The 72,089-nt window shown below is 39.9% G+C and overlaps 1 protein-coding gene across 2 annotated transcripts; it reads left to right on the forward strand.

Annotated features, from left to right (window-relative positions):
- The first annotated feature begins 961 nt into the window (after positions 1–961).
- On the forward strand, positions 962–36,743 carry LOC147341989 (solute carrier family 22 member 10-like). Of its 2 annotated transcripts, XM_086384498.1 has the most exons (10): positions 962–1,633; positions 20,636–20,739; positions 26,629–26,783; positions 26,885–27,053; positions 28,746–28,869; positions 29,438–29,553; positions 31,612–31,826; positions 34,041–34,149; positions 34,609–34,812; positions 36,244–36,743. In XM_086384498.1, the coding sequence occupies exons 1-10, from the start codon at positions 1,232–1,234 to the stop codon at positions 36,302–36,304; spliced, it is 1,659 nt and encodes a 552-aa protein (XP_086240624.1). In that variant the 5' UTR covers positions 962–1,231; the 3' UTR covers positions 36,305–36,743. The 2 variants fall into 2 exon arrangements, with proteins under 2 accessions (XP_086240624.1, XP_086240625.1); XM_086384499.1 differs by lacking the exon at positions 29,438–29,553 and having other exon boundaries at positions 31,688–31,826.
- Positions 36,744–72,089: the final 35,346 nt, after the last annotated feature.

Consider the following 72,089-nt stretch of genomic DNA (forward strand, 5'->3'; position numbering starts at 1 on the left):
ACATTACTTTGCCAACAAAAGTGCATCTAGTCAAGGCTATGGTTTTTCCAGTAGTCATGTATGGATGTAAGAGTTGGACTTTAAAGTAAGCTGAGTGCCAAAGAATTGATGCTTTTGAACTGTGGTGTTGAAAACTCTTGAGAGTCCCTTGGACTGCAAAGAGATTCAACCAGTCCATCCTGAAGGAAATCAGCCCTGAATATTCATTGGAAGGACTGATGCTGAAGCTGAAACTCCAATACTTTGGTCACCTGATGCAAAGAACTGACTCATTGGAAAAGACCCTGATGCTGGGAAAGATTGAAGGTGGGAGGAGAAGGGGACAACAGAGGATAAGATCGTTGGATGGCATCACCGACTCAATGGGCATGAGTTTGAGTAAACTCTGGGAGTTGGTGATGGACAGGGAGGCCTGGCATGCTGCAGTCCATGGGGTCGCAAAGAGTCGGACACCACTGAGGGACTGAACTGAACTGAACTTTTACCCTCATCAAGAGGCTCTTTAGTTCTTCTCCACTATCTGCCATTAGAGTGGCATCTGCGAATCTGAGGTTATTGATATTTCTCCCAGAAGTCACGATTCCAGTTCATGATTAATCCAGATTGGCATTTCACATTATGTACTTTGCATATCAGTTAAATAAGCAGAGTGACAACATACACCCTAGTTGTTCCCCTTTCCCAACTTTGAACCAGTTAGAAATTGCATCATACGCCACTTTAATTAAAAGCAAAGGATTGTATTTTCTTGAGTAGTGTGTTGTTACAGAACAAACAAGAAAAAAACCATTTGTTTTCTTCTCTTTCCTAGAATAGTCTTTGTGTCTCTCCAGTTCCGTTTTTTAGAAACGACTGAAGACTGTGTAGCTTACTTTAAGGTTATTCAAAGGTCACGTACATGACAAAGTCCTATGCCAGTTTCACAAAATCACAAAGGACAAACACATTCAGAGAGTAAATATTTAAACAGATTTAATATTCATGAGATACAGATATCTTTGGTAAATAATTTTCTCTATAACTTTGCTAAAAAGCAACCACCCCATGCTTTCAAAAGGACTAGGGAAACTGATTCCATTGCTCTGTTACAGTAGTGAGGTGGGTTAGACCCAGGCATGAGAAACTGGCATGAGGTCGCATAGACTTAGTGTGAATTAAAGAAAACATTTTCTCCCCTTGAACTTCTCTCTGTAAAGTCATTTTGACTCCTCTTGAATATCACCTGTTTGCAATGGCCTTTGAGGAGCTCCTGGATAAAGTTGGTGGCCTGGGGAAATTCCAGATACTTCAGATGGCTTTAATTTTCCCTTCTTTCATGATAGTAGTCTGTCACTCACTGTTGGAGAACTTCACTGCAGCCGTTCCTGGTCATCGCTGCTGGGTCCACATCCTCGATAATGCCACTGTCTCTGATAATGACACTGGGATCCTCAGCCCTGATGTCCTCCTGAGAATCTCCATCCCACTGGATTCAAACTTGAAACCAGAGAAGTGTCGTCGTTTCCTCCACCCCCAGTGGCAGCTCCTTCACCTGAATGGGACTTTCCCCAACATGACTGACCTGGACACAGAGCCCTGTGTGGACGGCTGGGTGTATGACCACAGCTTGGTCTCCTCCACCATCGTGACTGAGGTAAAGGCCCAATTTACTTCTTATAAGTGTAGGTGTATACTCAGTCATGTCCTGAACATACAGTCGTGTCCTGAGTCATATCCTGTTTGAAAGTAAAAGTTAGTCACTCAGTCGTGTCCAACTCGTGACCCCATAGACTGTAGCCCACCAGGCTCCTCTGTCCATGGAATTCTCCAGGCAAGAATACTGGAGTGGGTTGCCATTACCTTCTCCAAGCGATCTTCCTGACCCAGGGATCGAACTCAGTTCTTCCTCATTGCAGGCAGACCCTTTACCAACTGAGCCACCAGGGAGTGCTCCTATCCTGTTTAGAATAACATAAATGAATTCTGAAGAAGATCAGCCCTGGGACTTCTTTGGAAGGAATGATGCTAAAGCTGAAACTCCAGTACTTTGGCCACCTCATGCGAAGAGTTGACTCATTGGAAAAGACTCTGATGCTGGGAGGGATTGGGGGCAAAAGGAGAAGGGGACGACAGAGGAAGAGATGGCTGGATGGCATCACTGACTTGATGGACGTGAGTCTGAGTGAACTCCGGGAGTTGGTGATGGACAGGGAGGCCTGGCGTGCTGCGATTCATGGGGTCACAAAGAGTCGGACACGACTGAGTGACTGATCTGATCTGAAACAGGGTTCAAGTCTTCAGCCACTGAGTAGATAATGTAGCCAGCTTCCTTTCATACTTTTAGTAAGGAGTGATTGATTATCCTTTTAATTGCCAAGCACTTTATTCTTTTTAATTTATTTATTTACTTTAATTGGAGGATAATTACTTTACAATATTGTGATGGTTTTTGCCATATATCAGTATGAATTGGCCATAGGTATACATGTGTCCCCTCCATTCTGAAGCCCCCTCCCATCTCCCTCCCCACCCTATCCCACCAGGTTGTCACAGTGCACTGGCTTTTCATGCCCTGTGTCATACATCAAACTCACACTGGTTATCTATTTTACATATGGTAATTTTAAAAACCCAGAAATAATCAAATGGGACTTAAATAAACTTAAAAGCTTTTGCACAAAGAAGGAAACTATAAGCAAGGTGAAAAGACAGCCCTCAGAATGGGAGAAAATAGTAGCAAATGAAACAACTGACAAAGAATTAATCTCCAAAATACACAAGCAGTTCATGCCACTCAATACCAGAAAAACAAACAACCCAATCAAAAAGTGGGCAGAGGCTGAGGACAAGATGGGAGAGGAGTAGGTGGAATACATCTCTCTCCACGGATATATCAGGAATACACCTTCAAACACAGAAGTGCATGCAGAACACCAGCTGAGAGCAGACAGGAGTACCTGACCAGCAGAAAAGAATATGTAGAACCATGCAAAACTCGGTAGGATGAAGGAACTAGGGGGGAAAATAGGAGTGTTAGTAGGACTGGACCTGCCCTTGGTGGGAGGGGGAACTGAAGCAGGGGTCCAGTCCCCACAGTGGGACAGTTGTCCGAGTCAGAGGAGAAACATTTAAGGCTGAGAGTGAAACAGCTGATCTGTGGCAGCCTAAATGGAATGAGAATCAGACAGTCCTTGCTGCAGCCATACATACCTCAGACAGTAACACTGGTCTTCTGGAAGGCGCAGCAGCTGGGAGCTGGAGTTTAGGGATTGTGGTGCACTCCCAGGGCGAGGGCTGCTGTTGACTGTGGAGAGACTGAGGGGATGTGAGGGAGGAGATTGTGGTGGGAAATGCCGGTGGAGGAAAGCTCGGCAGCCATGGAAGCAAGGTGATACTGCTGAGTCACATGTAGGGGGTGAAGCCATTACCATAGCCTCTCTCTCCCCACACACCAGCATTGGCAGCTGAACAATAGACAGCCTGGTCTATCAAATGCCTGACGCACTGAACTAGAGTAGGACCCCATCCAGGGTGCTCCTTTCGGTGACTGATATGCCAAACTACAGAGTAGGACCCCAGCCAGGGGGACCCCTCTATGTGCCTGATTCACTGAACAACAGAGAGGGACCCCAGGCAAGGGAGCCCTCTAAGTGCCTGCATAAGCAGAGCAATGGAGAAAGACTGGCCAAAGAGACCTGATCGCCAGCTACAAGAAGCTTGAAGAAAGACTCTGATAGGGCCATAACTCCTGTGACAGAGGCAGTCAGTGTCCCTGCACACGTGGCACCAGCAGGGTCCCCACAAGCCAAGAAGCTGTGCTGCCTTCACGCTCAGCTCTCACTGGGGCAGAGCTGCCACAGGCAAAAAAAGTCTGGTGTCTATGCACGCAAGATCACTTCTGTCGTGTCCAACTCTGCGACCTTGTAGACTGTGGCTTGCCAGGGTTCTCTATCAGAGAGGGTGTTCTTCAGGCAAGAATATTGGAGTGTATTGGCCAAAACTGGTTGCCATACCCTTCTAGAGCACTATATTTCCTGCTGCCCTAGCCGCCAACCCACCTGAGTACTTGGTGCTGCCAGAATCCCTGCAACTGCAGTACCTCCACACCTGGCCCTCACAGGAGCAAACCCAAACCCTCCAGGACAGCCTCAGAGCTAAACCCCAGTGGACAATCCACATGTAGAGGTGGATTGTGGATTTCAAAACCACAATTGAAACCCAGGGACAGTGTAGCTAGGGAAAAAGACCCAAAACTTTCTCACCAGCTGTACAAGCTCCAAAGTAAATCCACATGATCAACTAAGCAGACTCTGTGTCTATGGAATATATCAAAGGTCATTGAGAGTTCCCACAAAAGAAAACACACTAGTTCTGATAGCTGTGGACATTGAAGGCAAGAACATACAGGAGTAGGACCAGATTAGAATTTGAGCTGCCCCCACAGCAGGTCCAGAGATTAGCACATGTTGGAGGGCATCCTAGGCAGATAAGGTGAACTGTGATTCCCAGGGAGAGAAACTGACAGCAGTGACTCAAGAAAAACATTTACCATTCTTATTTTTTTACTTGTTCTGTAGATTCTTTTGGATTTTTTTTTCTTTTCTTCCCCTTTGTTGTAGTTGTTGATTTTTTCGGCACTAAGAAATCCAATTAAGTTTTTGAGCTTTTTTTTTTTCCAGTAACATTTTTTATTGTTGTCATAAACCTCTGCCTCTACATTGGGCTTTTGAAGTTCTGTGGAGTTTTCCTCTTTTCTTTTCTCTTTTTTAATTTTTTAAACCTATTATTATGTTTCTGCATTGATTCCTCTATTTGCTATTCCTACTGTTCTTTTACCCTTGTATCAATCTTTAATGTATACAAATTTTCTTTGTCTACCTCTATTTAACTTTGCACAGCTATTTTTTCTTTTCTTTCTCTCCTTTCCTCTCAACATATTTGTTAGATTTATTTTCATTGCTTTATTTCCCAATTGGCAACTTGCTTTAGTTTTGTTTTCCAGTTTGTGCTTTAATTACTTTTGTTCTAGTAGATATAATTTTCTGTTTCCTTAGTTTACCAGGTCAATCTACTGTACTTTATTTTTATTGGACTGTTTTGATTTTGCTTGTGGGAGTATATGTATATGTGTATTCAGTCACATTTTCTATCATTGTTATAAACCTCTGCCTCTATGTTGGGCTTTTGCAGCTCTGTGAAGTTATCCTTTCTTTTCCTTTTTTCTTTCTTCTTCCATTTTTTCGTTTTCTCTTTTTTATAATTTTAATTTTTTAAGCCTATTATATTTTTTGTACATTTATTCCTTTGTTTGCCTTTCCTACTGTTCTTTTCCCCTTGCAGTTAATCTTTAATGTATGTAAAACTTCCTCATCTACCTCTATTTAACTTTGCATATCTATTCTTTCTTTTCTTTCTTTCCTTTCCCCTCAATATATTTGTTAGTTTTGTTATCATTGCTTTATTCCCCACTTGGCTGGCACCTTGCTTTAATTTTGTTTTCCAGTTTGTGCTTAAGTTAGTTTTGTTCTTAACTGGTAAATGTAATTTTTTATTTCTTTTGTTCACTGGGTCAATCTACTATACTTTATTTTTGTTAGACTGTTTTCACTTTGCTCGTGGGTATATATGTATATGTGTATATTCCATTATTTTAATTATTATTTTCCTGATTTTGTAATTTCCATTTGTCTGTGGTTCATCTTTGGTTTCTTGGTTTTTGATATTTGTTTTAATCTAACTTTATGCCATAACAAGCCACTTGTGGAATCTTTGTTCCTGACCAGAGATCAAGCCCTGAGCTTTTGGAATGGGAGCACTGACTCCAAGGCCTTAGACTACCAGAGAACTAATCCTAGGGAGTATCAAATAGTGAGAACTCACTCAAAGTAAACCACTTGAATACAAGAACCAGCATCACCCAATCACCAATAGAACCCTGTGAAAGATGCCTCATCTAAACAACAAACAAGACAAAAATACAAACCTAATCATCATCAGACAGGATTATCACCTCACTCAGCCTTGCCATTAGAGGGAAGACAAACAAACAAAAACTCAGCACAAATCTCACCCTATACGAAGCTCACACAAACCACTGGACCAATCTTAGGAGGGCAGAAACAAAAAGGAAAACAGAATTCAACCTTCTTCAAGGAAAGAATTCAACTTTCCTTGAGGCCTTGGAAAAGGATACCTCAAACACAATAACTTAAAAAAAATAATAATGAAAAGGAAGAGAAATACTGCACAAATGAAGGAACAAACTAGAAAAACAGAAGTCCAAATAAATGAAGAGGAAATGGGAAAAATACCTGAAAAATAATTCAGAATAATGATAGTAAAGATGATCAAATACCTTGAAAATAAAATGGAGAAAATGCAGGAATCAATTAACAAAGACCTAGAAGAATTAAGAATAAACATACAGAGACAAGCAACACAATTACTGAAGTCAAAAATACTCTAAAGCAATCAATAGCAGAATATGTGAAGCAAAAGAATGAATTAGTGAGCTGGAAGATAAAATAGTGGAAATAAGTTCTGAAGAGCAGAATAAAGTTAAAAGAATGAAAAGAGCTGAGAACAATCTCAGAGACCTCTAGGACCACATCAAATGCACCAGCATTCCAATTATAGGGGTCCTAGAAGAAGAGGAAAAGAAAGGATATGAGAAATTTTTTGAAGAGATTATAGTTGAAAATTCCCCAACATGGAAAAGGAAATAGTCAATCAAGTCCAAGAGGCACAAAGAGTCCCATACAGGATAAACCCAAGGAGAAACATGCCAAGACACATACTAATCAAGCTAACAAAGACTAAACACAAAGAATATTAAAAGAAGTAAGGGAGAAGCAACAAGTAACATACAAGGGAAACCCCATATGCTTAACAGTTGATCTTTCAGCAAAAACTCCACAGGCCAGAAGGGAAGAGCAGGATATATTTACAGTACTGAATGGGAAAAATCTACAGCCAGGATTACATACCCAGTAAGGATCTCATTCAAAATTGATGGAGAAATAAAAAGCTTTTCAGATAAGTAAAAGTTAAGAGAATTCAGTACCACCAAAGCAGCTTTACAACAAATGTTAAAGGGACTTATATAATCAGGCAATACAGGAGAAGAAAAAAGATCTACAAAATCAACCTCAGACAATTAAGAAAAGGGCAATCAGTTCACTTCCGTCCCTCAGTCGTGTCCGACATTTTGTGACCCCATGAATCGCAGCATGCCAGGCCTCCCTGTCCATCACCATCTCCCAGAATTAACTCAAACTCACGTCCATCGAGTCGGTGATGCCATCCAGCCCTCTCATCCTCTGTTATCCCCTTCTCCTCCTGCCCCCAATCTCTCCCAGCATCAGAGTCTTTTCCAATGAGTCAACTCTTCGAATCAGGTGGCCAAAGTACTGGAGTTTCAGCTTTAGCATCATTCCTTCCAAAGAAATCCCAGGGCTGATCTCCTTCAGAATGGACTGGTTGGATCTCCTTGAAGTCCAAGGGACTCTCAAGAGTCTTCTCCAACACCACAGTTCAAAAGCATCAATTCTTCGGCGCTCAGATTTCTTCACAGTCCAGTTCTCACATCCCTACATGACCACTGGAAAAACCATAGCCTTGACTAGATGGACCTTTGTTGGCAAAGTAATGTCTCTGCTTTTGAATATGCTATCCAGGTTGGTCATAACTTTCCTTCCAAGGAGTAAGCGTCTTTTAATTTCATGGCTGCAGTCACCATCTGCAGTGATTTGGGAGCCCAAAAAAATAAAGTCTAACACTATTTCCACTGTTCCCCCATCTATTTCCCATGAAGTGATGGGACCAGATGCCATGATCTTCATTTTCTGAAAGTTGAGTTTCAAGCCAACTTTTTCACTCTCCTCTTTCACTTTCATCAAGAGGCTTTTTAGTTCCTCTTCACTCTCTGCCATGAGGGTAGTGTCATCTGCATTTCTGAGGTTATTGATATTTCTCCTGGCAATCTTGATTCCAGCGTGTGCTTCTTCCAGCCCAGTGTTTCTCATGATGTACTCTGCATATAAATTAAATAAGCAGGGTGACAATATACAGCCTTGACATACTCCTTTTTCTATTTGGAACCAGTCTGTTGTTCCATGTCCAGTTCTAACTGTTGCTTCCCGACCTGCATATAGGTTTCTCAAGAGGCAGGTCAGGTGGCCTGGTATTCCCATCTCTTGAAGAATTTTCCAGTTTATTGTGATCCACACAGTCAAAGGCTTTGGCATAGTCAATAAAGCAGAAATAGATGTTTTTCTGGAACTCTCTTGCTTTTTCCATGATCCAGCAGATGTTGGCAATTTGATCTCTGGTTCCTCTGCCTTTTCTAAAACCAGCTTGAACATCTGTAAGTTCACGGTTCACGTATTGCTGAAGCCTGGCTTGGAGAATTTTGAGCATTACTTTACTACCATGTGAGATGAGTGCAATTGTGTGGTAGTTTGAGCATTCTTTGGCATTGCCTTTCTTTGGGATTGGAATGAAAACTGACCTTCTCCAGTCCTGTGGCCACTGTTGAGTTTTCCAAATTTGCTGCCATATTGAGTGCAGCACTTTCACAGTATCATCTTTCAGGATTTGAAATAGCTCAACTGGAATTCCATCACCTCCACTAGCTTTGTTCAAAAAGGCAATAGGAACATGTATATCAATAATTACTTTAAATGTAAATGGATTAAATGCTCCAACCAAAAAACAGACTGGCTGAATGGATACAAAACAAGACCCATATATATGCTGTCTACAAGAAACCCACTTCAGACCTCAAGACACATATAGACTGAAATTCAGAGGATGGAAAACATATTCCATGCAAATGGGAAGCGAAAGAAAGCTGGAGTAGCAATCCTCATATCAGACAAAATAGACCTTAAAATAAAGAGGCTTCCAAGAGATAAGGAAGGACACTTCATAATGATCAAGGGATCAATCCAAAAGGAAGAGATAACAATTGTACATATCTATGCACCCAACATAGGAGCACCTCAATACATAAGACAAACACTAACAGGCATAAAGGGAGAAATTGACAGTAACACAATAATGGTAGGAGACTTTAACACCCCACTCACATCAATGGACAGATCATCAAAACAGAAAATTAATAAGTAAACACAAATCTTAAACAATGCATTAGATGAGATGGATCTCATTGATATCTTCAGGACATTCCATCTGAATGCAGAAAAATACATCTTCTTCTCAAGTGCACATGGAACATTCTCCAGGATAGACAACATCTTGGGTCACAAATCAAATCTCAGTAAATTTAAGAAAATTGAAATCATATCAAGCGTCTTCTCCATTGACAACGCTATGAGACTAGATATCAATTACAAGAAAAAAAAAACAGTAAGAAACACAAAAACATGGAGATTAAACAACACGTTTCTAAATAACCAGCAGGTGACTGAAGAATCAAAAGGGAAATCAAAAAATTTCTGGAAACAAATGACAATGAAAACACGACAACTCAAAACCTATGGGATGCAGCAAAAGCACTTCTAAGAGAGAAATGTATAGCAGTACAATCTTACCTCAAAAAACAAGAAAAACATCGAATAGACAACCTAACTTTACACCTAAAACAACTGGGAAAAGAACAAAAAGCCCCAAAATTAGTAGAAGGAAAGAAATCATAAAGATATGAGCATAAATAAATGAAAAATAAATGATGGAAACAATAATAAAGAATTCTAAAACTAAAAGCTGGTTCTTTGAGAAGATAAACAAAATTGCAAGCCTTTAGCCAACTCATCAAGAAAAAAACAGAAGAATCAAATCAACAAAATTAGAAATGAAAAAGGAGAGGTTGCAACAGACAGTGCAGAAATACAAAGGATTATAAGAGACTATTATGAACAACTATATGGCAATAAAATGGATAACCTGGAAGAAATGGACAGATTCTTAGAAAAGTTCAATCTTCCAAGACTGAACCAGGAAGAAACAAATTATGAACAATTACAAGCACTGAAATTGAAGCTGTGATCAAAAATCTCCCAAAAAACAAAAGCCCAAGACCAGATGGTTTCACAGAAGAATTCTATCAAGCATTTAGAGAAGAGCTAATACCCATCCTTCTAAAACTCTTTCCAAAAACTGCATATGAAGGAACACTGTCAAAGTCATTCTACAAGCCCACCATCACCCTGATACCAAAACCAGACAAAGACAACACAAAAAAAGAAAACTACAGGCCAATATCACTGATGAACATAGATGCAAAAGTCCTCAACAAAATTTTAGCAAACAGAATTCAGCAACACATCAAAAAGCTCATACACCATGATCAAGTTGGGTATATTCCAGAAATGCAAGGATTCTTCAATATACACAAATCAATCAATGTGATACACCATATTAACAAACTGAAAGACAAAAGCCATACGACAATCTCAACAGATGCAGAAAAGGCCTTTGACAGAATTCAGCACCAATTTGTGATTAAAACTCTTCAAAAAGTGGGCATAGAAGAAAGCTACCTCAACATAGTAAAGGCCATAGATGATAAACCTACAGCAAACATTATTCTCAATGGTGAAAAACTGAAACCATTCCACCTAAGATCAGGAAAAAGAGAAGGGTGTCCACTTTTGCCACTGTTATTCAACATAGTTCTGGACCACCTACCTACAGCAATCAGAGAAGAAAAAGAAATAAAATGAATCCAGGTCAGAAAAGAAGTAAAGCTCTCACTGTACATAGAAAACCCTATGACATGATACTGTACATAGACAGATGGCATGATACTGTACATAGAAAACCCTAAAGATGGTATCAGAAAATTACTAGTTAATCAGTGAATTTAGCAAAGTTGCAGGATACAAAATCAATGCACAGAAATCACTTGCATTTCTATATACTAACAATGAAAAATCAGAAAGAGAAATTAAGGAATCCATTCCAGTCACCATTATAACAAAAAGAATTAAATATCTAAGAATAAACTTACCTAAGGAGACAAAAGAACTGCACACAGAAATTATAAGACACTAATGAAAGAATCAAAGATGACATAAACAGATGGAGAGATATTCCATGTTCTGGGTAGGAAGAATCAATATTGTGAAAATGACTTACTACCAAATGCAGTTTACAGATTCAATGCAATCCCTGTCAAATTACCAATGGCATTTTTCACAGAACCAGAACAAAAAATTTCACAATTCATATGGAAACATAAAGACCCTGAATAGCCAAAGCAGTCTTGAGAAAGAAGAATGAAGCGGGAGGAACCAATCTTCCTGACTTCAGATTATACTACAAAGCTACAGTCATCAAGACAGTATGGTACCGGCACAGAAACAGAAATATAGACCAATGGAACAGGACAGAAAGCCCAGAAATAAACCCATGCACCTTTGGGTAACTTATTTTTTAAAAAGAAGGCAAGAAGATAAAATGGGACAAAGACAGCCTCTTGAAAAATGGTGCTGGGAAAACTGAACAGCTACATGTAAAAGAATGAAATTATAACACTTCCTAACACCATACACAAAGATAAACGCAAAATGGATTAAAGACCTAAATGTAAGACCAGAAATTATAAAACTCATGGAGGAAAACATAGGCAGAACACTCGATGACATAAATCAAAACAAGATCCCCTATGAACCACCTCCTAGAGTAATGGAAATAAAAACAAACAACACATGTACCCCAATGTTCATCGCAGCACTGTTTGTAATAGCCAGGACATGGAAGCAACCTAGATGTCCATCAGCAGATGAATGGATAAGAAAGCTATGGTACATATACACAATGGAGTATTACTCAGCCATTAAAAAGAATACATTTGAATCAGTTCTAATGAGGTGGATGAAACTGGAGCCTATTATACAGAGTGAAGTAGGCCAGAAAGAAAAACACCAATACAGTGTACTAACACATATATATGGAATTTAGAAAGATGGTAACAATAACCCTGTGTACGAGACAGCAAAAGAGACACTGATGTATAGAACAGTCTTATGGACTCTGTGGGAGAGGGAGAGGGTGGGAAGATTTGGGAGAATGGCATTGAAACATGTAAAATATCATGTATGAAATGAGTTGCTAGTCCAGGTTCGATGCATGATACTGGATGCTTGGGGCTAGTGCACTGGGACGACCCAAGGGATGGTATGGGGAGGGAGGAGGGAGGAGGGTTCAGGATGGGGAACAGATGTATACCTGTGGTGGATTCATTTTGATATTTGGCAAAACTAATACAATTATGTAAAGTTTAAAAATAAAATAAAATTTAAAAATAAAAAACAAACAAAAGTAAACAAGTGGGACCTGATTAAACTTAAAAGCTTTTGCACAGCAAAGGAAACTATAAGCAAGGTGGAAAACAACCCTTAGAATGGGGGGAAATAATAGCAAATGAAATAAGTGGCAAAGGATTAATTTCCAAAATATAAAAGCAGGGAGCATGTATACCTGTGATGGATTCATTTTGATGTTTGGCAAAACTAATACAATTATGTAAAGTTTAAAAATAAAACTAAAAAAAATTAAAAAATAAAAACATTTTCCTCATAAAAAAAAAAAAAAAAGCAGCTCATACAACTCAATACAAGAAAAACAGACAACCCAATCAAAGAGTGGGAGAAAGACCTAAGCAGACATTTCTCCAAAGAACACATACAGATGGCAAACAAACACATGACAAGATGCTCAGCATCACTCATTATTAGAGAAATGTAAATCAAAACGACAATGAGATATCACCTCACACCAGTCAGAATGGCCAAAATCAAAAAGATTACAAGTAATAAATGCTGGAGATGGTGTGGAGAAAAGGAAATGCCCTTGCACTGTTGGTGGAAATGTAAATTGATACAGCCACTATGGAAGATGGTATGCTTCTGCTGCTGCTGCTGCTGCTGCTAAGTTGTTTCAGTCGTGTCCAACTCTGTGCAATCCCAGAGATGGCAGCCCACCAGGCTTCCCCATCCCTGGGATTCTCCAGGCAAGAACTGGAGTGGGTTGCCATTTCCTTCTCCAATGCATGAAAGTGAAAAGAGAAAGTGAAGTTGCTCAGTCGTGTCCGACTCTTAGCGACCCCATGGACTGCAGCCTACCAGGCACCTCCATCCATGGGATTTTCCGGGCAAGAGTACTGGAGTGGGTTGCCATTGCCTTCTCCAGGAAGATGGTATGGAGATCCCTTAAAAAACTAGGAATGAAACCACCATATGACCCAGAAATCCCACTCCTACACATATACCCTGAGGAAACCAAAATTGAAAGAGACACATGTATCCCATTGTTCACTGCAGCACTATTTACAGTACCTAGGTGAAATCCCTTATGATTATACAGTGAAAGTGAGAAATAGATTTAAGGGCCTAGATCTGATAGATAGAGTGCCTGATGAACTATGGAATGAAGTTCGTGACATTGTACAAGAGACAGGGATCAAGACCATCCCCATGGAAAAGAAATGCAAAAAGGCAAAATGGCTGTCTGGGGAGGCCTTACAAATAGCTGTGAAAAGAGAAGCAAAAAGCAAAGGAGAAAAGGAAAAATACAAGCATCTGAATGCAGAGTTCCAAAGAAGAGCAAAAAGAGATAAGAAAGCCTTCCTCAGTGATCAATGCAAAGAAATAGAGGAAAACAACAGAATGGGAAAGACTAGAGATATCTTCAAGAAAATCAGAGACACCAAGGGAACATTTCATGCAAAGATGGGCTTGATAAAGGACAGAAATGTATGGACCTAACAGAAGCAGAATATATTAAGAAGAGATGGCAAGAATACACAGAAGAACTGTACAAAAAAGATCTTCACAACCCAGATAATCACGATGGTGTGATTACTCATCCGGAGCCAGACATACTGGAATGTGAAGTCAAGTGGGCCTTAGAAAGCATCACTACGAACAAAGCTAGTGGAGGTGATGGAATTCCAGTTGAGCTATTTCAAATCCTGAAAGATGATGCTGTGAAAGTGCTGCACTCAATATGGCAGCAAATTTGGAAAACTCAGCAGTGGCCACAAGACTGGAAAATATCAGTTTTCATTCCAATCCCAAAGAAAGGCAATGCCAAAGAATGCTCAAACTACTGCACAATTGCACTCATCTCACATGCTAGTAAAGTAACCCTCAAAATTCTCCAAGCCAGGCTTCAGCAATATGTGAACCGTGAACTTCCAGATGTTCAAGCTGGTTTTAGAAAAGGCAGAGGAACCAGAGATCAAATTGCCAACATCCGCTGGATCATGGAAAAAGCAAGAGAGTTCCAGAAAAACATCTATTTCTGCTTTATTGACTATGCCAAAGCCTTTGACTGTGTGGATCACAATAAACTGTGGAAAATTCTGAAAGAGATGGGAATACCAAACCACCTGACCTGCCTCTTGAGAAACCTATATGCAGGTCAGGAGGCAACAGTTAGAACTGGATATGGAACAACAGACTGGTTCCAAATAGGAAAAGGAGTACATCGAGGCTGTATATTGTCACCCTGCTTATTTAACTTATATGCAGAGTACATCATGAGAAACACTGGACTGGAAGAAACACAAGCTGGAATCAAGATTGCCAGGAGAAATATCAATAACCTCAGATATGCAGATGACACCACCCTTATGGCAGAAAGTGAAGAGGACCTAAAAAGCCTGTTGATGAAAGTGAAAGAGGAGAGTGAAAAAGTTGGCTTAAAACTCGACATTCAGAAAACGAAGATCATGGCATCTGGTCCCATCACTTCATGGGAAATAGATGGGGAAACAGTGGAAATCGTGTCAGACTTCATTTTGGGGGGCTCCAAAAGCACTGCAGATGGTGATTGCAGCCATGAAATTAAAAGACGCTTACTCCTTGAAAGGAAAGTTATGACCAACCTCGATAATATATTCAAAAGCAGAGACATTACTTTGTCAGCAAAGGTCCATCTAGTCAAGGCTATGGTTTTTCCAGTGGTCATGTATGGATGTGAGAGTTGGACTGTGAAGAAGGCTGAGCACCAAGAATTGATGTTTTTGAACTGTGATGTTGGAGAAGACTCTTGAGAGTCCCTTGGACTTCAAGGAGATCCAACCAGTCCATTCTGAAGGAGATCAGCCCTGGGATTTCTTTGGAAGGAATGTTGCTAAAGCTGAAACTCCAGTACTTTGGCCACCTCATGGGAAGAGTTGACTCATTGGAAAAGACTCTGATGCTGGGAGGCATTGGGAGCAGGAGGAGAAGGGGATGACAGAGGATGAGATGGCTGGATGGCAAAACTGACTCGATGGACATGAGTCTGAGTGAACTCCAGGAGTTGGTGATGGACAGGGAGGCCTGGCATGCTGCGATTCATGGGGTCACAAAGAGTCAGACACAACTGAGTGACTGAACTGAACTGAACTGAACTGAACTGAAGGGCTTCCCTGGTGGCTCAGACGGTAAAGCATCTGCCTGCAATGTGGGAGACCCGGGTTCGATTTTAGGGTCGGGAAGATCCCCTGGAGAAGGAAATGGCAATCCACTCCAGCACTCTTGCCTGGAAAATCCCATGGACAGAGGAATCTGATAGGCTGTAGTCCATGGGGCTGCAAAGAATTGCACACGACTGAGTGACTTCACTTTCACTTTCAGAACATGGAAGCAACCTAGACGTCCATCAACAGATGAATGGATAAAAAAGTTGTGGTACATATACACAATAGAATATTACTCAGCCATAAAAGGGAACCCAACTGAGTCAGTTCTAATGAGGCGGATGAACCTAGAACCTATTATACAGAATGAAGTGAGTCAGAAAGAGAAAGATAAATAAATACCATATTCTAACTCATATATACGAATCTATAAAAATGGTACTGAAGAGTTTATTTACAGGACAACAATGGAGAAACAGACATAGAGAATAGACTTATGGCCATAGGGAGAAGGGAGGAGAGGGTAAAATGTATGGAAAGAATAACTTGGAAACTTACGTTCAGTTCAGTTCAGTTCAGTTCAGTTTAGTCGCTTAGTCGTGTCATGAATTACAGAACGCCAGGCCTCCCGGTCGATCGCCAACTCTCAGAGTTCCTTCAACCTCATGTCCATCGAGTCGGTGATGACATCCAGCCATCTCATCCTCTGTCGTCCCCTTCTCCTCCTGCCCCCAATCCCTCCCAGCATCAGAGTCTTTTCCAATGAGTCAACTCTTCGAATCAGGTGGCCAAAGTACTGGACTTTCACCTTCAGCATCAGTCCTTCCAATGAACACCCAGGACTGATCTCCTTTAGAATGGACTGGTTGGATCTCCTTGCAGTCCAAGGGACTCTCAAGAGTCTTCTCCAACATCACAGTTGAAAAGTATCAATTCTTCGGTGCTCAGCTTTCTTCACAGTCCAACTCTCACATCCATACATGACCACTGGAAAAACCATAGCCTTGACTAGATGGACCTTTGTTGGCAAAGTAATATCTCTGCTTTTGAATATGCTATCTAGGTTGGTCATAACTTTCCTTCCAAGGAGTAAGCGTCTTTTAATTTCATGGCTGCAATCACCATCTGCAGTGATTTGGGAGCCCAAAAAAATAAAGTCATCCACTGTTTCCACTGTTTCCCCATCTATTTTCCATGAAGTGATGGGATAAGATGCCATGATCTTAGGTTTCTGAATGTTGAGCCTTAAGCCAACTTTTTCACTCTCCTCTTTCACTTTCATCAACAGGCTTTTTAGTTCCTCTTCACTTTCTGCCATAAGGGTGGTGTCATCTGCATATCTGAGGTTATTGATATTTCTCCTGGCAATCTTGATTCCAGCTTGTGTTTCTTCCAGTCCAGCATTTCTCATGATGCACTCTACATATAAGTTAAATAAGCAGGGTGACAATATACAGCCTTGATGTACTCCTTTTCCTATTTGAAACCAGTCTGTTGTTCCATGTCCAGTTCTAACTGTTGCTTCCTGACCTGCATATAGGTTTCTCAAGAGGCAGGTCAGGTGGTCTGGTATTCCCATCTCTTTCAGAATTTTCCACAGTTTACTGTGATCCACACAGTCAAAGGCTTTGGCATAGTCAATAAAGCAGAAATAGATGTTTTTCTGGAACTCTCTTGCTTTTTCCATGATCCAGCGGATGTTGACAATTTGATCCCTGGTTCCTCTGCCTTTTCTAAAGCCAGCTTGAACATCTGTAAGTTCACGGTTCATGTATTGCTGAAGCCTGGCTTGGAGAATTTTGAGCATTATTTTACTAGCATGTGAGATGCGTGCAATTGTGCAGTAGTTGAGCGTTCTTTGGCATTGCCTTTCTTTGGGATTGGAATGAAAACTGACCTTCTCCAGTCCTGTGGCCTCTGCTGAGTTTTCCAAATTTGCTGCCATATTGAGTGCAGCACTTTCACAGCATCATCTTTCAGGATTTGGAATAGCTCAACTGGAATTCCATCACCTCCACTAGCTTTGTCCGTAGTGATGCTTTCTAAGGCCCACTTGACTTCACATTCCAGGATGTCTGGCTCTAGGTGAGTGATCACACCATCATGATTATCTTGATCATGATGCTCTTTTTTGCACAGTTCTTCTGTGTATTCTTGCCACCTCTTCTTAATATCTTCTTACATTACCAAATGAAAAATAGATAGCCAGCAGGAATTTGCTGTATGACTCAGGAAATTCAAATAGGGGCTCTGTATCAGCCTAGAGGGGTGGGATGGGGAGGGAGATGGGAAGGAGTTTCAAAGGGAAGGGTATATATGTATACCTATGGCTGATTCATGTTGAGGTTTGACAGAAAACAGCAAAATTCTATAAAGCAATTATCCTCCAATAAAAGATAATAATTTTTTAAGTGGGCAGAAGACCTAAACAGATATTTTCCAAAGACATAGAGATGGCTAATACATGAAAAGATACTCCACATTGCTCATTATTAGAGAAATGCAAATCAAAATCCCAACAAGGTATTCTCTTACCAGTCAGAATATGAAAGTGAAAGGCATTCAGTTGTGTCTGACCCTTTGCAACCCCATAGACTAAACAGTCCATGGAAATCTCTAGGCCAGAATACTGGAGTGGGTAGCCTTTCCCTTCTCCAGGGGATCTTCCCAATCCAGTCAGAATAGCCATCATCAAAAAGTCTGCAAACAATAAATGCTGGCCAGGGTGTGAAGAAAAGGGAACCCTCTTATATTGTTGGTGGGAATGCAAACTGATACAACCACTATGGAAAACATTAAAAAAAAAAAAAAACTAAGAATAAAACTACCATAAGACTCAGCAATCCCACTGCTTGTCATATACTCTGAGGAAACCAGAATTGAAAAAGGCACTTTATTTTTCAATATTAAGTGTAGTGACAAAACAAACTAGAAGTGAATTTTAGTATCACAAAGCTTTAAATTGTGTGAAGGTGTACAGTTAGAAAAGACATAATATGTGAAAACTACCCTTGGTAGAATATTCTTGCCTTACTTGCAAATTGGAAATACGTGTATCAATTTTTTAATTTCCATATCCTGGCTACTTGTCAAAAAATGAAATCAGAGTGCATTTCACCCTAAATGTAAAATCCAGGCATCATAAATTTTTTAAAAATGTATTTAGTGTGTCCAAAATCACTGCAGACAGTGACTGCAGCCATGAAATTAAAAGACACTTGCTCCTTGGAAGGAAAGCTATGACAAATCATGACAACATGTTAAAGAGCAGATCCATCACTTGCCGACAAAGGTCTATATAGTCAAAGCTATGATTTTTTCAGTAGTCATGTATGGATGTGGGCATTGGATCATCAAGTAGTCCATGCCCAAGAATTGATGCTTTCAAATTTTGGTGCTAAATAGGACTCTGGAGAGTTCTTTGGACTGCAAGGAAATCAAACCAGTCAATCCTAATGGAAATCAACCCTGAATACTCATTGGAAGGACTGATGCTGAACCTGAAGCTCCAGTACTTTGGCCACCAGAGGGAAGATCTGATTCATTAGGAAAGACCTTGATGCTGGGAAAGATTGAACTCAAAAGCAGAAGGCAGTGGCAGAGGATGAAATAGTTAGATAGCATCACTGACTCAATGGACAAGAATTTGAGCAAACTCCCAGAGATAGTGTAAGACAGAGGATCCTGGTGTTCTGCAGTCCATGGGATCACAAAGAGTCACACTTGACTTAGCAACTGAACAACAAAACAAAAGACAGAAACATTGATATATGCAGTGCTAAGTGAATATGAAGATTGGCCCTGACATAACCTACAGGATTTAGCTGAGGATCTGAAAAAGTCATGCCTAATCCTAAAGAAAGGCAATACCAAAGAATGCTCAAACTACTGCACAATTAAACTCATCTCACACGCTAGTAAAGTAATGCTCAAAATTCTCCAAGCCAGGCTTCAGCAATACGTGAACCGTGAACTTCCAGATGTTTAAGCTGGTTTTAGAAAAGGCAGAGGAACCAGAGATCAAATTGGCAACATCCGCTAGATCATGGAAAAAGCAAGAGAGTTCCAGAAAAACATCTATTTCTGTTTTACTGACTATGCCAAAGCCTTTGTCTATCTGGATCACAATAAACTGTGGAAAATTCTGAAAGAGATGGGAATACCAGACCACCTGACATAGTTAGAACTGGACATGGAACAACAGACTGGTTCCAAATAGGAAAAGGAGTACATCAGGGCTGTATATTATCACCCTGCTTTTTTAACTTATATGCAGAGTACATCATGAGAAATGCTGGACTAGAAGAAGCACAAGCTGGAATCAAGATTGCTGGGAGAAATATCAATAACCTCAGATAGCAGATGACACCACCCTTATGGCAGAAAGTGAAGAGGAACTAAAAAGCCTGTTGATGAAAGTGAAAGAGGAGAGTGAAAAAGTTGGCTTAAGGCTCAACATTCAGAAAACAAAGATAATGGCATCTGGTCCCACCACTTCATGGGAAATAGATGAGGAAACAGTGGAAACAGTTTCAGACTTTATTTTTGGGGGCTCCCAAATCACTGCAGATGGTGACTGCAGCCATGAAATTAAAAGACGCTTACTCCTTGAAAGAAAAGTTATGACCAACCTAGATAGCCTATTCAAAAGCAGAGACATTACTTTGCCACCAAAGGTCCGTCTAGTCAAGGCAATGGTTTTTCCAGTGGTCATGTATGGATGTGAGAGTTGGACTGTGAAGAAAGCTGAGCACCGAAGAATTGATGCTTTTGAACTGTGGTGTTGGAGAAGACTCTTGAGAGTCCCTTGGACTTCAAGGAGATCCAACCAGTCCATTCTAAAGGAGATCAGTCCTGGGTGTTCATTGGAAGGACTGATGCTAAAGCTGAAACTCCAATTCTTTGGCCACCTCATGGGAAGAGTTGACTCATTGGAAAAGACTCTGATGCTGGGAGGGATTGGGGGCAGGAGGAGAAGGGGATGACAGAGGATGAGACAACTGGATGGCATCACTAACTCGATGGACATGAGTTTGGGTGAACTCCAGGAGTTGGTGATGGACAGGGAGGCCTGGCGTGCTGCAATTCATGGGGTCGCAAAGAGTCAGACATGACTGATCGACTGAAATGAACTGAACTGAAACTGTGACTAGAATGACATGGAGAAGTAAAGGTTGTAAAGGAAACCAGAGAGTAGTTCATTAAAGGACTACTAGATTGAGCAAATATGTAAGGATGTAACATACTGTGAAGCTCCTCTGTGCTGATTTCTTTCTCTTCCAGTGGGACCTCGTATGTGATCAACAGTCCCAGAAACCACTGATTCAATCCCTAGTCATGGCTGGAACACTGGTGGGGGGCCTCATCTATGGCCATCTCTCAGACAGGCGAGTATCTCCACATCACTGCTGCCCCTCCTCTGTAGTGTGTTCACAGTTTATTATTACTTGTTTCATAAGGAAATGTTTCTTTAGTTCAAGGATACAATTTATGCTGCTGTGGGTTGCCTTGGTTTCCAGGGAGCTATAGATGGAAATTCAGAATTAGACTCATTGTGATGAATGCGATTTGTTGCCACGGGTCTCTCTGTTTTAACACAGAAATAACCTTTCCATAAGATTAAGGGCAGGGGGCATTTCAGAACAATTTTTAGAGGCAAGTTACCATAAAATTAGAGAGACCTCATAAAGATGAGAAGGAGTTACCAATGAGAAAAGAGAAGGTGTTTTCAAGATAGGTGGGTCAGCCTGTTTGAAGAAACAGAGTTGTAGCCCTTTGCCATGAAGTCTGTGTGTCCCTCACAGATCAGTGAGCTAAATGCTTGTAGGTTCCTACCTTGGTCCTCATGTCATGGTCTTGGGGGGGGGGGGGGCGGGGGGAGGGAGTGGGGAGGGGGGGTGTTCAGTCACTCAGGGTGTCCGACTTTTTACAGCCCTATGGACTGCATCCCTCCAGGCTCCTCTATCCACAGGATTTTCCAGGCAAGAATACTGGACTTGGTTGCCATTTGCTCCTCCAGGAGATCTTCCCGACCCAGGGATCAACCATGTCTCCTGCATTCCTGCATTGGCAGGCAGATTCTTTACCATGGAGCCACCTAGGAAGCCCATATCATGGTTACCCTACAGTAATTAGTGCTCTATGAAACTTCTGTGTTTCTGGGATGGTACTGAAGTTGGAGTAGAAATTATTGTGTCTATAATCTGGTTGTGTGATTATGTTAAAAAAAAAAGAAAGAAAGAAAAAGCCTACTTACAGGTAATATTTGCCACCATATAAGCAATTAACTAATCCATAGACCTCATGTGTCACAATATGTGGTGTGAGAAGTTTGGGTTATCCTGTACCTGACAGTGGTCATTCTTAAAGTACATTCTTAAAGCAATAGGACAAACATGACAGCTACACATTTAAGTGTCCTAAAGGGGAAATGGGAGGCTTAGAGTAAGTATCCCTTGTCATTTGTAAACCTAATATTATTTAATCTTATAGCTGAAAATTGCGGACTCTGACTGTATCACCTCAGTGTAATTAGTCAAAGATTTCTGGATCAGAGTGCTCATTTGGACCAGCCTACTGACTGAGCCTTTTATGACTATTCATAATAAAATGCTGATTGAGAGTTTAGATGGACATAGAGTCATAGGTGTCTAGGTTTGTGTGTCTGTGTGAGTTATGATAGGAGTTGAGAGTGGAAAATTAGGTGAAGAGATAACATTGTAGCTAAGCTAAGGATTTTAAACTGACATAGGTAAAAAGTTTATGAGCACTGGCATCAAAAGCACAAATAGGAAAGGGAGACTATGTCAAAACAAGTCTGCTGCATAGCAAAATAAATGATTGACAAAATAAAAAGGAAATATGTAGAATGAGAGAAAAATATTTGAAAGCCATGTATCAGATAAAGAGTTATATCCAAAATGTACAGGGAATTACTACAACCATTTGAAAAAAACATAAATAACCTGTTGCTAAAATTGGGCAAAGGAGCTCAGTAGATAGTTCTTCAAAAAAAAGACAAAGAAATAGTCAACAGGTATATGAAGAGATACTTAGTATCACTGATCATCAGTTCAGTTCAGTCACTCAGTTGTGTCCAACTTTTTGTGACCCGGTGGACTGCAGCACACCAGGCTTCCCTGTCCATCACCAACTCCCGAAGCTTGCTCAAACTGATGTCCATCGAGTCAGTGATGTCATCCAACCATCTCATCCTCTGTCGTCCCCTTCTCCTGCCTTCAATCTTTCCCAGCATCAGTCTTTTACAATGAGTCAGTTCTTCACAGCAGGTGGCCTTCCAATGAATATTCAAGACTGATTGCCTTTAGGATCGACTGGTTTGATCTCCTTGCAGTCCAAGGGACTCTCAAGAGTCTCCTCCAACAGCACAGTTTAAAAGCATCAATTCTTCAGCACTCAGCTTTCTTTATAGTCCAACTCTCACGTCCATACACGACTACTGGAAGAACCATAGCTTTCACTAGATGGGCCTTTGTCGGCAAAGTAATGTCTCTGCTTTTTAATATGCTGTCTAGGTTGGTCATAGCTTTTCTTCCAAGGGGCAAGCGTCTTTTAATTTCATGGCTACAGTCACCATCTGCAGTGATTTTGGAGCCCCCAAAAATAAAGTCTGTCACTGTTTTTATTTTTTACCCATCTACTTGCCATGAAGTGATGGGACTGGATGCCATGGCTTTAGTTTTTTAAATGTTGAGTTTTAAGCCAGCTTTTTCACTCTCCACTTTCACTTTAATCAAGAAGCTCTTTAGTTCATCTTTGTTTTCTACCATAAGGGTGGTGTCACCTGCGTATCTGAGGTTATTGATATTTCTCCTGGCAATCTTGATTCCAGCTGGTGCTTCTTCCAGCCTGGCATTTCGCATGATGTACTCTGCATACAAGTTAAATAAGCAGGGTGACAATATACAGCCTTGATGTACTCTTTTCCCAATTTGGCATCAGTCGGTTGTTCCATGTTTGGTTCTAACTGTTGCTTCTTGACCTGCATACAGATTTCTCAAGAGGCAGTTAAGGTGGTCTGGTATTCCCATCTCTTTAAGAATTTTCCACAGTTTCTAGTGATCCACACATGTCAAAGGGTTTGACATAATCAATAAAGCAGAAATAAATGTTTTTCTGGAACTCTCTTGCTTTTTCTATGATCCAATGGATGTTGGCAATTTGATCTCTGTTCTTCTTCCTCTGCTAAATCCAGCTTGAACATCTGGAAGTTCACGGTTCATGTACTGTTGAAACCTAGCTTGGAGAATTTTGAGCATTACTTTGCTAGAAAAATCAAAACAACAATGAGATAGAGCCTCACACCATTTGGATGGACATTGTATCCAAAACACTGCTGTCAATCCCGGAGTCAAAGAGCTTTTTCCTCATGCTTTCTCCCAGGAGTTTACTGTTTCCGGGCAATGTTTAAGTCATTCAGTTCAGTTCAGTTCAGTTCAGTTCAGTCGCTCAGTTGTGTCCGACTCTTTGTGACCCCATGAATTGCAGCACTCCAGGCCTCCCTGTCCATCACCAACTCCCAGAGTTCACTCAGACTCACGTCCATCGAGTCAGTGATGCCATCCAGCCATCTCATCCTCTGTCATCCCCTTCTCCTCCTGCCCCCAATCCCTCCCAGCATCAGAATCTTTTCCAATGAGTCAACTCTTCGCATGAGGTGGCCAAAGTACTGGAGTTTAAGTCATTAATCCATCTTAAATGAATTTTTGAATGATATGAATAGGGATCAAAGTTCATCCTTCTGCATGTGATTACCCAGTTTCTCAACATCATTATTGAAAAGAATATTACTGGCTCCTTTATCAAATGTGATATCTGAATAATTAATTTCTGGAATCATGATAAGAGCATTATTATATGTGTCCATCTTTATGGCAGTACCATAATCTTTTTATTACTGTAGCTTTATGGTATACTTTGAAATCAAAAGTGTGATGCTTCTAAGCTTGTATCTTCTTTGTCATAATTGCTTTGGCTATTTGGGAACATGTATGATTTCACATAAATTTTAGAATAGCTTTTGCTATTTCTGTGAAAAATGCCATTGGAATTTTTTTCATTGCAATCTTTTGGCAAGCATGGGAAGTAAATACCACTTGTATCAGCAGTTTACAATGTATAATAAGTTAATTAGCCTGGGGCATTTAAATTAGTAAGCTGCAGAGTCCGAACTCAAACCCCAAGACTTTTTATTTAGTAAACTTTATTTCTTAGAGTAGTTTTATGTTCATAGCAAAATTGAACAGAAAGTACAGAGATTTCTCATATACCCTTGATGCTGATAGTGGGGAAGATTACCATTGGAATTTTGATAGAGATCACATTGAATCTATAGATGGCTTTGGATAATATAGACATTTAAACAATACTAATTCTTCCAATCCATGTACATTGGTTATCTTTCCATTTGTTTGTGTCTTCTCCAAGTTCTTTCATCAAAGTCTTGCTGTAGTGTCTATGTATTTCATCTCCTTCATGAAACTGATACTTACTTTATAATTTTGATGCTATAGTAAATGGAATTGCTACCTTTTAAATTTCTCAGACATTGCATTCTTGGTGTATATAAATGCATTTAACTTCATATGTTGATTTTTGTATCTTGCAGTTTACTGAATTTGTAGATTGGTTCTAGCAAGTTGTTTGGTTGAATCTTTAGGATTTTCTATTAATATATATAAGTTCATATTATCTGTATCAAGGAAAATAAAATTCTTCCTTTCCAGTATGGTTACATTTTTCTTCTTTATCTTGCCTGATATCCCTAACAAGTACTTCCAGAATTGTATTGATAGAACTGGTGTGAGTGGGCACTTTTTATTCCCTGAACTTAAAGGAAAATCTTTCAAACTGTCTCTGCTGAGTATGATGTTCTCTGAAGGATTGTCTATATCACATTTATTGTGTTGAGTTATATTCCTTCTATACCACCGAATTGAGTATTTTTTATCATGAAAGGGTATTGTATCATGTCAAAAGGCTTTTTCATGTTTTGAGATCCTCTTTGGTATGCCCAAACTATCCCTTCCTTCCTGACAACTATAAGTTTGTTCTTTAAGTCTATGAGTCTGTTTCTGATTTGTAAATAAGTTCATTTCTATCATTTCTTTTTAGATTCTGCATATAAGGAATGCCATATGACATCTTTCCTCCTCTGTCTGACATTTTATTCAGTATTTCAATCTGTAGATCCATCCATGTTGCTGCAAATGCCATCATTTCATTCTGTTTTATGGCTGAATTATATTCCATTGTAGATATGTACCCCATCTTCTTTATCCATTCATTTATCAACAAACAATTCGATTGCTTTCATGCTTTGGCTATTGTAAATAGAGTTGCAATGAACATTGGGATGCATGTATTTTAAGGCCCTCTTTTCTTGATACCCAATGAAACAGAGAATTCACTTTTCCTTATTTGTTTTTCACCTTCTTTTTCCTTCATTCTCCATCTTAGGTAATTCTTTCATCTGAGATATTTATATAACAGCCTCTGGCTGAATTATGGTGCTCTTATATTCTGTTCTAGAAAAGTATATTGCTTTAGGCCAATAAAATCAGATTCAACAAAGAGTGACTGTTACCTAACCCTTCAACAACTTTCATGCATTATTCCACTGATCTTTTGCATCCGTTTAGCCTTGCCTGTGTGGTCCTTGAGACCCAAGTACACTTTTAGCTCTCTTATGTTTCAGACACTTAAGAGACTATACACCAGGTTAAACACAGGCTAATACATGACTGCTTACAAAGGGTTACAATTTCCAACACCATGGTTTCTTCTGTGAGGTTATTTTTATTTTTGGCCATGCCACATGGCTTGCAGGATTTTAGCTCCTGGATCAGGAACAGAACTCATGCCTTCAGCAGTGAAAGCATGGAGTCCTAACCACTGGAACACCAGGGAAGAAAGTCAAAAAGAGAAAAACAAATATCATAAATTAACACATATATGGAATCTAGAAAAATGGTAGAGATGAACCTATTTGCAAAGAAGAAATAAAGACACAGATGCACAGTATCTTTTATATGGTGTCAGAGGCATCTGGTGGTTATATGATGAAGTTTTTGTATTATTAGCATATAGTCAAAGATTGTTGCTTTATGGAGATTTGCATTGTTGATTTAGCTCTTGTTTACTCAAGCTTTCAGGTACATGATTCTCTTGTTAAAGTTATAGAGTATGTTTTTGCTTTCTTAATTTGTTACCATAAATTATCATTACTCACATCACCTAAGCTGACTGTTTTGTAGGTTTGGGCGAAAGCTGATTCTCAAGTGGTGTTTACTCCAACTTGCCATCTCTGGGACCTGTACATCCTTCGCTCCCAACATCTTCATTTACTGCTTACTACGCTTCTTGTCGGGCTGTTCCATTGCAGTCATAATAACAAACAACTGTTTTCTAAGTAAGTCAACAATTCTGATCTAATCCATCTTCTTAGCCTTGAATTTGAGCTTGAAATTTCACACTTATTTGACATGATAACACTGTTTTAATATCTTTCAGTTATAGAGTGGACAAGATCCCAGTCGAAAGGCATGGTATTAACATTGATATACTGTGCCCTTAGTATTGGACAGATGATGCTGGGAGGACTGGCTTTTGTCTTTCGAGAATGGCGCACCCTGCAGCTGGTGTTGTCTGTACCTTTCTTTGTCTTCTTTCTCTCCTCAAGGTATGAAGTGTTCTCTCTCTCTCTTAAGGAAATCTGGGATAAAATGCACATTGAATTTGGATATATTGATTTTCTTATTCCCCGGCACATTCTTATTGTTTGGACCTGAAATCCATGTCTCTCACCTGTTCATTCTGGGCAATTTGAGTTTTGAGAAACATAACATGGAGTAACAATAATCTTTCTGCCTGTGAGTTCTGGGTATTTTCTGCCATCTGGTTCCTAAGTCTTTCCCAATATAAAGGTCATAGAGCTATTCCAATATTATTTTCCTTAATATAAAATACAGACTCAATTTTTTATATAAAAAAAGATATACTTTTAATTCTATTTGGCTTTGGAATGAATCAGGTCACAGAAAAGCTTTCAGTGATTTGCTCTGTTGCAGATGGAATTGGATGAAAAAGATGCAGAAAATTTATTCAAAGAGCTGTTTCACAAACTAGCAACAAGATTTTCCACTAGTTAAATTTGCATGCAAATTAGATGATTTACATTATGAATTCAGCACTCCTTCTTCCCTTAAATAACTTTAATAAATAATTATTAATGGATAACTTCATTCCCACACTAAATCCAATCTAGGAAAAATCAGATTTAGGAGAAGACAAGGAGATGACTGCAGGTTTTATAGAACAAGATGAGTTCAGAGAGAGAGGACAGTATAATCCATGTCAGACTCATCTGTTAAGTCATTCTATATTTGTAACAACACTACAAGGAAGCTAGCACTACTGTATCCATGTTATTAATGAGAAAACTGAGGCAGATGTAAAGAAGCAATTTGTTATTAATTGGTATTAGTAACTGGATAATTAGTTATCAACATAACTAGTAGTAGCAGGAGCAATTGTAGTCATTGTTAGGCTTTAAGCTGACATTATGGGGGCTTCTTTTTTAAAGAAATAGATACTATAAATATATATCATGTGCAAAAAGTTGTTTGTCCCATGCCACAGTGGAAGGAAATTATCATGTGAGGGACTCTCAAGATTAAGCTTGTCAAGCTTCTTGTAAATTCTCCTAGTGAGTAAGCAGAGAGGCAATTTGACTCCAAAGTCTGTGTTCCTTACTAGTAGTACAACTTTCAAGTGCACTGTCATGGAGTGGTTAGTCTCATATTCTCCTAGTATTTGTATAATAGATCTGGATTTTCTCACATTCCCTGGTGACTCAGACAGTAAAGAATCTGCCTACAATGCAGATTGGGTTCAGTCCCTGGATCAGGAAGATCACCTGGAGAAGGGAATAGCAACCCACTCCAGTATTCTTGCCTGGAGAATTCCATGGATCCTGGCGAGCTACAGTCAGTGGGGTCACAAAGAGTGGTACACGACGGAGCAGCTAACACTAACTAACTCATCCAACAAGTGAAGTGTTATATTTTAGATGGATAGCAAAATGCAGCTCTTATCAATTGACACGTGACAAATAATCAATGGCCTCTCAGGTGGTGCTAGTGGTAAAGATTCTGCCTGCCAATGCAGAAGACAACGCAAGAGATGTGGGTTCGATCCCTGGGATAGGAAGATCCCCTACAGAAGGAAATGGCAATCCACTCCAGTTTTCTTTTCAGGAAAATCCCATAAACAGAGGAGCCTGGCAGGCTACAGTCTTTGGGGTCTCAAGGAGTCAGACAGGACTGAGCGGCTGAGCACAACTGACTGCACTTGCGTGCTCATTTTTCATCAGGTGGCTGGTGGAATCTTCTCGATGGCTGATTATCACCAATAAACCAGATAAGGGCTTAAAGGAACTTAAAATAGTTGCACACAGAAATGGAATGAAGAATGCTGAAGAAATCCTGAACTTGGAGGTGAGTGGGAAAGGGAAGGGAATATGGTTACTTGGTTGAAGGGAAATCATAAACTGACCTGCCTTCTCCTTCTTGAGATAGACAAGCTGCTTTTCTAACAAGGACAGCTAGTTGAGAATGAAAATTCCCTAATCTTTCATGGGCATCTAATATAAAAGAAGCTTTGAGCACTGTGCAGCTACTTCTTTCTTTTTTAAACTTTATTTTGTGTTGGACTATTGCTGATTAACAATGTTGTGACAGATTAGGTGAACACTGATGGGGATTCAGGGATACATATAGGAGTATCCTTTAGCTCACTTCCTCTGAATCTAAAACTTTTCTACTCTTGAGTCACCCTACCTCCATCTATGGCCTCTTCTTCAAAATAGCACTTTAGCATTTAATTTCCTGAAGTCTCCCTTAACTCCCTACAACTTCCTTCATTTCATGTTCACATGTGATTGTGTATACAATACGATATACTAGAAAGAAAGAGAACACATATCTCTTGTCCTCTTGTGTGCCAGCGCACATCACAATTCCTGGCACTATGTTAGCAAATGCTACATGTTTGTTGTTGTTGAAGGGTTTGAGAGCGACCATGCAGGAGGAGCTGGAGACAGCACAGACTAAAACAACTATGTTTGACTTGTTCCGCACACCCAACCTGCGAAAAAGGATCTATCTCCTGTCCTTTGTGAGGTAGGCTACACATAGTGCATGTGAGAAGAAACATGAATCTGTTTATTTCAAATGTTATAACAGTATCGTGAGAGAAAGGGCATACTTGCATTTTTTAAATTAATTTATTTATTTTAATTGGAGGCTAATTACTTTACAATATTGTAGTGGTTTTTGCCATACATTGACATGAATCAGCCATGGGTGTACATGTGTCCCCCATCCTGAACCCCCCTCCCACATCCCTCCCCAACCCATCCCTCAGGGTCACGCAGTGCACCGGCCCTGAGCGCACTGTCTCATGCATTGAACCTGGACTGGTGACCTATTTCACATATGGCAATATACATATTTGCATTTAAAAGATGAAGGAAATAGGCCAAGTAAGACTCATGTGGAACTGATTTTACAATGACAGTTCAGTCATCTCACACTGTCAGTCTCTTCATTGGAGATTGAGGTTGAGAACTTCCCTCACAGTACAGATTTTGGCACTTAATTTTCTTCATTTATTCTTTGAATTTTAATTGAAGCAAATCTGGCACACTGTAATGTGAAAAGATCACAAATAAATACAGATCAATGAATATTTCAATGTCTAATAATGCACCCAACATACAAATCAAGATAGAACAGTCCTAATTTCCCAGGAGTTCTGCTCATGTAACCCATATAACCACCACCACCTCCACCACGACCCCACTCTCATCTCCTCCTCACTGCCCTGAACTGTGCACTGTTCCGATCTCCATCACTACAGATGAGTGGTGCCTGATCTTAACCTTCACATAATAAATGACAGAAGCATTCTGTGACAGGTCTCCTTTCTTCAGGCTCATTCATGAAGATTCACCCACTCTGTTGCTTGTACCTGTAAACCTGGTAAACTGTTCTCCCCAGTGTTCTAGTTTCTATTACATGAATACACTGCAATGTCTGTATGTACTTCAAACTTGGTGGACTTTATTTGTTTCCTTTTTGGATACAGTTTGTGTGCTAGAACAAGATTTGCTTCTGTAGCAAATCTTGTTCATTATTTCTTGACGAGATGTAACTACTAACTTTGATAGAGTCAGGAGGAGAAACTTTAATTTTTGAAGACTTACACATACATCAGCCACTGGAAAATACATACCCACTGCCAATCTTAAGAAGTAACTACTAAGCTGAACAATTTACTTCTTTCCAGACATATCTTAGTAGATGTCTGCATTTAAATGCATTGTGCTGTTTCAACATTTCTTTACTCACTAGGAAACACAGATTTATGTTCTGGAATCCTACACAATCAGAATGGAAGAAAAAAGTATAGATAATGATCAAGAAAGACCTTGCTTAAAATTGCTGTGATCTGTGGTATTTCTTGTTGTAAGTTCTAAGTGTAGCTCTCTCTGGTTGTAGTAGATCTTTAAAGTGGGCTCATGTCTAGATGCTTTCTGTGTAAGATGTAGATCCCCTGTGGCAATATTTCACTACATTTCTGATGGTACAGTTGGTGCACATTTGCTTTCTGAATTCTCCCATTTTCCCTTGGTGCTAAGAAATCAGATACAAAGTTTAAATTCCCCAGAATTCTGTTAGACCCCAGGGCACTGCTCCCAGGTCAAGGAGATACTGGTAGTCTCTTTGCAACTTCAATCATAGTTGAGAAAAAGGGAATTCTTCCCAGTACTGGTGTTGGGGGACGAGAGGGAGGACTCACAGAATTCATACACACATACGTACATTTATGCAGACAACACACAAAAAGAAATCCTTCTCCAATTTATAAGTTTTAATCATTCTGTATTCAATTTCTCTAAACCATTCACTTTGGTGGACTGGGCCAGATTATGTATTCCTGTCATTGTCAACTCTATGCTTAGGGACTCAGAAAAAAAATGACAAGAGGGAGTGTCACTTTCATATACAGACACATAATCTTTTATTGTATCTTTATCACCTTAAAATGAAGTATTACAGAAATCAGACTGGGCCTTTATTCTTTAACCTTGACCATTGGCTGCCTGGGTCAACATAATCATCAATGACAGCAATGGGCTCTAATCTATGGCTTGGGTCTTCTTTTGTTCACTACAGATTTGCAGGCACAATACCCTTTTTTGGCATTATTGTCAATCTACAGCACTTTGGAAGCAATATTTTCCTGTTCCAGGTAATCTTTGGAGCTCTCACTATCTCAGTCCGATGTCTTGCACTTTACCCACTGAACAATGTGGGCCGTCGACCAACCCAGATGTTTTTCATGTTCCTGGTGGGACTTTCCATTTTGATCAACATGTTTGTGCCTCAAGGTGAGAGAAGATTGGAATTTGGGGAAAGGAAGTGTCTTTTTCAAACCACCATGGATTGTGTTGGGTCATACTGTCTGGAGCCAGCAGTGAAGAATGGTATCAATTAAAAAGAAAGAAAAAAAAAAAAAAAACGAACCACCCCCACACCTCAGGGCCTTTTAAGGTAGATCAGACAGCATTCTGTCTATGGAACGTATTTCTCCCAGTGCAGTGCCCTATCAGAGACCATGACCCCAAACCCTGAGACTGAAACTCTTGCCTTCAGAGACAGCCCACACTCTGTCTATGGAGCAGGTGGTCGTTTAGTTGTTAAATCATGTCTGACTCTTGCAACCCCATGTTGTGGTCCATAAGGCTCCCCTGTCCTCTGTCCATGGAACTTTCCAGCAAGAATACTGGAGTGGGTTACCATTTCCTTCTCCAGGAGATTTTCCCGACCCAGGGATAGAACAAGGCTCTCCTGCATTGTAGGTGGATTCTTCACCAAGTGAGGCACCAGGGAAGCCCAATTAAAGGCTAAGCCCTACCCAAACCAATCAAAGAGTTTATGAGAAATTCTAATAAGATTTTAGAAAAAGAACCAGAGATCAGCAAGTGGCAGTTCAGACATCCATTTATCATCTTACATAGTGAAAGTTGTCTATAAACTGGTACCATTAGTCCTGACAGTTCCTCTAGGACAGGACTTATTCAGTCGCCATTCACACTTTTAATAACAAGGATGGAGGGGTGAGATCTTGCAATTATATCCCAGGTGAAAACAGAGTATGGTCACTCCCTCTGTTTTGGCTCAGTACCAGATATGATGGGGCTACCCTGGTAGTTCAGCTGGTAAAGAACCCACCTGCAATGCAGGAGACTCTGGTTTAATTCCTGGGTCAGGAAGATCCCCCAGAGGAGGACATGGCAACCCACTCTAGTATTCTTGCCTGGAAAATCCCAGGGACAGAGGAGCCCAGTGGACTACAGTCCATAGGGTTGCAAAGAGTTGGACACAACTGAAGGAACTGCACGTGCATGCACTTGGTAGTTCTATTTTTAGTTCTTTACAGAACCTCCATACAGTTCTCTATAGTGGTTGTATCAATTTATATTCCCATCAACAGTGCAAGAGGATTTCCTTTTCTCCACACATTCTCCAGCATTTATTGCTTATAGATTTTTTTGTTGATGGCCATTATGACTGGTGTGAGGTGATATTCCATCGTAGTTTTGATTTGCATTTCTCTAATAATGAGCAATGTTGAGCATCTTTTCATGTGTTTGTTGGCCATCTCTATGTTTATGTCTTCTTTGGAGAAATATCTATTTAGGTCTTCCACTCGTTTTTTATTGTGTTGTTTGGGTTTCTTTTATATTGAGCTGCATGAGCTGTTTGTATATTTTGGAGATTAATCCCTTGTCAGTTGCTTCATTTGCAATTATTTTCTCAGATTCTGAAAGTTGTCTTTTCATCTTGTCTGTGGTTTCCTTTGCTGTGCAAAACTTTTAAGTTTAATTAGGTCCCATTTATTTGTTTTCATTTTTATTTTCATTACTCTATAAGGTGCAGCTAGGGGATCTTGCTGCCATTTATGTCAAAGAGTATTCTGCCTGTGTTTTCCTTTAAGAGTTTTATAGTGTCTGGCCTTACAGTTAGGACTTTTATCCATTTTGAGTTTATTTTTTTAATAGGGTTAAGAAATGTTTACATTCCATTCTTTTTCGTGTAGCTGTCCAGGTTTCCCAGCACCAAATATTGAAGAGGTTGTCTTTTCTCCATTATATTTTCCTTCATCCTTTGTCAAAGTTTAGGTAACCATAGTTCATGAGTTTATGTCTGTACTTTCTATCCTACCCAAAGCAATCTACAGATTCAATACAATTCCCATTAAATTGCCAATGGCATTTTCAAAGAACTAGAACAAAAAAATTTGTATGGAACCACAAAGAACTCCCAATAGCCAAAGCAACCTGGAGTAAGAAAAATGGAGCTCAAGGAATCAGGATCCCTGAATTAAGACTACACTACAAAGCTATGGTAAACAACACAGTATGGTACAGGCACAAAACAGAAATATAAATCACTGGAACAGGATAGAAAGCCCAGAGGTAAATCTACAATATATTTAAGAAATACAAACAGCCTATAGAGTTTTTTTTACTGACTAAATTTTGTGGATGTTGATTTCTTCAGCCCAGATTTTTTAATCTCACTGATCTTCTCGTCTCCAGATATGCAGACCCTGCGTGTGATTTTGGCAAGTGTGGGAATTGGCTGTGCTGCTGCCTCTCACACCTGTTTTTCTGTTCACCAAAGTGAACTCCTCCCCACGATTGTCAGGTATGAGTTTATGAATACTCTGCCAGGGCCCAGAAGAGAACTTTCCCAGCTAATTGGTGCTTATTCAAGAGAATAAACATAATAAGATCTGTTATTATAAAGCAATTATCAGTATTTGTAATAGTGCTTTAAAAATAATTATAACCAAAATTACTGCAAATGCTGACTTTGTGCCATGTACCATGCTAAGCAGTACTTCAATGCATCCTCTCTTAACTTTTTAGAAGATTTGTCAGACTAGTCACAATATGTAACACTCTGTTTAAAGAGTAATTCATATTGACCTTGACAAAGACATCTAGCAAATCACAGAGCAAATGACAAAAGCAAGACGTTTTCATCAAGCTCATGATTTAATACTTGTGGGGTTTTCTGGTTCAAAATAAAGTCAAAATAATAGATCATGAATTAAAGTCCAGAATTTAACTGGATTATTATATATTGTCATTTACCCTTCAGAGCAAAAGCTGCAGGATTAGATTTGTTGGCTAACAGGTGTGGGGCAGCACTGGCTCCCCTGCTGATGACCCTAGTGGTGTATCTACCCACTCTGCCCTGGATCATCTATGGAGTGTGTCCCATCATTGCTGTTCCTGTTCTCCTTCTCCTACCTGAAACTAGAAATCTGCCTCTGCCTGACACCATCCAGGATGTAGAAAATAAGTGAGTAAACCTTCTAACCATCCCCTGGGAGGGACTGTGTGCTTTGGATCTGTGGGTGAGAAAGGCAACACACCACATGGGTCCCTCAGATCACTGGGGAGGCTGAACCTTGCCAGGATACTCCCATCTCGGGCCATTGCCTTCATGAGTGGTGAGGTCATTTCTATTCACTGTGAGTTTCAATCTAGACTGCAGAGATCCCTTCTGCCCTGTTCTCTTTGGTAGTTTTAGTGCTGAAGAGAAGATATTAGCTCTACTAATATCTTAGGGCACATCTTACCTGCCCTCATGAGAGACATACATTTCCGATCATATTTCATGGTCTTCAGATCCATAAAAATTAAAGTTTCTGTTTAAAAAGATACTAGAGAGATAAATATTATATTGGTGCCTATAAGACTAGGCAATTTTGCTGCCATAAATAATGGAAATATTGAGGATAAGGAAAATAAGAAACTGGTAAAAAATATTTGTAAATAAGAAAAATGTTCGGTCACTCAGTCATGTCCAACTCTTTGCAACCCCATGGACTGTAGCCCACCAGACTCCTCTGTCAATGGAATTTTTCACACAGGAATACTGTGATAGGTTGCCATTTCCTACTCCAGGAGATCTTTCTGACCCAGGGAATGAACTCCAAATTCTTGTGTCTTCTGCATTGGCAGGTAGATTCTTTACCACTGCCCCACCTAGGAAGACCATTACTGACCTACAGCTTCCATAATGAAGTGACTCAAACTGAGCTCCTTAAATAACAGAAATTTATTGTCTCACAATTATATAGGCTGGAAGTCTGAGCTGTAGTTGTTGGCAGGGCCATGTCCCCACTATAGGCTCTAGGGAAGGGTCTGTTCCAGGTCTCTCTTACATTTCAATAGTTTCTTTGCTTGTGGCAGCATAACTCCAATTTTCACATGGCATCTCCCTGCACACTTCTGTGTCCTGATGTTCCCTTTGTGTAAAGACACCAGTCTAATTGGATTAGGGGCCCATCCTAGCCCAATATGACCTCATCTTAATTCATTTTATCTGCAACTTCCCTGTTTCCGAATATGGCAATCTCACATTTGAGGTACTAAGAGTTATAACTTGAACACATGAATTTTAGGAGAGACATGATTCAACCCGTAACAAACGGGGAACTCCCTTAGGATTTTCAGTTCACCTCTTTCAGCCTTTCTTCCATCACTGGCCAGACCTCTAAAGAGACCAAATGATAGTAGCAACTTTCTAGGATCTCCACAGTCAGCAGAGCCTATTCCAGCATGAGTGTCAATCCCATAGATTTTATTGAATTAAAAAAGATGATGGAGAGGATCAATTTGTACTTATGTATGGAGGGCACACAAACCTATTTTCACATTTTCTTTTTTAAAGGTTGTTTTTCATTTACTTATTGGTTGGTTGACTGGTTGTTTCTTGTTTTCCCAGGAAAAAATTTTCAAGGAAAGTAAATGAAAAAGATTTCTACATAAAAGTGACAAAGTTTTAAGGAGTTATTGGTGAAGAAAAGAAAAATACAAAGAACAAATATGAATTTTCCTTTTTATTCACAAACTAGCAAGAAAATATACTGGAAAATGTATCTCACTTACAATCATTATATTAATTTGCACTTTATCATATACTTTGTTGGAACATGTAATTTCATGAACAGTTTGATTTGGTGGGAAGTAGTTTAAAAGTTTTGAATTTATCAATAAACTATTAATAGACAGGATGATTCAGATTCAGAAACAAAGAAACACCATGGAATTAGGATCTGACTGGTTGATACATGGAACAGCATATGGTGAACTTTAAAAAAATTTACAAAAATCAGAGCACTATATCATATGTAAATGGCCATTGAAAGAAATCCGGAAACAGATACCCAATATGTATATGCTTAACATAATACATTTGACATCATAAATCTCCTTCAAAAGAAAGCTTATGTAATCCTTGAATATCTTGTGTGTGTGAGCTCAGTCGTGCCTGACTCTTTGCGATCCCATGGACTGTAGCCCACCAGGCTCCTCTGTCCATGGACTTTTCCAGGCGAGAATACTGGAGCAGGTTGCCATTTCTTTCTCCAGGGACCTTCCTGACCCAGGGATCGAACCCACATCTCTTACATCTCCTGTATTCGCAGGTTGGTTCTTTACCACTAGTGCCACCTGGGAAGCAATCTTTGAAAATACAATCATTGAAATGATAATAGTGACTTTTTTAATGGCGGGATTTAAATGACTATTACTTTCTCTTTGGATTTTCTCTTTTCATATTTTCAACAATTAGCATATATAATTTTAGTATTTTAAGACATCAAAATTGAAGTATAAGCAACTTCAAATGTGTATGCATTTAATAAAATCACTACAAGTTAAAAACTATACTCCCAATCTCTCAATTTACCCCTCTCCTTCTTTACCCCAGTAACCATAAGACTGGTTTCTACGTCTGCAACTCAATTTCTGTTTTGTAAATAGGTTCATATACACACTGTGTTGTGCTGTACTTAGTTGCTCAGTTGTGTCCAGCTAGATGACCCCATGGACTGTAGCCACCCAGGCTCCTCTGTCCATGGAGATTCTGCATGTAGGAATGCTGGAGTGGGTGGTCTATCCCTTCTCCAAGGGATCTTCCCAATCCAGGAATTGAACCGGGGTCTCTTGCATTGCAGGAGAATTCTTTACCAGCTGAACTACCAGGGAAGCCCCATATACATACTACAAAATATAAAACAGGTAACTAATAAGGACTTACTCTATACCACAGGGAACTCTACTCAATAATCTGTAATGATCTAGAAGGGTAAAGAATCTTAAAAAGATTGGATATATCTGTATGTATAACTAATTCGCTCTGCTGTGAAGCAGAAAATAATACAACACTATAAATCAACTATGAAGTGAAGTGAAGTCGCTCAGTCGTGTCTGACTCTTTGCGACCCCATGGACTGTAGCCTACTGGGCTCCTCATCCAAGGGATTTTCCAAGCAAGAATACTGGAGTGGGTTGCCATTTCCTTCTCCAAGGGAACTTTCCGACCCAGGGATCGAACCCATGTCTCCCACATTGTAGGCAGACGCTTTACCGTCTGAGCCAAAAGGGAAGGCTGTATCAACAATACTCCAATATAAAAATTTTTAAATAACAAAATATATGATTCAATGGGAAAAAACTGTATTTCAAGTGTGATGGCTAATCCATATAGGAAAAGTTAATAGCAATTTAAGACACAACAAATCTGAAAAATAATATTTCATTTTAAAAAGAACAGACTCAAAAGTAATAACAATTCTCATTGTGGTTGGGGGTACACTGCAATAGGCATTCATATACAAGACAACGTGGTATAGTTTAAAAAAGCCAATATGCTCTAATGCTGCCAAAAACAGTTGACATTATGTTAAGAGTTCTACTCAATTTGTAGTTCCTCAAACACTTGTGTATGAAAAGTGAAAGTGAAAACCACTCAGTCATGTCCGACTCTTCACGACCCCTGGACTATACAGTCAATGGAATTCTCCAAGCCAGAATATTGGAATGGGTATCCGTTCCCTTCTCCAGGGGATCTTCATAACCCAGGGATTGAACCCAGGTCTCCCACATTGCAGGCGGATTCTTTACCAGCTGAGCCACAAAGGAAGCCCAAGCATACTGGAATGGGTAGCCTATCCCTTCTCCAATGGAGCTTCCTGACCCAGGAATCGAACTGGGGTCTCCTGCATTGCAGGTGGACTCTTTACCAACTGAGCTATCAGGGGAGCCCCTTGTCATGTATATGTAACATACAAAGGACTTAACTTGTTCCTGTGGATACAGAGATTTGATGAGACAAAAAACATAATATCAGAACTCTCATGTAGGCCACAGTGCAACTTGGGTGTCATATTTTGATTTTCTATAAGTCTGTGATTATAACTTGGAGGCTCAAGTCTCTCCAATTTGGAAGGATTCCAGAATTATGTTGCATGTATATTCTCAAAATCTCTCCACTGTGGTATCTTTATACAAAGCCAAAATTATGAGTTTCAGATGAAAGGGTGGGTTTCATTATTCTGTTGACTTCTTGCATCTCAATCACAACAGAGAGAAGAATTTCTCTTTTCTCAAATAGTGATTGAAGCTGGAAAGAGACATCTGTGTCACCTTGATCTAGGAGCACAGTTTCCTAGAATCTAACACAATTCTGGGAAACTTAAACTTCATTTCTGATTTCTTAGGACTAAGAGAAAGTGTAAGGATACGGGAAAGCAAACTTGCACCATCAGAAATGGAATCAAAGCTTTCCAATGGGTGGTCTACATTTTACCCAGAAAGCATCTAAGGGAAGAGGTCCACTTTAATGATCTACTACACCCAGAGAGAGCTACACTTAGATATTGCAACAGACGAAACACCACAGATCAGAGCAATTGCAAGCAAGGCCACTCTTGAACATTATCTCAGCTTTTTCCTTGTACTTTGTCTATGATTCAGAAACATAATTCTCTGTCTGAGTGAATACTGAAAAGGTGAAAAAGCACAATGCAATTAAATGCAAATGGGGTCCACTAGGATATGCCCTCAGTTCAGTCAATCAGTCAAGTCCGACTATTTGCGACCCCATGGACTGCAGCAGGCCAGGCCTCCCTGTCCATCACCAACTCCCAGAGTTTACTCAAACTCATGTCCATTGAGTCAGTGATGTCATCCAACCATCTTATGCTCTGTCGTCCCCTTCTCCTCCTGCCTTCAATCTTTCCCAGTATCAGGGTCTTTTCCAATGAGTCAGTTCTTTGCATCAGGTGACCAAAGTATTGGAGTTTCAGCTTCAGCACCAGTCCTTCCAATGAATATTCAGGACTGATTTCCTTTAGGATGGACTGGTTGGAGCTTCTTGCAGTCCAAGGGACTCTCAAGAGTCTTCTCTAACACCACAGTTCAAAAGCATCAATTCTTTGGGACTCAGCTTTCGTTATAGTCCAACTCTCACATCCATACATGAGTACTGGAAAAACCACAGCTTTGACAAGCTGGATCTTTGTCAGCAAAGGAATGTCTGCTTTTTAATATGCTGTCTAGTTTCGTCATAGTTTTTCTTCCAAGAAGCAAGTGTCTTTTAATTTCATGGCTGCAGTCACCATCTGCAGTGATTTTGGAGCCCCCAGAAATAAACTCTGTCATTGTTTCCATTGTTTCCACATCTATTTGTCATGAAGTGATGGGACTGGATGCCATGATCTTAGTTTTTTGAATGTTGAGTTTTAAGCCAAGTTTTTTACTCTCCTATTTCACTTTCATCAAGAGGTTCTTTAGTTCTTCTTCCCTTTCTGCCAGAAGGGTGGTGTCATCTGCATATCTGAGGTTATTGATATTTCTCCCAGCAATCTTGATTCCAACTTTTGCTTCATCCAGTCTGGCATTTTGCATGATGTACTCTGCGTGAAAGTTAAATAAGCAGGGTGATAATATACAACCTTGATGTACTCCTTTCCCAATTTGGAACCAGTCTGTTGTTCCATGTCCAGTTCTAACTGTTGCTTCCTGACCTGCATACAGATTTCTCAGGAAGCAGACCAGGTAGCCTGGTATTCCCATTTCTTGAAGAATTTTCCACAGTTTTTGTGATCCACAGAAAGGCTTTGGCATAGCCAATAAAGCAGAAGTACATGTTTTTCTGGAACTCTCTTGCTTTTTCAATGATCCAACGGATATTGGCAATTTAATCTCTGGTTCCTCTTCCTCTGCTAAATCCAGCTTGAACATCTGGAAGTTCGAGGTTCATGCATTGCTGAAGCCTGGCTTGGAGAATTTTGAGCATTATTTTGCTAGCATGTGAGATGAGTACAATTGTGTGGTAGTTTGAACATTCTTTAGCATTGCCTTTCTTTGGGATTGGAATGAAAACTGATCTTTTCCAGTCCTGTGGCCACTGCTGAGTTTTCCAAATTTGCTGCCATATTAACTGCAGCAATTTCACAGCATCATCTTTTAGCATTTGAAATAGCTCAACTGGAATTCCAATACCTCCCCTAGTTTTGTTTGTAGTGATGCTTCCTAAGGCCCATCTGACTTCACATTCCAGGATGTCTGGCTCTAGGTGAGTGATCACAACATCATGATTATCTTGGTCGTGAAGATCTTTTTTGTATAGTTCTTCTGTGTATTCTTGCCACCTCTTCTTAATATCTTCTGCTTCTGTTAGGTCCATACCATTTCTGTCCTTTATTGTGCCCATCTTTGCCTGAAATGCTCCCTTGTTATCTCTAATTTTCTTGAAGAGATCTCTAGTCTTTCTCATCCTATTGTTTTCCTCTATTTCTTTACATTGATCACTGAGGAAGGCTTTCTTATCTCTCCTTGCTATTCTTTGGAACTCTGCATTCAAATGGGTTTATCTTTCCTTTTCTCCTTTGCCTTTCACTTCTCTTCTTTTCTCAGCTATTTGTAAGGCCTCCTCAGACAGCCATTTTGCCTTTTTGCATTTCTATTTTTTTTGGGGGGGGGGCGGGTGGAGGGGTGCAGGATGGTCTTGATCACTGCCTCCTGTACAATGTCATGAACTTCTGTCCATAGTTCTTCAGGTGCTCTGTCTATCAGATCTAATCCCTATAATCTATTTCTCACTTCCACTGTATAATCATAAAGGATTTGATTTAGGTCATACCTGAATGGTCTAGTGGTTTTCCCTACTTTCTTCAATTTAAGTCTGAATTTTGCAATAAGGAATCCATGGTCTGAACTCCTTAAGTTTCCATTAATATTCATTTTATTCATCTTATGTTCCCATAAGTATTCATCTTATGAAAACTAAATCACTAGCAAGGAGAACATCCTACTGCTACATCAACAGAATGGATGGATCTTCATGAATGAGCATGAGGAAAGGAGGTTTTCACAGAATCTTCTTACCATTTACATTATGTGAAGGTTAGGATCAGACTAAACTGTAATACAGCGATGGAGATCAGGACAGTACACAGAACATGACACTGAGAAGGAAATGAGAGTGAGGCTGTGGTGGTGGTGGCTATTAGTGTGATACAGGATATAAATGAGAGGATCTTCTGAGGGTTTCAAATTTTTCCATCTTGATCAGGACTTTGGTTACATTTTAATTATTGAAATAGTCATTGACATGTACATATTCTCTATTCATGACTTCATGCACGAGATTTGCTTCAACTAAAATTCAAAGAAAAATGAAGAATATTAAATGACAAAATCTGTACTGTGAGGGAAGTTCTCTACATCAGTCTCCAGTGATGAGACTGACAGTGTAATATGAATAAGGAATTCTACACAATGTAATCAGTTCCATGTGAGTCTTATATGATGTGTTTTCCTCACCTTTATCTCCAAATCAATCTTCTCACAACACTGTTATGAACTTTGAAATACATAGATTAGATACATGTCCCCACTCTTTGAATATTGTCATGTACCGTATGACGCTCACCTCACAAAGAACAGGAGCAAATCCTCTTACCTAGGTTGGGTGTGCAGAACAAGTCAAATAGGGTAGTTTTCATCTGTGCTGCTTCCAGTTCCTCTTCTCAAACCCTTCAACAAAAAACACATATCATTTGCCAACATAGTGCCAGGTCTTGTAATGAGCACTGGCACACAATACACAAGAGAGATGTGTTCCCTTTCTTTCTCTATAACATAGTATACATGCAATCACAAGTGTGGAGGTGATATGAAGGATGGTGTAGGGAGCTAAGGGAGACACCAGGAATTTATATAGCCACACTGATATTTTGAAAATGGGAACAAAGAGGAGTCCAGGGCATCCCAGAGAGCATGTGTACTGGAGACTCACATCAGGAAGTGAGCTAAATGAAGCAATAGTTGCACAAAGGGCAAGACTTCTCTTCTATGAGCTAGACATGACAGAGAAGGGAACTGAGCTTATATTCTCAACTAATTTCTCTTGTTATTAATAGAAAAGCAGTTTTTCTGTCTCAGTAAGGAGAAGGCAGGTTTCATTTTGTCTACCTTCCAATCCATTAGCCACCTTCCCTTTCCTCCTCTCTTCTGTGGTCAGGGTTGCTTCACCGTTAATTATTCCATGTCTGTATGCAGCTTTTTAAGTTCATTGTTAGCAAAGTAATGCTCAAAATCCTTCAAGCTGGGCTTCAACAGTACCTGCATGAAGGACTTCCAGATGTACAAATGGGATTTAGAAAAGGCAGAGGAATCAGAGATCAAATTACCAACATCCATTTTATCATAGAAAAAAACAGGGAATTCCAGAAAAACATCTACTTCTGCTTCATTGACTATGCTAAAGCCTTTGACTGTGTGGGTCACAACAAACTGTGGAAAATTCTTAACAAGATGGAAATACCAGACCACCTTACCTGCCTTCTAAGAAACCTGTATGCAGGTCAAGAAGCAACAGTTAGAAATGGAAATGAAACAACAGACTGGTTTGAAGTTGGGAAAGGAGTACGTCACGGCTGTATACTGTCACCCTGTTTATTTCACTTACAGCAGGAGTGCAGCAGGCAAAATGTCAGGCTGGGTGAATCACAAGCTGAAAGCAAGATTGCCGGAAGAAATATCAACAACCTCATACATGCAGAAGGTACCACTCTAGTAACAGAAAGTGAGGAACTAAAAGTCTAAAGAAATAAAGAATCTCTTGATGAGGATGAAAGAAGAGAGTGAAAAAGCTGGCTTAAAACTCAACATTCAAAAACTAAGATCATGGCATCCAGTCCCATCACTTCATGCAAAGAGATGGGGAGAAAGTGGAAACAGTGACAGATTTAACTTTCTTGGGCTCCAAAAGCACTACAAATGATCATTGCAGCCATGAAATTAAAAGATGATTGCTTCTAGGAAGAAAAGCATTGACAAACCTAGACAGTGTTTTAAAAGGCAAAGACATCATTTTGCCAAAAAAAATCTGTATTGTCAAAGCTATGATTTTTCCAGTAGTCATGTACAGTTGTGAGAGCTTGACGATAAAGAAGGCTGAAAAAAAAAAAAAAGTGAAGTCGCTCAGTTGTGTCTGACTCTTTGTGACCCCATGGACTGCAGCCTACAAGAGTCCTCCATCCATGGGATCCTCCAGGCAAGAATACTGGAGTGGGTTGCCATTTTCTTCTCCATGAGCCCCGAAGAACTGATGCTTTCAAAGTGTGGCACTGTGGAAGACTCTTGAGAGTCCCTGGGGCTGCAAGGAGAACAAACTTGTCAATCCTAAAGGAAATCAAATCTGAATATTCACTGGAAGGGACTGATGCTGAAGCTCCATTCTTTGGCCTCCTGATGCAAATGTTGCCTCATTGGAAAAAACCGTGATGCTAAATAAGATTGAAGGCAAAAAGAGAAAGGGGTGGCAGAGGATGAGATGATTGTATGGCATCACCAATTCAATGAACATGAGTTTGAGCAAACTCCAAGAATAGTGAAGCACAGAGAAGTCTGTCATGCTATAGTTCATGGGATTGCAAAGAGTCAGACACAACTTAGCAACTCAACATCAGCAACAAAGTACTCGTGAGGTTTATTGATGATAATCAGCTGCCAAGCAGATTCTACCAGCCACCTGCTGAATGATGGGCACACAAGTTCAGCCAGTTGTCTCTCCATTATTTGTCACATTATTATTGATAACAGATGCTTTTTGCCTTCCATCTAAAATCCATCACTTCACATAGAAATTCATGTTCTGTTAAACAAATTCTAGGAAAATATGAGCTCCTAAATATTATAAATATATAGTAATATATATTGTAAATAAATATTAACTCAAATATGAGTTTCTTTGTACTACATACAAAGGATCACAGACTTTGGAGTCAAACTGTCCCTCTGTTTATTTACCAGGGGATTTTTAAAGAAACTTTAAAGTTTAAACTTAAAGTCACTCACAAGCATAATTTCCTCCCGAAGTTTGGCATGTAATCTAGCAATTTTGTGCACATAGTGTATTTTCATAACACATATTCTTAAAAGAAGAAGCCCTTAAATTATGTAAGCTCCAACACCAACAAGTATTGTAAGTACACCTGCTACTTACTACTCCACTACCAGCGTTATTGGTAACTGACTACACAAATGAGTCACTTATTCACTGGGTTAGTCAAAAAGTTTGTTCAGAGTTTTCAGTAACATCTTACAGAAAAAACAATTTTTTTGGCTAACCCAATATATCTCACTCAGTTCTCTCATCAATAAAGTAAGGAAAGGAACTTTCCTGGCAGTCCAGTGGTTAAGGCTTTTCCTCCAAACACAGCAAGTGTGGATCAACCTCTGGTTGGGGAACTAAGGTCCCACATGCCTGGCAGCCAAAAAAACAAAACAAACAGAAACAATACTGCAACAAATTCAATAAAGTCTTGTTTTAAATGGTCCACATTTTAAAAATTAAATAAGAAAGAGTGGCACAATATTGATTAAAGGGGAAAATCTACAACCAAGATACTCTAACCAGCATCACTCTCATTCAGATTGGACAGAGAAATAAAAAGCTTCACAGGCAAGCAAAAACTTAGAGAATTCAAAACCATCAAATCAGTCATACAAAAATGATAATGGAACTTCTGTAGGTAAGGGAGGCAGAAAAGAGGCCACAACTGTATATAAGAAAATCTTAATGGGAAACCACACAGGTAAAGGCAACCATAAAGTCATTGTAAGACATCATCCACACACAAAGATGATATCAAAACCGGTAATAATTATTAGAAGGGAAGAACACAGCTGCAGGAAATGGGAACTACACTTGAAATTAAGAAACCAGCAACTTAAAAGAACCTTGTACATATATATAAAACTAATAAAAATTCCAACATATGGAGGCTGAACAACACGCTGCTGAATAACGAACAAATCACAGAAGAATTCAAAAAAGAAATCAAAATATGCATAGAAATGAATGAAAATGAAAACACAACAACCCAAAACCTGTGGGACACTGTAAAAGCAGTGCTAAGGGGAAGGTTCATAGCAATACAGGAATACCTCAAGAAACAAGAAAAGAGTCAAATAAATAACCTAACTCTACACCTAAAGCAACTAGAAAAGGAAGAAATTATGAACCCCAGGGTTAGTAGAAAGAAAGAAATCTTAAAAATTAGGGCAGAAATAAATGCAAAAGAAACAAAAGAGACCATAACAAAAATCAACAAAGCCAAAAGCTGGTTCTTTGAGAGCATAAATAAAATTGACAAACCATTAGCCAGACTCATCAAGAAACAAAGGGAGAAAAACCAAATCAATAGAATTAGAAATGAAAATGGAGAGATCACAACAGACAACACAGAAATACAGAGGATCATAAGAGACTACTATCAGCAATTATATGCCAATAAAATGGACAACGTGGAAGAAATGGACAAATTCTTAGAAAAGCACAACTTTCCAAAACTAAACCAGGAAGAAATAGAAAATCTTAACAGACCCATCACAAGCACGGAAATTCAAACTGTAATCAGATATCTTCCAGCAAACAAAAGCCCAGGTCCAGACGGCTTCACAGCTGAATTCTACCAAAAATTTAGAGAAGAGCTAACACCTATCCTACTCAAACTCTTCCAGAAAATTGCAGAGGAAGGTAAACTTCCAAACTCATTCTATGAGGCCACCATCACCCTAATACCAAAACCTGGCAAAGATCCCACAAAAAAAGGAAAAGACAGGCCAATATCACTGATGAATATAGATGGATGCAAAAATCCTTAACAAAATTCTAGCAATCAGAATCCAACAACACATTAAAAAGATCATACACCATGACCAAGTGGGCTTTATTCCAGGGATGCAAGGATTCTTCAATATCCGCAAATCAATCAATGTAATACACACTAACAAATTGAAAATAAAAGCTGTATGATCATCTCAATAGATGCAGAGAAAGCCTTTGACAAAATCCAACAGCCATTTATGATAAAAACTCTCCAGAAAGCAGGAATAGAAGAAACATACCTCAACATAATAAAAGCTATATATGACAACCCCACAGCAAACATTATCCTCAATGGTGGAAAATGGAAAGCATTTTCCCTAAAGTCAGGAACAAGACAAGGGTGCCCACTTTCACCACTACTATTCAACATAATTTTTGAAGTATTGGCCACAGCAATCAGAGAAGAAAAAGAAATAAAAGGAATCCAAATTGGAAAAGAAGAAGTAAAACTCTCACTGTTTGCAGATGACATGATCCTCTACATAGAAAACCCTAAAGACTCCACCAGAAAATTACTAGAGCTATTCAATGAATATAGTAAAGGTTCAGGATACAAAATCAACACACAAAAATCCCTTGCATTCCTATACACTAATAGTGAGAAAATAGAGAAATTAAGGAAACAATTCCATTCACCATTGCAATGAAAAGAATAAAATACTTAGGAATATATCTACCTAAAGAAACAAAAGACCTATATATAGAAAACTATAAGACACTGGTGAAAGAAATCAAAGAGGACACTAATAGATGGAGAAATATACTAGTTCATGGATTGGAAGAATCAATATAGTGAAAATGAGTATGCTACCCAAAGCAATCTATAGATTCAATGGAATCCCTATCAAGCTCCCAAAGGTATTTTTCATGGAGCTAGAACAAATAATTTCACAATTTGTATGGAAATACAAAAAAACTCGAATAGCCAAAGCAACCTTGAGAAAGAAGAACGGAACTGGAGGAATCAACCTGCCTGACTTCAGGCTCTACTACAAAGCCACAGTCATCAAGACAGTATGGTACTGGCACAAAGAGACAGAAATATAAATCAATGAAACAAAATAGAAAGCCCAGAGATAAATCCACGCACCTATGGACACCTTATCTTCAATAAAGGAGGCAAGAATATACAGTGGAGAAAAGACAATCTCTTTAACAAGTGGTGCAGAGAAAACTGGTCAACCACTTGTAAAAGAATGAAACTAGAACACTTTCTAACACCATACACAAAAATAAACTCAAAATGGATTAAAGATCTAAATGTAAGACCAGAAACTATAAAACTCCTAGAGGAGAACATAGGCAAAACACTCTCTGACATAAATCACAGCAGGATCCTCTATGACCCACCTCCCAGAATATTGGAAATAAAAGCAAAAATAAACAAATGGGACCTAATTAAAATTAAAAGCTTCTGCACAACAAAGAAAACTATAATCAAGGTGAAAAGACAGCCTTCAGAATGGGAGAAAATAATAGCAAATAAAGCAACTGACAGAATTAATCTCAAAAATATACAAGCAACTCCTGAAGCTCAATTCCAGGAAAATAAATGACCCAAAGGAAACTATAAGCAAGGTGAAAAGACAGCCTTCAGAATGGGAGAAAATAATAGCAAATGAAGCAACTGATAAACAACTAATCTCAAAAATATACAAGCAACTCCCACAGCTCAATTCCAGAAAAATAAATGACCCAATCAAAAAATGGGCCAAAGAACTAAATAGACATTTCTCCAAAGAACACATACAGATGGCTAACAAACACATGAAAAGATGCTCAACATCACTCATTATCAGAGAAATGCAAATCAAAACCACAATGAGGTACCATTTCACGCCAGTCAGAATAGCTGTGATCCAAAAGTCTACAAGCAATAAGTGCTGGAGAGGGTGTGGAGAAAAGGGAACCCTCTTACACTGTTGGTGAGAATGCAAACTAGTACAGCCACTATGGAGAACAGTGTGCAGATTCCTTTAAAAACTGGAAATAGAACTGCCTTATGATCCAGCAATCCCACTGCTGGGCATACACACTGAGGAAACCAGAATTGAAAGAGACACGTATACCCCAATGTTCATCACAGCACTGTTTACAATAGCCAGGACATGGAAGCAACCTAGATTTCCATCAGCAGACGAATGGATAAGAAAGCTGTGGTACATATACACAATGGAGTATTATTCAGCCATTAGAAAGAATACATTTGAATCAGTTCTAATGAGGTGGATGAAACTGGAGCCTATTATACACAGTGAAGTAAGACAGAAAAAAAAAAAAACAAAAAAAACCACCAATACAGTATACTAACGCATATATATGGAATTTAGAAAGATGGTAACAATAACCCTGTAAGGGAGACAGCAAAAGAGACACAGATGTCTAGAACAGTCTTTTGGACTCTGTGGGAGAGGGCGAGGATGGGATGATTTGGGAGAATGGCATTGAAACATGTATAATATCATATGTGAAATGAATTACCAGTCCAGGTTCGATGCATGATACAGGATGCTCGGGGCTTGTGCACTGGGATGACTCAGAAGGATGGTATGGGGAGGGAAGTGGGAGGGGGGTTCAGAATGGGGAACACGTGTACACCCGTGGCAGATTCATGTTGATGTATGGCAAAACCAATACAATATTGTAAAGTAAAAAAAAAAAAAAAAAGAACCTTGTACATATATAGATTGCTATATAAAAACTCAAGGCTGGGGTGCTTCCCTGGTGGTCCAGTGGTTAAGAATTTGCCTTGCAATGCAGGGGACACTGGTTTGATCCCTGGTCAGGGAAATCCTGTATGCCGTGGAGCAACTAAACCTGTGACCACAACTACTGAGTCTGTGTTCCAGAGCCCATGTCAGAGTCAAAGTGAAAGTCACTCTGCCGTGTCTGACTCTTTGCAACCCCATGGACTATACAGTCCATGGAATTCTCTAGGCCAGAATACTGGCGTTGGTAGCCATTCCCTTCTCCAGGCGATCTTCTCCACCCAGGGATCGAACCCAGGTCTCCCACATTGCAGGTGGATTCTTTATCAGCTGAGCCACAATGGGAAGCCCAAAAATACTGGAATGGGTAGCCTATCCTGTTGGGGGCCAGAGTGAGGTACTCCGCCCATGGCAAAGGTCATGAGGAAAGAGGTTCGACATACGCAAAGGCGGGATCGAGCCTCAGGAGTCCCCCTGGAAATCCTCGAGCGTCTACCCCCATAACCAGAGCCTGCCTACTTTACTACTTTGTGCTCTTACCTACACCTCTGACTTTACGGGGGGCTGTCCCCCACCACCTCTTTCGGAGAAGGAGTTAACCTAGAGCCCCAGTCAATAAAAACTCTTGGGTGTGACAAGAGTGTTTTAACCTACGAACTCCTCTGAAGGTTCTCTAGCCTGCCTGACAGGCTCGTCCGGCCACATGTGATTGCTCACAGCCTCCCAACCGTGAGAGGCACGAGATGCTTTAAACCCTCTAAAAACAGGTTCTTTAGAGAAGTTAGAAAACTATAAGTATAGTGGGCTAATTAGAAATTGTGTTGGTGAAGGGTTTTTCATTTGTTGAGCCAATGTTTGTTGCTAAGTCTCCATATCCCCTGCCCTTACACACATTAATGAATATATAGAATTAACCTTTTATATTAATCACATTAGACCTTAGGCTAAGTAAATTCTTTCCTTAACTAAAACCCACTACACCCTCACCCTGTAGGAATGTAACTTTATTTGGGTGGCGTCTGTTTTGAGAATAATCAGCCCTGGAGAAATAAGTGTCCTGATTGACTGACCACTGTCACAAGGAGAGGGTCGTAAATTGTCAGCAGGCCCCCCTGGCCAGAAGATGATGTAACACCCCTAAGACCTCTGTATACATTTGTATGAAGCACCTGACTTTGATAAAAGTCAGGACTGCTGACCCCGAGTGACTTTTGCATAACATCTCAGTGTATAAAAGTAGACCATGGAAAATAAAGAATTGGGATCAGTTCCTTGAAATACTGGTCTCCCCATTCTCTCTCTCACTCTGGCTGAGTCTCCATCTGGAGCGTGGAACCCACCAAGCTTACTAATTTTGCCTGGGCTTCTAAGATCCGACCGGGGAGGCCTCAGTGTCTCCTCTCCTTTGGGAGAATGGAAGGATGCCTGTGGCCTACGTAAGTGGTGCAAGCTTCTTGTCTTGAAGTTTTATTGGTCCCCCGCGTAAACCAAGCTACTCAGCCTCTTTTCTTCACTGAATTTTCCTACTGAGCTATGCTCATTCTATTACTCCTTACATCTCTAATTAATATCTAATTGAAGCTATCGTATCCTGATCCTCGCCGACGCCGTCTCTCCTTCGAATACCCTGGATCAGCCGGGGCTGGTCCCCGGCACTATCCCTTCTCAGGAGCCCATGAGCAGCAACTAAAGCCCCTGCACTGAAACTACTAAAGTGAGGGTACATAGAGCCTGTGCTCCACAACAAGAAAAGCCACTGCATTGAGGAGCCCACACATGACAACCAGGAGTACCCTCACACGCTACCACTAGAGAAAGCCCCCACGTGCTGGTTTTCATAATGGCTGCATCAATCTACATCAGCACTGAAAGTGTACAAGTGTTCCCTTCTCTCAACATTATCACCAGTACTTATTATCTATTATCTTCTTGATGATAGGTATGGATGAAAACCAACAGCCAATCAAAAGAAACAGAGCATCTTTTCAAGCCAACCTGAGCGTTATAATCCAGAAGACAAACTTCCAGAAAATTCTGAAGTCTGTTCTGTTTGTTAGAAGTTGAAGCCAAAGAAATAAATGTTTTAAGACAGAGAATCATACATCAAAATGTCACACTGACATTTGTCCAGTTCTGAATGTAACAAGTGAGAATAGGTCACCATGACTCATTTCCGTTGAGCTTGCATCCCCGATTCGGTTGAGCATGCAAACCACAGAGAAGGTCTGGTTAATGTCTAACATAGATGCACATTAAGGAGGGACCAATTAAGGGCCAGGAATACGCTATGCTTCAGTTTTCAAGTCCAGCCTTAAAAAAATTTTTTTTTGTTCCATCATAGCCATTCCATCAGGTGTGACCTACCCCAGTGTAGTTTTGGTTTACATTTCTCTGATGATTGATGATGTTGAGCAATTTTTCATATACCTGTTAGCCATTTGTATCTCTTCCTTGGAGAAATGCTTATTCAGTTCCTTTGCCCATTTTTCTGATTCCATTTTACAGTGATAAGATTCAATATCAATAACCTCAGATATGCAGATGATACCACCCTTATGGCAGGAAGTGAAGAGGAACTAAAGAGCCTCTTGATGAAGGTGAAAGAGAAGAGTGAAAAAGCTGGCTTAAAACTCAACATTCAAAAAACTAAGATCATGGCATCTGGTCCCATCACTTCGTGGCAAATAGATGGGGAAACAATGGAAACAGTGACAGACTTTATTTTCTTGGGCTCCAAAATCACTGCAGATGGTGACTGCAGCCATGGAATTAAAAGACACTTGCTTCTTTGAGGAAGAGCTGTGATCAACCTAGACAGCATATTAAAGAGCAGAGACAATACTTTGCTGACAAAGGTCCATCTAGTCAAGGCTATGGTTTTTCCAGTAGTCATGTATGGACATGAGAGTTGGACTATAAAGAAAGCTGAGCGCCAAAGAATTGATGCTTTTGAACTGTGATGTTGGAGAAGACTCTTGAGAGTCCCTTGGACTGCAAGGAGATCAAACCAGTCCATCCTGAAGGAAATCAGTCCTGAATATTCATTGGAAGGACTGATGCTGAAGCTGAAACTCCAATACTTTGGCCACCTGATGCAAAGAACTGACTCATTGGAAAAGACCCTGATGCTGGGAAAGATTGAAGGCAGGAGGAGAAGGGGACAACAGAGGATGAGATGGTTGGATGGCATCACTGACTTGATGGACATGAATTTAAGCAAACTCCAGGAGCTGGTGATGGACAGGGAAGCCTGGAGTGCTGTAGTCGACTGGGTCACAAAGAGTCAGACATGACTGAGCAACTAAACTGAACTAAAGATACAAATAACATAAAATTTACATTCCGAGAATTATAATCCAAATATTGGCTATATTCTCTCATGTTATGTAATACATCCTTGGGTTGTTGTTCTTGTTGCTGGCCAGTCACTAAGTCATATCTGACTCCACGGACTACAGCATGCCAGGCTCTTCTGTCCTCCACTATCTCCAGGAGTTTGCTCAAATTCATCTCCCCTGAGTCGGTGATGCTATCTAACCATCACATGGTCTTCTGCCTCCTTCTCCTTTGCCTTCGATCTTTCCCAGCATCAGAATTTTTTCTAGTGATTCAGCTCTCCACATCAAGTGGCCACTCTATTGGAACTTCAACTTCAACATCAGTCCTTCCAATGAATATTCAGTGTTGATTTCCTCTAGGATTGACTGGTTTGATCTCCTTGCCATCCAAGAGATTCTCAAGAGTCTTCTCCAGCACAATTCCAAAGCATCAGTTCTTTGGTGCTCAGCCTTCTTTATGGTCCACCTGTCACATCCATACACAACTACTGGAAAAACCATAGATTTGACTATATAGACCTTCGTTGGCAAAGTAATGTCTCTGTTTTTTAATACCTTGTGTAGGTTTGTCATAGCTTACCTTCCAAGAAGCAAACATCTTTTAATTTCATGGCTGCAGTCACCATCTGCAGTGATTTTGGAGCCCCAAAAAATAAAATCTGTCACTGTTTCCATTGTTTCCCCATCTATTTGCCACGAAGTGATGGGACCAGATGCCATGATCTTAGTTTTTTGAATGTTGAGTTTCAAGCCAGCTTTTCCACTCACCTCTTTCATCTTCAAGAGGCTCTTTAGTTTCTCTCCACTTTCTGCCATTAGAGTTGTATTATTTGCATATTGAAGTTGTTGATATTTCTCCCAGCAATTGATTCCAGCTTGTGATTCACCCAGCCTAGCATTTCACCTGATATACTCTACATGTAAGTTAAATAAGGTTTGATATACAGCCTTGTCTCCTTTCCCAGTTTGGAAACAGAAATTGCACCACATTCCACTTTGCTTTAATTAAAAGCAAAGGATTGTATTTTGTTAATTATTTGTTGTTAGAGTACCAACAATGAAACACTTGCTTTCTGTTCTTTTCTCAGAAAAATCACAGGGCATCTACTCTTTCGCCTCTCAAATTCCATTTTCTGTAAATGACTGAAGACTGTGTAGCAGACTTATTATAGATTACTCAAAGGTCAAGTACCTGGCAAAGTCCTATGCTGGTTTCATAAAATCACTGAGGACAAACATATTCAGACAGTAAATCTTTAAACAGATTTAATGTTCATCGGATACAAGTATTTTTGGTAAATAATTTTCTCTCTGACTTTACAAAAAATCAAACACCCAATGCTCCCAAAGGAACTAGGGAAACTGATTCTTTGATCTATTGCAGTAGTGAAGCAGGTTAGACCCATGGATGAGAAACTGTCATGAGGTCACATAGATGTACTGTGGGTTAATGAAAGAAAATATTTTCCTTCCTTTAAGCTTCTCTCCACAAAGTCATTTTGACTCCTCTTGAATACCACCTGTTCCCAATAGCCTTTGAGGAATTCCTGGATGAAATTGGTGGCCTAGGGAAGGAAATTCCAGATACTTTAAATGGTTTCCCTGATAGCTCAGTTGGTAAAGAATCCACCTGCAATGCAGGAGACTCTGGTTCAGTTCCTAGATTGGGAAGATCTGCTGGAGAAGGGAAAAGCTATGCACTCCAGTATCCTGGCCTGGAGAAGTCTATGGATTGTATAGACTCCCGAAGAGTCAGAAACGACTGAGCAACTTTCACTTTCACTTTTTCAAATGGTTTTAATTCTCCCTTCTCTCATGATAGTAGTCTGTCATATGCTGTTGGAGAATTTCACTGCAGCTATTCCTGGTCATCACTGCTGGGTCCATATTCTTGATAATGCCACTATCTCAGATAATGACACTGGGATCCTCAGCCCTGATGTCCTCCTGAGAATATCCATCCCCTTGGATTCTAACTTGAAGCCAGAGAAACTTCACCTTTTCCTCCACCCCCAGTGGCAGCTCCTTCACCTGAATGGGACCTTCCCCAACATGAGTGAGCAGAACACGGAACCCTGTGTGGACAGCTGGGTGTATGACCTCAGCTTGTTCTCTTCCACCATTGTGACTGAGGTAAAGGCCTCATTTACCTCTTGTAACTATATGATCTCTATGTTTAGAATAACATAAACAGGGTTCAGGTTTTCAATTACTGAGTAGATAGTATAGCCAGCTGCCTTTTATTCTTTTAGTAAGTACTGGTTATCTTTTTAATTACCAAGGACTTTGTTTTTTATTACAATTGAATCTAGTAGAAATTTGGAGAAGGAAATTGCAACCCACTCCAGTGTTCTTGCCTGGAGAATCCCAGGGACGGGGGAGCCTGGTGGGCTGCCGTCTATGGGGTTGCACAGAGTCGGACACGACTGAAGCAACTTAGCAGCAGCAGCATAGTAGAAAAACAAACTGGAAACAAATCTTAGTATCACAAAACTTTAAATTGTTTTAAGGTATACAGTTAGACAAGATATAATGAGTGAAAAATTATCCTTGGTCAAATGTTCTTAGCCTACTTGCAAATTAGGAAATAGTTCCTACTTGGAAATAGTGGTATTAATTTTTAAAAATTTCCATGTCCTGGCTACTTCTCAGAGAAACATATAAGAGTGCATTTCACTCTAAGTGTAAAATCCAGACCTCATTGATGAAAAAAGTCCTTAATGTTTTTCATGTGTGGCAAAGATTTAGAACCACCAAGGAATGCAGTGCTAAGTGACTATGAAGATTGGCCCTGATATAACCTAAAGGAGTTAGCTGAGGGCTTCTAGAGAAAGCTATTTAAGCTGAGACTTGAATGATATAGATGAGTAAATGTGGTAAAGAAAACCAGAGAGTGTGCTCACTGAGGGCTATTGAAGTGAGTGAACACTGAGGGCTATCAGATGCTGTGAAGCTGCTCTGTTCTGACTTCCTTCTCTTCCAGTGGGACCTTGTATGTCATTATCAATTACAGAAATCAGTGTTTCAGTCCCTATTCATAGCTGGAATGCTGGTGGGAGGCCTCATATATAGCCATCTCTCAGACAGGTGAGTGTCTCCACATCACTGTTACCCTTCTTCTGTAGTATTTTCACAGTTTGTACTTAATTATTTCATGAAGAAGTCTTTACTGAGTTCCAGTATGTAATTTATACTGTTGGGGGTTGCCTTGATTCCCAGGGAGCTATAGATGGAAATGCAGAATTAGACTCATTTTGATGAATGTGATTTGTTTCCACAGAGTTCTCTGTACTGGTTATAGAAATGACCTTAGATCTGGGGGTATTGCAGAGAAGTTTTTAGAGGCAAGTTACCAGAAAAAATAATTTATAAAGTTGAGAGTTGCCATTGGGTAATTGGACATGGAACAACAGACTGGTTCCAAATAGGAAAAGGAGTTCATCAAAGCTGTATATTGTCACCCTGCTTATTTAACTTATATGCAGAGTACATCATGAGAAACCCTGGACTGCAAGAAACACAAGCTGGAATCAAGAGTGCTGGGAGAAATATCAGTAACCTCAGATATGCAGATGACACCACCCTTATGGCAGAAAGTGAAGAGAAACTCAAAAGCCTCTTGATGAAAGTGAAAGTGGAGAGTGAAAAAGTTGGCTTAAAGCTCAACATTCAGAAAACGAAGATCATGGCATCCGGTCCCACCACTTCATGGGAAATAGATGGGGAAACAGTGGAAACAGTGTCAGACTTTATTTTTCTGGGCTCCAAAATCACTGCAGATGGTGACTGCAGCCATGAAATTAAAAGACGCTTACTCCTTGGAAGGAAAGTTATGACCAACCTAGATAGCATGTTCAAAAGCAGAGATATTACTTTGCCAACAAAGATTCGTCTAGTCAAGGTATGGTTTTTCCTGTGGTCATGTATGGATGTGAGAGTTGAACTGTGAAGAAGGCTGAGCGCTGAAGAATTGATGCTTTTGAACTGTGGTGTTGGAGAAGACTCTTGAGAGTCCCTTGGACTTCAAGGAGATCCAACCAGTCCATTCTGAAGGAGATCAGCCTGGGAATTTCTTTGGAGGGAATGATGCTAAAGCTGAAACTCCAATTCTTTGCCCACCTCATGGGAAGAGTTGACTCATTGGAAAAGACTCTGATGCTGGGAGGGACTGGGGGCAGGAGGAGAAGGGGACGACAGAGGATGAGATGGCTGGATGGCATCACTGACTCGATGGACGTGAGTCTGAGTGAACTCCGGGAGTTGGTGATGGACAGGGAGGTCTGGCGTGCTGCGATTCTTGGGGTCGCAAAGAGTCGGACATGACTGAGCGACTGATCTGATCTGATCTGAATAAGAAAAAAGTGCCTCAAGATAGGCGATTCAGCCTGTTTGAAGAAACAGCACTATAGCCCTTTGTCATAAATTCTATGTTAAGTCCCTCACAGATTCAGCTAGCTAAATAGTTTCAGGTTCCCACCTTGGTCCTCACGTCATGGTTAACCTCACTGCAGTATTCATTTCTATGAAACCTGTGTGATTTGTAAGATGGTACTGAAGTTCAGTTTAAGAAATAATTGCACCTATAATCTGGTCTCTGGTTTTGTCTTAAAAAAAAAAAAAAAAAACCTAATTAGGGGTAATACTTGCAACCATATACGGTAATTAATCTATAGGCCTCATGGGTTTTAATTTGTGTTGTGAGAAGTTTGGGTTGTCCTGTGCCTGGCAGTGGTAATCCTCAAAGTAAGAGAACAAACAAGATAGCCACACACTCAAGTCTCTCACAGGGGAATGAGAAGCTTAAAAATATTCCTTGTCATCTATAAGTCTAATATCATTTAACATTAAGTTGAAAATTATGAACTCTGAATATATCACCTGAATGTAATTCATAAAAGATTTCATGCTCAGAGTGCTCGTATTGACCAATCTGAGCCCTTTATGATGATTCACAATAAAATGCTAATTGATGAGTTTAGATGAGCATAGGGTAACAGATGTGTGTGTCTGTGTGTCCATGTGAGTTAGGATAGGAGATGAGGGTGGAAAATTCAATGAAGAGAGAACCTTGAAGCTAAGCTAAGTATTTTAAACTAAAAATAGGCCAAAAGCTTATGAGAATTGACCTCAAAAGCAAAAATAGGCAAAGGGGACTATGTAAAACCAAAAGTCTTCTGCACAGCAAATAAAATAATCAACAGAATAAAAAGGAAGCCTCTTAGCCTCATCCACCAGAGGGCAGACAGAAGAAGCAAGAAAAAATACAGTCCCACTGCCTGGGAAATGAAAACTGCAGTAACAGAAAGTTAATCGCATCTCTAACATAAATAACAGCAAGATCTTCTAGGACCCACCTCCCAGAGTAATGGAAATAAAAACACAAATAAACAAATGGGACCTAAGTAAACTTAAAAGCTTTTGTACAACACAGGAAACTATAAGCCAGGTGAAACGACAGCCCTCAGAATGGGAGAAAACAATAGTACATGAGACAATTGACAAAGAATTAATCTCCAAAATATACAAGCAGCTCATGCAGCTCAATTCCAGAAAAATTAACAACCCAATCAAAAAGTGGGCAATAGACCTAAACATATATTTCTCTGTATGTAAGAAGACATACAGATGGCTAACAAACACATGAAAAGAAGTTTAACAGCATAGCATATGCAACTGGACGTTGAAAGAAATCCGGAAGCAAAAGCCCAATATGTATATGCTTAGATACAAGGACTGATGTTGAAGCTGAAACTTTAATACTTTGGCCACCTAATGTAAAAACTGACTCCTTCAAAAAGACCCTGATGCTGGGAAAGATTGAAGGCCGGAGGAGACGGAGGACAGAGGATGAGATGGTTGGATGGCATCACCAACTCAGTGGACATGAGTTTGAGCACGCTTTGGGAGTTGATGATGGACAGAGAAACCTGGCGTGCTGCAGTGCATGGGGTCGCAAAAAGTCCGACATGACTGAGAGACTGAACTGAACTGAACATGATACTTTTGACACCATACCCCCATGCATGGGCGCAGTCAGTCCTGTCTGACTCTTTGCGACCCCATGGACTGTAGCCCATCAGGTTCCTCTGCCTATGGAATTTTTCAAGCAAGAACACTGCAGTGGGCTACCATTTCCTACTCCAGGGGACCCTCCGACCCAGGGATAGAATCCACATCTCCTGTAGCTTCTGCTTTGTCAGGCGGATTCTTTCCCACCAAGCCAACTGGGAAGTTCTTAACATCATACATCATATGCAAACACAAAGATTATATAATCTTTGGAAACACATTCATTGAAATGATAGCAATGGTGACCTTTTAATGGTGTGTTTTTAAGTGATTGTTACTTTGCAATTTTCTCTTTTCATATTTTCAACAATTACCATATATAACTTTAACATTTTTAAGATGTCAAAATTAAAAGATACACAACTTCAAAATGTGTGTACATTTTGTAAAATCACTACAAATCAAAAACTGTACTCCCAAGCTCCCAATTTATTCCTTCTCCCTTTTCCTGCCTAGTAACCATAAAATTATTTTCTACATCTTTGACTCAATTTCTGTTTTGTAAATAAGTTCATATATATATACTATGTATAAATAGATAACTAACAAAGACCTATTGTATAGCAGCACAGCGAAATCTACTCATTACTCTGTAATGAACTAGATAGGAAAAGATCCAAAAAAAGAGTGAATATATTTTTCCATATATCTGATTCACTTTGCTGTGCAGCAGAAAGTAACACAACGTTGTAAATCAACCATACTCCAATAAAAAAATTTTAATAATAAACTATGATTCAGTGGGGGAAAAAACTATATTCCAAGTGTCATAGCTAATTCAAACAGAACAAGTGGCAAAACCAATACAATATTGTAAAGTAATTAGCCTCCAATTAAAATAAATAAATTTAAATTTTAATAAATAAATAAATAATAATAATAATTTAAGACAAACCCAGTTTGAAACGTTAAGTTTTCATTTTAAAAACAACAGGTTCAAAAGTACTAATAATTCTCATTGTGGGTGAGGGTACACTGCAATGGGCATTCATATACATGAAAACATGGTATAATTTAAAAAATCAAACATGCTGTGAAGCTGCCTAAAACAGCTGACATTATATTAAGAGTTTTATTTCACTTTTTGTTCACCAAGCCCTTGTTGCACATATATAACATACAAAGAACTTGGCTTGTTCCTGTGGATAGGTTTGATGAGACAAAAAGCATAAAATCAGACTATCAGAGAGTTCACAAATGCAGTTAAGGTGTCACGTTATGATTTTCTTCAAGTCTGTGATTTTAACATAGAAGCTCAAGTCTCTCTAAGTTGGCAGGATTCCAGAATTATTTTGAGTGCATATATCTCAAAATCTCTCCATCTGAGGTATCAAAATTCTTTATACAAAGCCAGAGTTAGAGGTGAGATATAAAAGAAGGGGCTTTCATTTTTCTGCTCAAAAAGATTACTAGGTCTCCTGAAGAGCATCCTTCGTTCCTATCCACTTTGCAGCTCTACAATTCTTTGCTTCTCCCAATAGATTTTGTCTAATATATTGAGATTAATGGATAGTTTTTCTTGTTTACTCTGTTGAAATGGTGAATTACATTAATATATTTTACAGGGTTAAACTGATTTGCCACTATGGTAAGCCTACACGTTCAAGATATAGTAACCTTTTTTAACACATTATTTGATTTGATTTGCTAAAAATTTTAGTGAGAAGCTTTGAATCTATGTTAATGAGAGTTACTGTTCTCTAGATTACTTCTCGGTTTATCTTTATCCCAGTAACGTTACCCACATAGAAAGTTAAGAAACATTTTCTCCTCCTCTGTTCCTGAAGGAGTATGCGAAATTAGAATTGTCTTCCTCAAGTATTTGGTGGAAATTTTCAGTGAAGATGCTTGTAGTTTCCCTTGTGGGAGAACGTTTAACTATAAATTTAAACAATTTTTTGCCATGTGTGTGTGCTTATTCACTCAGTCAAGTCCAACTCTTTGAGACCCTATGGACTGTAGCCTGCCAGGCTCCTCTGTCCACAGAATTTTCCAGGCAAGAATACTGGAGCCAGTTGCCGTTTCCTTCTCTAAGGGATCTTTCAGATCCAGGGATCGAAACTGTGTCTGTTGTGTCTCCTGCATTGGCAGGCAGAATTCTTTAGCACTGAGCCACTGGGAATAGATATAGACTATTTAGTTTATGTCTTTATGAATAGTTTCTCTCCTCATCATAGATTCCATTTTCTTTACTTGGTAATTTTTGACAGAAGCCAAGCATTGTGACTTTCAATTTCTTGGGTGCTAAATATTTTTCTACTCCTGAAAATTTCTTTGAGATACACCTAAGATACTTGGAAACACTGATTTTTTGGGGTCTCAGAAAGTCCAGGAGACTGCATATCAGGCAGCCGTTTGGACTCACTAACAGGCTGTCAATACTGGCAAGGGGTTAAGGAACCACAGGCAAATCTGGACTTATCTCCTAGCTTGTTGACCAAGTCTGTAAACAAACCAGGCTTGTTTGCTTGTTATCACAGCAAGACAAACACTGAGGTTTGCAACAGAGAAAGATTTTTTTCATGAGGCAGTCAACTGAGAACACAGAACAGATCTCAGAACTGCATCCCCAAAGGCCAAAGGCTTGAGATATTTATGATATAAAGAAGCAGAGTGGTCACAGGCATTTGGAGAGGAGATTGGAGGTGAGGTGAAGTCATTCATTTCTCTGCAGGCCCAGGTTTAGGGTTAGTGGACTCAGTTAGTTTTAGCCAGGTGTATTGGGCAAGAGTTGACTCCAAACTTTTGGAAAACAACTTAAGCCCCCATTACTACAGTGACTCATGCATCAGAAGCATGGTCTATAGGGGTGGTTAGAAATCTGATGATAAATTACCTAGGGTTCATGTAGTTTGGAGAAGGCAATGGCACCCCACTCCAGTACTCTTGCCTGGAAAATCCCATGGATGGAGGAGCCTGCTGGCTGCAGTCCATGAGGTCGCTAGGAGTCAGACACAACTGAAGCAACTTAGCAGCAGCAGCACCAGCTGCTGATTTTTTCCCCTTTTCTCTAATTCATATTCTCCAAACTTCATGCTGCTGCTGCTGCTGCTGCTGCTAAGACGCTTCAGTCGTGTCTGACTCTGTGCGACCCCATAGACGGCAGCCCACCAGGCTCCCCCGTCCCTGGGATTCTCCAGGCAAGAACACTGGAGTGGGTTGCCATTTCCTTCTCCAATGCATGAAAGTGAAAAGTGAAAGTGAAGTCACTCAGTCGCGACCCCATGGATTGCAGCCCACCAGGCTTAAGTAGGTTTAATCAGTAAGGGCAGGTTACAAGCAAAGGGGTTTGTGAGCCATTGTTCCCTTATCTGCTGTTCTATAAGACACACTCAGTGAGTTCTGTTAAGTGCCATCTTCCGTTGGTTTCATAATTTCTCCCTCTTCATCTGCTTTTTCTTTCTAGTACCAAACTTTATGTGTTCTCTGCTTCCTGTCCACTTTCTTTTTGTCCTATTCCTTATTTTATCTTTTTAAAAACTTAACTATCTACAGAAAACAGCTTTTAAAAGGCACCCATATATACACCTTATATACTAAAATGAAGTATATATTACTAGTTTACTGTGGTACAGAGCTTTCCTTAGGAGAGGAGGATGGCTCTGATGCTAGGAAAGATAGAGTAAGCCTACTACATCTGGGCTCTTTCACTAAATGCACATTGAGAACTGGGGGGAAAATGTATGAAACAACTATTTTAGATTGTGAAAGTATATTACAGTAATATATTTACACGTCTAAAATCAATAGCAGAGAGTAGATGAGAGGGCTTCCCTGGTGGTCCAGTGGTTAAGAATCTGCCTTGCAATGCAGGGGACACTGGTGCAACTCCTAGTCCTGGAAGATCCCACATGTTGATGGGCAACTCAGCCTGTGCCCCACAACTGCTGAACCTGTGCTCTGGAGCCCACAGGCCGCAACTACTGAAGCCCTAGGGTTTAGAGCCTGTCCTCCACAACATGGGCTTCCCTGGTAGTTCAATTGGTAAAGAATCCACCTGCAATGCAGAAGAACCTGATTCAATTCCCGGATCGGGAAAATCTGCTGGAGAAGAGATAGGCTACCAACACCAGTATTCTTGGGCTTCCCTGGTGGCTCAGCTGGTGAGGAATCTGCCTGCAATGTGGGAGACCTGGGTTTGATCCCTGGGTTGGGAAGATCCCGTGGAGAAGGAAAAGGCTACCCACACCAGTATTCTGGCCTGGAGAATTCAATGGACTGTATAGTCCATGGGGTCGCAGAGTCAGACACAACTGAGCGACTTGCACTCTGAAACAAGAGAAACCACGCCAGTGAGAAGCCCATGCACTGCAACAAGAGAGTAGCCCCCTACTCTTCACAACTAGGGAAAGCTTACATGAAACAATGAAGACCCAGCAAGCCAAAAATAAAATAAAATATGTCAGTCAGTCAGTTCAGTCGCTCAGTCATGTCTGACTCTTTGTGACCCCATGGACTGCAGCACGCCAGGCTTCCCTGTCCATCACCAACTCCCAGAACTTGCTCAAACTCATGTCCATCAAGTCGGTGGTGCCATCCAACCATCTCATTCTCTGTTGTCCCCTTCTCCTCCCACTTTCAATCTTTTCCAGTATCAGGGTCTTTTCAAATGAGTCAGCTCTTCACATCAGATGACCAAAGTATTGGAGTTTCAGCTTCAGCATCAGTCCTTCCATTGAATATTCAGGATTGATTTCCTTTAGGATTGACTGGTTTGATCTCCTTGCAGTCCAAGGGACTCTTAAGAGTCTTCTCCAGCACCACAGTTCAAAAACATCAATTCTTCAGTGCTCAGTTTTCTTTATAGTCCAGCTCACATCCATACATGACTACTGGAAAAACCATAGCTTTGACTAGATGGACCTTTGTTGGGAAAGTATTGTCTCTGCTTTTTAATATGCTATCTAGGTTGGTCATAGCTTTTCTTCCAAGGAGCAAGCATTTTATTTTTTACAGTATGAAGAGGCAGAAATAAAATTTAAAAAATAAAAAATATTTAAAGTAGATGGGAGAGAAAATAGAAGTATATAGGAGTAAAGTTTCTATGTATTCTTAAAATTTAATGAGTGTAAATATGAAATAGTTTCTGATAGGTGATGCTGTGTTTTGTAAACTTTAGAGCAACCTCTGAGGGAAAAATAGCTTAAATTTCTTAAATGAATTAAATGATACACTAGAAAATATTTACTTGAAACAAAAGGTGGTATTAAAAGAGGACCAGAGGAACAAAATAGTCATGAGACAGAAAGAAACAACTGGGATGTGATTTGGGGAAGTGATACCAGTCCATGGCATTTTGACATAGCACTCTGAACAAACTAAGACAGAAACCAGTTTCCTTTTATTTTTTAAAATTGAGATATAAGTCACTATGGTATCACATAAGTTTGAGGTATACTATATGTTGATTTGATACACATATATTGCAGTATGATTACCAGCATAACATCAGCTAACATCTCTACTATGTCACACATTCACAATTTCTCTTCTTCTGTGGTGAAAACAATTAAAATCTCATCTCCTGGTTCCTGTGGGGAAGGATGGGAGGAAGGGATAGTTAGAGAGTTTGGGATGGATGTGTACACACTGCTTTATTTTAAATGGACAACCAACAATGACCTACTGTATAGCACATCTGCTCAATGTTATGTGGCAGCCTGGATGGGAGAGAATGGATACATGTATTTGGATGGTTGTGTCCCTTCCTTATCCACCTGAGTCTATCACAACCTTGTCAATCAGCTTTACCCCAATACAAAATAAAAAGTTATTTTAAAAGAAGAGGGAAAACCATTTTAATGAAAATAAAATAGCAAAAAAATCTTTCTTGAATTACTATATGTCAGTTAAAATTTACGGTAGAAATTTCACATGAAGTGAAAAGAAAAAGCATTAGAAATGGCTTCTTTTTTAAATAGATGAACTGAACTGCAAAAGATCTGATAGTTCTTCACATGGCAATAGTTGTAAAACTATGAATAGAGTTAAAATTCTATTTAAAAACGGATAACCAACAAGGACTTACTGTATAACACATGGAACTCTGCTCAGTGTTATGTGGCAGCCTGGATGGGAGGGGGTTTGGAGGATGGATACATGTATATGTACAGCTGAGTCCCTTCTCTGTTACCTGAAACTATCACAACATTGTTACAAAATAAAAGTTAAAAAAAATAAAATAAAATTTGAGTCCATAAAAAACTCATCTTGTAAACAATTTGAAGTTTATAAAACAGTATTTTTTACTATAATCACTGTGCTATATATTAGTTCTCCAGAACTTACTTTCTATAGTATTTACCTATACCTGCAAGTTTGTGCCCTTGAACAACATCACTCTAATTCTCCCTTTCCCAAACTGTTGGCAACAAACCATTCTAATTTCTATTTTCACAAATTTGGGTTTTTAAGATTCCACATTAACATGACATCATGCAGTGTTTATCTATTTTTGACTGACTTATCTCAGTTTAATGGCCTCAAGGTCCAACTGTGTTATCACAAATGGCAGGATTTTCTTCTTTTCCGTGGCCATATAGTATTCCACTGTGTGTGTGTGTGTGTGTGTTGTTTAGTCATGAAGTCATGTCCAGCTGTTTTGCGATCTCATGGACTCCAGCCTGTCAGGCTCTTTGTCCATGGGATTTCCCAGGCAAGAATACTGGAGTGGTATGTGTGTACCACTTTTTACAAAATCCATTCATACATTGACAGCACTTCGTTCCCATATCTTGGCTATTTTGATAATGCAGAATAAACATGAGGGTACACTTTATCTCCTCAATATACTATTTTAATTTCCCTCAGATATATTACCAGAAGTGGGATTGTGAATCATATGATAATTCTATTTTTGACTGAGGAACCCCTGCTGGTTTTCACAAAGGCAGCACCGATTAACATTCCCACCAACAGTGTGCAGCGGCTCCCTTTCCTCCACCATCTGCAGCGGCACTTGTCATGTCCTCTCTTCTTGATGATAGTCGTTGCATTTGGTGTGAGGTGACAGCTCTCATTGTGGTTTTGATTTTTATTTCCTCAGTGATTAGTGACGTTGAGCATTGTTTCATATATTTTTTGGCCATCTGCATGACTTTTTGGAAGAAATTCTGCTTTGTTCTTCTACTTCAGGTGTTTCGTTATTGTTACTATTGAATTGTCTGAGGTGTTTTGTGTATTTTAACTCCTTCTCTGATGTGCTGTTTGCAAATGTTTTCTCTCATTCCATAGTTGCCTTTTCATTTTGTTGATAGTTTCAGGCCAATTTCCTTTGGGATGTGGATGCAAAAATCCCCAATAAAATACTAGTGAATTAAATGTTCCAACTATAAAATTATTATTATATAAACACAACCAAGTGTTATTAATCCCAGAAATACAAAATTGATTCAGCTAACATAATTAACTAATACTATATCAATAGATAGATAACTCAAAACTACTTAATTGTACCAATAGAAAAAAATTATTTCTTAACATGAAAAACCCCTGCATGGTAAAAATGTTCAATAAATGCACAATAGAAGGGGACTTCACCCTAATAAAGAGTACATATACCTCTTCATTTTTTTAATTGTTCCCTTTGCTGTGTAGAAGCTTTTGAGTGTGATGTAGTCCCAGCTTTCTATCTTGGTTTTATCACCTGTGATTTTGGTGTCTTCTATGAAATCATGGCCAAGACCAATGTCTAAAAAGTTTTCCCCTGATTTCTTTGAGATGTTTTATGACACAACTCTATTTGTCTTGCTAACAAATAGAATATTATTTGGCCTTTAAATGAAAGCAAATCCTGTCATTTGGGACAATATGGATAAGCATACAGACACTAAGATACTAAACAAGTGGAATAATCCAGTTACAGAAGGACAAATACTGCATGATTCCAATTATCTGAGGTCCTAAAATAGTCAAAACCATAGAAGCAGAGAGGAGAATGAATGGTAGTTGTCAGAGGCTGTGGGAGGGGGGAATTGTTCTTCAGTAGGTATAGGTTTATTTTTTCAAGATAAATAAGGCTATAGTTAACACTATGGTATTATACATTTTAAAATATGTTGAAAGGGGAATTTCCAGGAGGTATGGTGAATAAGAATCCACTTGCCAGTGCATGGGACACGGGTTCAATCTGTGGTCTGGGAAGACTCACATGCCTTGGAGCAACTAAGCCTGTGTGCCACTACTACAGAAGCCCATGCACTCTAGGGCCCAAGAGCTGCAACTACTAAGCCCATGTGCTGCAACTGCTGAAGCCCAAGAACCTAGAGTCTGTGCTCTACAAGAAAAGCCACCACAATGAGAAGCCTATGCACCACAATGAAGAGTAGCCCCCACGTGCTGCAACTAGAGAAAGCCCACATGCAGCAATGAATACCTATTGCAACCTATATATCTGTATATACGTTGAAGGGATGGATTTTGTATGAAATATTCATTGAAAAAAACTACAAAAGAGCATATGGAAATTTTTGGAGATGGCCTATTGGATCAGTGCCTTAAGGTACTGTTAGTATCATATGTATATGCATGTATACAATCTCAACAAAACATATACACTAAATGTGTACAGTTTTGTGTATCAATAAAGCTAGAAAAGAGCATATATGAAAAACATCTATGATCACTTTTGAGCTTTGTTTGTTTGTCTTTTTGTTCATGGTGTAGGGTGGAGGTCCAGAAAACCTTTTGGGTTCATTTATTTGTTCAAGCATCATTTCTTAAAGGATTCCTTTCCCTCACTAAATTTTTCTTGTCTCCTTGGTTAAAAATCAACTGACCATAACTTTAAGGTTTACTTTTCTGATCTCAATTTTATTCTTTCAAACTAGTGTTAATGTTTAATATTTGTATACATGGTGTATACATGAGTGTCTTTTGAAAATTGTTTCTGTAAATAAATCCCAAGATGGTAACAATAACCCTGTGTACGAGACAGCAAAAGAGACACTGATGTATAAATCAGTCTTATGGACTCTGTGGGAGAGGGAGAGGGTGGGGAGATTTGGGAGAATGGCATTGAAACATGTATAATATCATGTATGAAATGAGTCGCCAGTCCAGGTTCGATGCACGATACTGGATGCTTGGGGCTGGTGCACTGGGACGACCCAGAGGGAGGGTATGGGGAGGGAGGAGGGAGGAGGGTTCAGGATGGGGAACACAGGTATACCTGTGGCGGATTCATTTTGATATTTAACAAAACTAATACAATATTGTAAGGTTTAAAAATAAAATAAAATTTAAAAAACAAAACAAAGAATGGAACACATGAAGACAAAGAGAAAGCAGAGTAGCTTATAAAGTTTGGTAGCAGGAGAGAGAAATATAATGAAGAGGAAAAAATTAAAGATATTCATAGAAGCCAAGTCTTTCAGGAGATATGAGGAAATGAGATTCCTTGTAAAAATGAAAGGTTTGGCTTTGAGGCAGGAGAAGGCCATGCTATGCAGAAGGAAAAATGCAGAGTTTGGGGATAAAGATACAGGGGAATAAAAAATGAGATCTCTACTGTTCTTTGTCCCTTAACTGATGTAAGTAACAGGGTTCCCAGCAGGAGGACACATATGAGAGGCAGTGCTGTAAGTTTGAGGAGAGAGGACTGGGTACAAAAATTGGATGACTGGTTCCCACCCCCCCCCAAAGACACAGCATATATCAACCTGAAAATATAGTACAACTGCCAGGAAATTCCAAGAATTCACTTGGTAGTTACTGTAGGGTAAGGGAGTTAGAGAAGGCAAGGTTCAGAAAAAGAATGAGACCGGCACTTTACAGGAGCAGATCACCTTTAATGAGGTGAGAAGGGGCAGCAGTCAGATTAGTGAGCAGCAGCACTAACCCAAGAAAAGAGTAAGTATATATAGGCATGTTTGTGGAACTCTACTGTCTTAAGGGGGCCTGTTCTTCAAGATTGTTTGGAGTAGTTATCTCTTAAATGGCTGGGGTAAGGAATTCTGGAGATTGGCCAGAGGCTGGACCAGCTGGGAGTTGAGCACAATCAACCTTAATGTCCTTTTTTTTTTTTCCCTTTGGGTGAAAGAGTTCTTTGTTTTGCATAGAATGGTGGGGAGGACCCTAGGGGAGTTTTAACTCCCGGCTATATTGAGCCATGTAACTTTCCTTCATTCCAGACCCTAAGGAATATATACAAAAAGAGAAAGAGAGGTGAGTGCTGTTAATGTTCAGGGCTTCTTCATGCTGATAAATGAGGGTCAGGGGTTTGTGGTCTGGGAGGAAGGAAGTCTAAGGCCTGTGTTATTGATTTTCTATTTTAGCCATCAGGGTCTCAAGCAAAATAACAGTCGTGACTTGATCTCAGGAAATGGCTCAGATTCAGTCTTTGAAGAATCCCTGGAAAAGATTAAACAAACAAGGCCCAAAGGTGAGTAGGAAGACGATAAAAATGAATGGTCCAAGAAGGGGTAAAACCCAAGGCATCCAGTTCCAATTGGTTAACCATGACTTCCAGGAATTGCTTAATCTCTGAGGGATTCATAAGGCTCGATCTGTAAGGTTTTTTGCAGCTGCTTGGACAATACCTGACTGGTTGACATAGAAACAGCAGGATTAGTCTAGAAAAAGGCACAGACCTCCCTTCTCTGCAGTAAGTAGATCTAATCCCCTTCTATTTTGTAATACTACAGCCACCAAGGAATCAAGTTGATTTTGGATAGTTATTAGGCCTTGAGCTATTTCATGGAGGCTGTCTGATAAGTCTGTAGAAAGTGTCTGGTAGTTTTGGATGGAGGTGGTTAAGCCAGGGGTTCCTGTTCCAATTCCAGCCGCTATTCCTAGTACTACTAAGAGGGTAATGAAATGAATGGCTCATTTTATTCTCTTGTGGATGAGAGGAATAGGTAAGGGTTGATCATTGGGGGTTATTAAAATGTTTGGACTGGCGTATACTAGGGTGCAGGTTCCGGTCCAACTAGTAGGTAGACAGAGGTATGTAGACATCCCACACAGGAAAAATAGGCTATGTGTCGTAATATAACCGCTGAAGTTGATGGCAAAGAGGAATCAAGGTGGAGGCGGGGGATGGGGGTTGATCATTTGTTCAAGGGCACTCAGAGACCCTGCTAAGGTGGCCCCACGATGGGAGAAGTGGAGGAATATGCTGAGGGAAACCGTCCTGTAAAGTTTAAAGAGTGTCCTGTAGAAAAATAAATAAATAAATAAAGAGTGTCCTGTAGGCCCAGAAACATTATATATATGGGACTTTGGAGTCAGTAAGGGGCTGATCAGTTATATGTTCAAAGAGATTAAGTGTCATGTCTAAGGTCTGAACACAGTCATGAGATAGGTGTTCTGCTTCTGGATCTGGTGTAGGGAGTAAGCTAGCAGGATTAAAATGTTTACAAGGCATAAAAGAAAGGGATGGGTCGAGGAGGTGTGCGTGGAGGATTTGTAATTGAGCAGGGGGCAGAGAAAGGAAAGCCCAATGAGAGAGTAAGCCTTTGAAGGAATGAGGTGAGCATACATCTAAAGGAGCATTCCGGTTTAGTTTTTGGGCTTCAGGTATTAAGAGGGTGGCTGCAGCTAAGGCCTGCAGATAAGGTGGGTATCCGAGCATGACGAGATCAAGTTGTTTAGAAAAGTAAGCCAGAGGGCCCCATATGTCCCCCCTTTTTTGGCACAGAATCCCTAAGGCATGTCCTTGTCTAGAATGTACAAAAAGGAAAAAAGGCTTGGTGTAATCAGGTAAGTAAAGAGAAGGGGCCTGTAGTAAATGTTTGATAATAGTCTGTATTGGGGTGTGGAGAGAGATGGGGGCCAATAAGGGTTCATCTAAGTTTCCTCAAGTAGCTTGGTAGAGAGATTTTGCGTAGAGGGCAAAATTTGGGACCCATATTCAAAAGAAGTTTAATAGACCTAAATAGAGAAAGAAGTTCCCTCTTGGTTTGGGGCCTGGGGGTCTGTGTCAAGGCTCGAAGTCTCTGAGCTGGGATTATTTTGGATGTGGGAGTGAGAAGTAATCCCATGTAACTGACAGTGGTGGAAGCAATTTATGCTTTGGAGACTGAGGCTCTGTAGCCCCAGTTGCCTAGGGCATTTAATACCATCACAGTGTGGGCTAGGTAGTTGTGTCAAGAGGAACTACATAACAATAAATATTCTACATATTGGAGTAAGGTAGTAGAGCCTAGGTCTAAAGTTTGTAGGTCTCTTTGGAGGGCTTGACCAAAAAAATGAGGGTTATCTCTAAACCCTTGTGGTAAAACAGTCCAGGTTAATTGTTGAGATTGATATGTGTCTGGATCCGTCCAGGTGAAGGCAAATAGGGGCTGTGAGGAGTGGTGTAGAGGTATAGTAAAGAAAGCATCTTTGAGGCCTAATATTGTGAAATAGAGTGTGTCAGGGAAATATGAGAGAGAAGGGTGTAGGGATTAGTGACCATGGGGTGTACGGATATAATGGCCTCATTGATCTTGTGAAGATCTTGGACTCGACGCCTAGGAATGCAGTCCCTTTTTGACTGCCAGTACGGAGAAGGCGATGGCACTCCACTCCAGTACTCTTGCCTGGAAAATCCCATGGATGGAGGAGCCTGGTGGGCTGCAGTCCATGGGGTAGGGAAGAATCGGACACGACTGAGCGACTTCACTTTCACTTTTCACTTTCATGCATTGGAGAAGGAAATGGCAACTCACTCCAGTGTTCTCACCTGGAGAATCCCAGGGACGGGGGAGTCTGGTGGGCTGCCGTCTATGGGGTCACACAGAGTCCGTCGCGACTGAAGCGACTTAGCAGCAGGATAGGAGTATTATGAGGAGAACAGATAGACCGCAAAAAGCCGGCTTTAAGCAGTTGGGAGATGACTGGTTTAAGTCCTTGTTAGGAGTCTGTGGTCAGGGTGTATACCTCTCTGAGAGGAAACAAGCGTTTGCTTCGGGTCCTGGCTGACAGAGGCCGGGTGGAAATCTCTTTTGGGGTTTCGGAGTCATCCCTTCCTGTTTTGGAGGAGGAAGGGCTAGAGGATAGGGTCTCGCCTCCGGAAGTTTTCTCTCCAGGGCAGTAGGGAGGAGGCTCATCTGCCAGGTCAAAATCGGGGGCTGAGGGTTTAGGGGGCCTTTTAGGGGCTTTAGATTTGGATTCTTTTGTAATGGAGGGGGAGAGAGAGCAGAGGAGGATTGATAGGTGGAACAGTCCTTGCAGAGAGAAGGACAGCTTCTAAGGTCCCAGAAGGCTTGAATATAGGGGACCTCCGACCATTTGCCATTCCATTTGAGGAATTTGTGAGATCTGATAAAATATTGAAATCAAAAGTCCTGAACTCAGGCCAGCGGTTTTGGTTATCCAGTTTGTATTGAGGCCAAATTTGAGTGCAAAGTGACTCGAGTTTATGAACCTTGAGATCAGTCAAGAGTAGAGATTTGAGGTTTTGTTTTACGAAGGCCATGGGAGAGTCCCGTGGGACAGATTGGCTTGCCTCTATAGCAAATGACTAGCGACTGTACTGTCAAGAGAAAAGGTCATCTCCTAATCTTTT

This window comes from Bos grunniens, chromosome 29 (assembly GCF_055505025.1).
Source record: "Bos grunniens cultivar Pamir isolate PY7600 chromosome 29, Bosgru_T2T1.0, whole genome shotgun sequence".
NCBI lineage: Eukaryota > Metazoa > Chordata > Mammalia > Artiodactyla > Bovidae > Bos > Bos grunniens.

Coding starts and splice junctions, on each gene's coding strand:
- LOC147341989 (XM_086384498.1), top strand. CDS start 1,232: ATGGCCTTTGAGGAGCTCCTGGATAAAGTTGGTGGCCTGGGGAAATTC. Junction 1,634..20,635: donor CCTCCACCATCGTGACTGAG/GTAAAGGCCCAA, acceptor TTTCTCTTCCAG/TGGGACCTCGTATGTGATCA. Junction 34,813..36,243: donor ATCCAGGATGTAGAAAATAA/GTGAGTAAACCT, acceptor TTGTTTTCCCAG/GAAAAAATTTTCAAGGAAAG.